The sequence below is a fragment of the Anastrepha ludens genome, chromosome 2, assembly GCF_028408465.1.
Source record: "Anastrepha ludens isolate Willacy chromosome 2, idAnaLude1.1, whole genome shotgun sequence".
In the NCBI taxonomy this organism is placed as follows: Eukaryota; Metazoa; Arthropoda; class Insecta; order Diptera; family Tephritidae; genus Anastrepha; species Anastrepha ludens.
In genome coordinates this window covers 63,968,297-64,040,385 of record NC_071498.1, presented here as the reverse complement: position 1 = coordinate 64,040,385, position 72,089 = coordinate 63,968,297, and the positions used below count along the sequence as shown (strand labels likewise).

The window sequence follows — 72,089 nt, the reverse complement described above, 5'->3', positions numbered from 1 at the left end:
GTTCCTGTTGTAGCAGCATAAACATTCCCCATACTTACATCCGGGTCGTTTCGGTAACGTAGAACCGACTGTCGTGAAAACGAGGTGGTTAGTGCCGTGCGAGTGCCTTCACATGCTGGACTTATGTTTAGTATATCAGGGTCGATTCTGGATAAGTAGGAGTTTAACCTACTATAAAATCCAGAACGTAATTGGGCCAAGGTTACGCAGGACTCTCACGGTAGCTGGAGCTCTTTGCCTGCGATGGGTGGTGGTTGGACTTCGATGACGGCATTCGGTGGCTAGGACCTTAAGAAGGTAGTGATGGTCTCCCGATGAATGTCGTTTTTGTCTGTCTAAACACTGTCTGGTCCAGTATTCGTCTGATCGTTTTGTCCTAGATCTTGTCGGCGTAATTGAGGAGGTAAAGTTTTAGGCAAAGTTTCGAATTAAATAATACTTGAAATTGTGTGAAATATGCGCCATTGGAAGCTAAAACTTTACTCCTTTCTTTCACTCCACTCTCTAATCAGGGCTGACTGCATTGATCGGAACAGATCGTAATGCGAAAGTGCAATGTCTGGGGAATACGGCGTGTGGGGAAAGATTTCCCAATTGAGTACCTCTATATATTTCTTGACCGATTTAGCAACATGTGGTCTGGTGTTATTATGCAGCGAAATCAGTTTGTCGTGTCTACCGTCCCAATCCGACCGCCTTTCATTGAGAACTCGATTCAAACGCATTAGCGGCAGTCGGTAACGATCGTCAGTGATGGTTTCAGATGTTTTAAGGAGTTCATAATAGATGACACCCTTCTGATCCCACCAGATGCACAACATAACTTTTGAAGCAAGAATATTTTTTTTCGCTGTCACCTGGCAGGCTCCAACATTTTCGACGCTTAGGGTTATCATAATAGATCCATTTTTCATCGCCAGTGACGATGCGATGTAGATGGCCTTTTCTTTTCTGTCGTTTAAGAAGCATCTCACACGTCACCAAACGTCTCTCAATATCCCTCTCCTTCAATTGATATGGCACCCAATTACCTGCTTTCTGGGCCATTCTTATCGCGTGCAAACGTTTACCGACGGTTGATCTGTCAAAATATCATCAAGGGTTCGACATGTGTCTTCATCCAATAATTGTTGTAATTGAGTATATTCGAATTTTGTCCCTTCGCGATCTTTTTCACTCACGTCGAAATTGCTACTTTGGAGCGTTGAAACCACTCTTTACAAGTTGTATTTGATGGATGTGATTACGGTAAATATTGATCAATATTCGACACGTTTCAGCTGTACTTTTCTTTAAAAGGTAATAATGAAGCATGACTTCCCGCAAAGCCTCTTCTTCAGGACAAACGTAGACATTTTTGACGTCAGTTAAAAAAAGATCTTTACGCTTCAAACGAATGTCAACTACTGCGATCGAGACCTCACATATGTATGTATGTATACACCTTCAAGTATGTTACTAGATCGTGATTTCGTGTGTTTGAGAAAAATAGAAGCTTGAAAAAATTAAGCTGCAAATGCAGCGGAGTTCCCACAACAGACAATCGGTTCTATGTAACCGGAACGATCCGAATTTATATCCGGCCAGGGGCTGCCACTTCAACAGCATTCCCCAGATATATGTATGAAGAATATTTATGCTGCTGCAACAACAACAACCGCCTACGGGGCCAAAAAGTTTTCCACAAAACTGGTACGGATTTATAAGCACCTTTCTTGTCAGCGCTTTTGTAAAACTAAAAGGAACCCGCATACAAAAATCTTGTTTTTCAGGCTTCCAGAAGCACTAACCTTTTTTTTTTTTTTAGTAAAGAGCTACAACAACAACAAAAACTAAGTTTTTGCTAAATTACATAGCTTTAACAACAAATTGCTAAGAGGAGGTTCTAGTCAAAATCGACCAAAAAAACTTATTTTTTTGTATTGCTTTATTTTCATCCTTAAGGCCTCAAAAATGTTTAGGCAAAAGGATATTTATCTACCTAATTGATTTTACGAGATATATGTAGCTATAGACGAGAGAGTGCGTCGGCCGAAAAACAGATAGAAGCGCGCGCTCGGAGCCGCTTCGTCAAACTTTAAACGCGTTTTTCTCGAAACATCTTTTTTTGCGCGCGGGCGCGATCGCGCTTCAACGAGTACACCGATTTCGACGTTTGGCGGCTCAGATAAAAGCTTAGGAGGCCTTCAGGAAGCGTGTTTTAGTGTTGTTTTTTTTAACGTTAAAACAAATAAAAATAGGCAAAAAAGGAGTTTTTTTTCAAAGGGTCCCCACTTTGTTTAAAAAGGGTTTTTTAAGAATCGGAAATTCATAAAGCCTCCCAATTTCATCTACTTCACGATTTTTTTGGTGTTTTCGTTTCATGTCAGTTGTAGTGCCCCGCCCACGACCGTCGTCAGTGAGGGGTGGAGCTGTCATTTTGTATTATTCCCATACCCATTTGTGAACTTTTTAAAATATAGACAAGTAAATGCCACAAAAGTTTTTTTTTTAAATCCGTACATATGTACTCTCAAAAAAAAATTATGAAATTACGCACATTTTCGGGCTTTTGGACTAGAACCTCCCCCTAAAAGCTATAAACCTCTGTAGGTTGCGGTTTACAGTTTTAGGATCAGGATACAACTCTCTACTCCCTTTACATCCTTGTTTTGCAAATCCCGCGCATGAAACCATTTATGCCCCAAAACTCCAAATAGAGGTTAAAATAGTTACTCTTGTCAAACATAAATTAATTAAGTGGCTTTTATATATTTTTATGCCTTCTTAGTAGTTTAAAAGTTGATGAATTTTGCAATTGGATTGTTTAAAAATTAGTGCTAGAAAGCAAGGGATAATATTTTAGTACTAAAAAAATGATTATATTATAGCTCCTTTTATTTCACATGGATGTTGTTGGAGTTGTGTATTAAATTTTTATTTTTAAAACTTTGCGTTATTTTTTTTTTCTGCCTCCATATTTATTTCATTAAAATTTTAATTTGACTTTTGCCTACTCTCTCACACTCCATCTTCCATTGCAGATTAACCCTCTTTTGAGTTTTAAGAATTTTTCTAACTGCTTTTGACATTTTTTTTTTTTGTATTTCTCTCTTTCTAATTGCCACAAACTTTACTTCCAATGCGTTTTTGCATTTTCTTATTTGCACTGCACTCACTTCATTTTACTTCACTTTTTCTCTCTTATGTACATACATACATACATACATACATATGTATGTGATTTTGCCAGACTGTAAAAGTTTTACAGCCAAACGGTCGCAAATGGCCGCAGATACATTTAGCCAAAGTCCACCAAAACTACAAATTTATTGTGGGTAATTTAAACCAATTAGCCGCGTTTCAATTTCACTTGTTTTCCCAATTGAACTTTTAAATGCGCCCAAGCGTTTAGACAGCAAGGCACATAACAAAAAACAAAACGACACAAAAGAATTTATACGCACAACGAAAACACAACTTTGATTTCAGTGGAAAACATAGAAACTACCAGTTGGTGCTTACATACATTTAAGACACGAGCATATACTTAAAACTTGCCGACTAAGGCATGAGGAAAACAATTGGAGGAGCAAAAATGCATAGAAACACACACGCGATCGCTGGCGACACGCTCGTCCAATTCTACTCGTACCCCACCGTATGGAGTTAATATTTCTCACGCTTATTTTTCTTTTCAATATTTCTTCGATTTTCCAGCGTTAATACAATTCGTATATTCTTTCGTTGGATCCGTATCCGCCGTTCTATATCAGATCGACCAACCAACAACAATTAAACGAAAAGTAATCAGCGATACCGTTGTTGAACGTTCACACTCACTGACAGTTTGCCAAGTACTAAAGTCGCACACTTGCATACAATCGCCCGTTTCCAAGTCATTTTCATTTCTTTTGCCTTTTCTACCGCCTGCTGCGGCGACCTTACCCCACCCACCTCCCAAACTGGCATTGTTTTCCGCTTGGTATTCTGCGTATTCTATCTCCACCCGGTCAGCTGCCAATCTAAAAGCATGCCAACCAACTAAGTATTCCGGCCTCCAGGTGTACTAACATACAACGGCAGTGAAGTCATTTAGGCTTTACCCGTTTGCGCTAGCGCTCGCTAATTTAGATTCTACCATTTACTGTTTGTTTCTAGTTTGGTCATTTTCATTTGACTTTTTTGCCCCCTTTTTGTGTTGTTGTAAGGAAGAAGCATGCCTGCCATGCTCCAGCTAGTGAGTTGTTTCATTTATTTCATTTTTTTCTTAGTGTTTTACTAGTGTGTCACTAAAGACAGAGAACGTTTATTTTATTCCAATTCAACGCGTTCGTTTTCCACGTCTTTTCGCTGCTGCGGCAGTGTTCCAGTTCCAGTTCCAGTTTCCAATTGTCAATTCATTTATAGTGTGGCCAGGTTAAAATTTTCAATGGTAGACTTAGCATTATTTTGCTTAAACTTCGGAATTCAATTGTGGCCGCGTTATATTTTTCTAACATTCTTACTTAAAATATTAATTGAGTAATTATATAAATTTTTTGAATTTTTCAAATTGACTTAAAAGAGAGGTGCATAAAAGCTAAATTTTATTTGATTTATTGACAGATTCAAGAATTTTATATTATTCACGATAATATTTTTTTTATTTACTTATTTATTTAATAAGCGAATTCAAATAATAGATTCTTATAGCTTAAGTAGACATAATTTAAGGTTAATATACATTAAAACAAAAGAAATTACAAATAGCTATTTCTAATAAATATTAAAAAATTTCAATAGACGATCTTTCGAACATGAAAAATCTATCTCAACAAAAAGATATTTTATTGAACTCAATTAAGGCTCTAGTAATTGGAGAGACGATTTTGAAAAATCATCATAGAAAAACTTCGAACTACGAAGGGCTCTGACCGGAATATTAAAGAGAGCCCTCTCAATTAACACCAAACAGTCAACAGAACAATCGACCAAATCAGAAGTGAAAGACAAAGATTAGAAATTTCTCCTGTTCTGCCATGATTTTAAGTTAACGAATAAGCTTTTTTAGCTCTGCTTCGTATGTAGGATAGGATCCGAAAAGCGTAAATTATGCAATTCGAAATGTAAGGCCTACTCTCTGGATTCCTTCAATTCTAGCAGCATGGCACGGAGACCAAATGAAGCATGCAACGTTTGGAACGTACAAACGCCGTATACAAAAGTTTCAGCGTATAAGGGTCAGAGGAATCGGAGCTATGACGCCTAACAAAAGCAAACCTGTTATTCGTATGAACTACAAAACATTAATAAATCATTTGAAAGAAATACAGCTAACCCTGCAAAACTGTTTTATGATCTAAAATAATGGCTTTCTCTTATAGCACGAAGATTTACATTTACATATAGATTTACATTTCGGTGAGCTTACGGTAGATATTTGCCGTACCCCATTAAATTTTTTTGCTCCCAACTCTGAATTTTTTCTATTAATTTTAAGAATGTATTCATAGTTGAATTAAGATCGTAATTTCGCACAAGATGTCAGTTCTGTAGCCCAATAGACCCAATAGGTAATTTTTTTGGAAGCCAAATTTTTTACACTGAATAACAGCAGTCTACTTAATTTCCAAGCATATTAATATTTATTTATTTAATACGCCAATGAAAATAATAGATACTTACAGGCTAAGTAGAGATATTTTAAGGTTAAAAGGCATAAGAAGAAAGAGAAAGTACAATTAAACTATTTATAACAAATATACAAAAATTTCATTCGGCGATCTTTTGCAAACGAAAAATCTACCTCAACAAATTTGGGCATTTTATTAAGCTCAGGACTCTAGAATTTTCAGCATAAAGAGATTTTGAGAGACCAACATAGAAAACTTCATTACTTGAAATATATTGGATAAATTTGATATAAATGCAGGTGAGAAAAGAAACCTTAAACGCAGAATTTTGGAAAGAGTTTTAAGAATTTAGAAACTTATTACTTTTCCTTATTTAGACAAATTGGTTTTTATTTTAATGTTAGTATGACCACTTGGTAATGCTGATTTGGGGAGAGTTTATAGGACCATGAATATTTTAAAAATTAAAAAACGGAACTGAATTAAAACGAAAATGGTTAGCTAGCTAATTAATATTAAATGAACAAAGCTCTCCCGATTAGTTTGATGAATATGGCATTATATAATATAATTACGTTATTTATAATTTTTGAGTTTTTTTCTTTGTAGATCGTATGAACTGTCAAAACAACGATGCCAATTTGTCGCCAAAAAGCTGAGATGTCACATCACTGGACTATTTTTTATGAGACACTGTAAAGTATTAATACTTCTTGAATTATAAGAAGATGATTCGAGAGTTGAAACGTCAATCGAAGACGCCATCGGTGAGTTGAGTGCCGAATTTAATGAAATTTACTGACAAATCGTAATGAGAATGACTGAAATTTTGTTCTATGTTTAAATAAAAGCTCGCTATTTTCATTAAAAACAATGATTCACTGAAAAATAATCAATTAATGTTATTTATAGCCGAATTAAGTTGAATCCGAGCACTATATGGGTCACCTCGTATATTATAAATCAGAGTTTTTGTAAAGTGTTTCATTTAAATCCAATTTTTGTATTCATACAGGTATCTACTTTTATAGAACTAAGTGAACGTGTTTTTTGCTTTATTTATTTACTCAACAGTTTAAAAATGCAAAATTTCTTACAGAATATAAAATAATAATAAAAAAAAAAAATATATATATATATACTATTTATAAAAATAAAACAATAATATAACAAATTAAATATCAAAGTAAAATATCAAAATTAATATCAAAATTAAACTTATGCAATGTAATGAATGGAAGTAAATGTGACATTTCTTACAAATACAGAGAAAGTATCATCTAAACTTAGAATTTACTTTAATTTTGCATAGAATTTAATATTTTCTAGTCTTATTTTAAGTAGCGACGCGCAACGAAGTAAACCAAAAATAATTGTTTCAATAACTATAAATATATGAAATGATTATTGAAAATTTATTTTATTTTATTGCTGACCGGAAAAAAAGTTGTAAACCATTTCGTTTCAATAGTTATGAAAAAATGTTAGTTTATGTAAAAAAAAGTTTGTTTCTTTTGCCTAAGAAAATATGCTGAGTTACAACGCGTCTTGTGTAATACATTCCAATTTAATTCCAAGGAGATTTTTGATCTATTTGTTATTAATATTATTTCTATTTTTATTTATTCATTTTAATGATTTCTGCTCCTCTGGCTGCTGCGCTTTTCAAAAGCTTAGCTGCGCTTTCTATACAAATGTCTTTTATAATTACGCAAATCATCCGTTAAATGAATTTAAAACTAAAAAAATTGCCCTTTTTAATCCTGTCTTCTGTGAACCGAATTTTTTTTTGAACATTGAAACAAAATTTTTGTTAACGAATTTTTTCGATAATTAACAAAACGGAATATGTTTTTTTTTCGTAATAACCGAATATTTTTGTTTGAAAATTTAGGAAGTGCTTGGCAGGATTTTATTTTAACTTTTTTAACTTAACATTATTGGCATGAAAAACAAAAACTAAATCATTTTTCTTTTATTGTTAAAACTAACCCAATGCAGTTTCTTTCGCTTTTTTAATCATCTGGTCACACTGTTAATTTCCATTCGCTAGACTATGTGCGTTTTGACAACTCACTCAGTTGGTTCGCTCAGTTGCTGCTTTGTCATCGAAACTGGTTGGTTTCGATCACCCCTCCTATCCCGCCTCCATTCGATTGTAAACAGAAATAAAAAGCGATTGGCGTGCATGGAGCGGTTTGTTGGCGTTTATCATTTCTCCGTTTTTTTCTTTTCCGTCGCTTCGTCTCGACTGTCAGCTGTTTGTACTATATAATGTGCTGCTTATGTACAAATTGCCTTTTTTGCCTCTTTGCAGTTTACTCGCTGTTTTGCGTTTTGTTTACAGTTCACTCGCAGAGAGATCAGTTTGTTGTTTGAGTAGCGAGTAACTGGTTAAGGGCATGTTTACATCATCGCAAATTGCTTAATCGAAATTAGCAGATTGCAAAGCATATTTTTGGCTTTTATTTGATTTTTGATTTCAGTAAATATTTAAGTTTTTAAAATTTTGTTGCTACTTTTGTTAGAAAACTCCAAATAAAATCGGCTTTTAAAATTATCACATCACATTTAAGTCACTTAAATATGTGCTTTGCGGATAACGCTTACATTTTATTAACCAATAAGTAATATAAAAAACCTTGAATTCAACGTAAGTAGCGAATTTGGCAGTTCATTTAATAATTAACAATTAGAAAAAATTTCTTTCAATGATACGTCTTGCGCAGCATTGCACGGTTGAGGAGGGGAGGTTTTTTGTCAATTTTCGAAAACAAAAAATATCGTACAAATTTATCGCTCAGCCACTTGGACGATACACAAATTTTGTTGTAAATGCCCTTAAGCCCGAAAATTCACAGAAAGTCGTGGTGGCAAAAATAAAGCGAATTGTACTTCTTATAATTTAATTGCGCCTCTTGCCAAGAAGGATCCTTTTAAGTCATTAACGGCCATTGCTGCTGAAATCAACAGCGTAGTGCCAGCGAAAACTATTCGGGCGTCGATTGTACAACATGACCTACCAGGCAGAAAAACTTGTAATGTTCCTCTATTGAAACAAACAAATTTAAGGAAGAGGAAAAATTTTGCTCAAGAGCACAAGTCATGGTGTGGACTAGAGGGTATACTCGTAAAAAGTGGTATAGCATACTTTGGAGCGTTGAAATTAAAATAAATTTATTTGGAATTGATGCTGGGCAAAATTTCAGGCAAGAGTTCTCACCGGGTTCAGAAAAAAAAGTAAAATAAATAATGTACAGTACGGGAGAGATTTGGGGAGATTCAATGGAGCGAAGCGGGAAGGAAACATTCAAAATAAGAAGGATTTATGACAAAAAAGCAAAGAACTATGGCATTCTACTTCCACAGAAACCTGCCGTAGGATTATCAATTATTATTCTATGCCAAATCGAATACAAAAAGTGATTACCAATCATGGCGGACACACTGGCTATTGATTAAACTTCGGCCGGTAGTCTTAAACTTTAGGCCGATAGTCTTAGCTGCGAGTGCCTTTCGTAATGCAATACAATTATTCATTCTTATAAATAAATAAAATAAAAGAAACTTCGATAATTTAAAAACCATTTTTAATAAAATCACTAAGAAATTTTTGTATGGCATCTTTTTTTGCTATTTCGTATCTGTTTTAATGATAGCATGCATATTTGCTGTTTATTCCTATTGCCATTAGTTTAAGTTTTAAAAGATCCTTCAAATATTACTTATATATTTTGTATTAATCTATGAAATAAAAATCACATGCAATTGAATAAATATCTGTTATTACTAATTCCAAAAATTCGCATTTTTCGTTTGAACCTGGGGGCTACCTATTTTAATGGCCAGTTTTAAATATTTTATCCGCCAACGAAATCTTTCTTCCTCCCATGAGGCCTCCAATATCCTACATTAAAAAATCCTTGCCTGTTAGAAAATTCCAGTAGCCAGTTCAGTCAGTTGTAAAATGTTATAATGAAATATGGCACAGAAATATGCAGGCAAGCATTCAATTGGAAGCCGCAAGGACGCCCTATGTGCACTTGGAAGAGAACTCTCGAAAAAAATTAAGGCTGCAGGGAAATCGTTCAAACAAGTCAAAATCATGGCCAAGAATCGTGACATTTGGAAGCGTTTTGTAGAGGCCCTATATTCAATCAGGGAGCCCAGGAATTAGGAGAGAATGGTGGCGAACATAAATACCAAAAAGAAGACGGTCACCCGGCAGTCGGTGCTACGTTACCAAATTTATATCTGGACTGTAACTCCTGCAGGATTCCCCGTTTGGGGAAGGCCGCTACAGCAACAAGAACTAAGAAGAATAAAAGTAAACATTTTAGCGAAATAAACAAGTAAATTTTAATCGAACTTAAGTAATTTTTTAAACATTCGAGGCAAAAAGTATATATTTCAAAGGTGTTTTTGCCATAACTTACTTATTTTATGTTAAAGAAAGGACTTTTGTTCATTGTGATTATTTGATTAAAACAGGTTTAAAATAAAACTGCATCAACACATTTTTCAATAAACTTTTTGGACTTTCAAACCAACGTAAATAGGAGATGTATGTAGACTTTTGTCCATCACTGTATGTTTCACATTCCTAATAGTAATGAATGATGTTTTTAGTAGATAATTTTTACATGTACAATCATATTACACCCCTTACCTCGAGAAAATACAACAAACAACAACAACAACAACAAATATCATAAAGTTGGCCCTGTAGTATAAAATTTCTCATTTTAATTTGTTTCACTTGCAAACAAATACTGTAGCTATAGAAATTACTCATCTTCGCCTTTTATTATCCCAATTATTAACAATAATTCTGTCAAGGCAACTCGATGAGCACATTAATACATACATACACACATATTTATGGATTTGTGTATCGGTATGCCAATACTAAAAATTACAATTAGCGTCGTTAATACTCTGCTGTTTTATTACGCCATCTTAATTTTACATTATTTGCAAAATTATTGAAGAGAAATTCGCAAATAATGAGAAAGCCTAACGATTTTTTGGAATTTGATTCACCTTGCACCTCTTACGGTGAATCTAACGAAACAGTCAAATCAATCCGTTGATGCGATGTGTTTTTATTTGGGTTTTGGATTTAAATACATACTTATTATTAGGTGCATTTCATAATCAAAAGACACCTTTGGTATACAATTTTTGAACTACCATAAGCTCGCTTTTACCTTCCGGAGTAGGTTTTATTTGGCGCCATTTTAACAGTTATAGACTTAAGACTGCCATCAATTGTTTTTGGTGCGAAAGCTCACTCTAGTTTTTAGAACCGTTATCTTTTGCTAGTCTTAAGACACCAGTCGAAAATAAGCTTCTGAAGAGATAGAAGGTGCTCATTGTTGTTTTGGATAACTTTAATTATAATTTTATTCAATTTAGGGGTTCAATATTATCACAAGAGGAGCGTGGAAAAATTTTGGCCTACAAGCATTCAGACTTGTCAATCAAATTAATTGCAAAATAAAAAAGAGGCAGAAGTCGTTGTTATCCGGATTTTTTTACGGAGTCCTGAGAATTACAACATTTTGAAGCCCGTTGGAAGGAAATTATGACTATCAAGTCGAGAACAGCGAGCAATCATAACTCGACTAAGTCTTGCGCCAACATTGCCGCTGTTGTTCAAAATAAGTTTTCAAAAACAACAGTTTGGCGCACATTACAGATGTGCAATCATTTAAAATTATCAAAAATAAGAAAAGGACCCCATCTTCTGCCACGGCACAAGCTAGCGATTCTTCAGTTTGCAGAAAAACACCTAGACACCAACTGGGGCACAGTAAGATATTTGGAATATTTTTAATGTTGCCCAATTTCATATTATTTTTTAAAAAGGTTATATTTGCGAATGAAAAAATATGGAACCTTGTTGGATCCGCTGGTTTTTGAAATTATTGGAAAGATTTGCGCAACTTCGGTGCAGGTTCTGTTTTGGTTTGGGGTGCGTTTACATCGAAAGCAACTCTTGATATACAGTTTACATCATCGCGAATGAATAGAGTGGACTACAAAAATGTTTTGAAAAATAGTCTCCTTCCTTTTATTCAGGATAATCGGGAAGTATCCTTCGTTTTTCAGCAAGACAGCGCCCGAATCCACATAAGCAGGGAAACAAGACAGTATTTGTTTCATAAAAACTATGGACTGGGCGGCGTGTTCTCTGCATCTAAACCGAATAGAAAACATTTGGGGTATATTAGACAGAAGAGCTTACGCTAAAAATCGCCAATTTGACAACACCAACGATCTTAAAGCGGCAATTAAGGCAGAATGGGCTTCTCTGGATATAAATTTACTTAAAAAGTTAGCAGAATCGATGAAAAAAAAGTTATTTTGTCTCGCTAAAACAAATGCTGCTTCCATAGAATACAAAAATGTTCTAGACGACAGAAAAAAAATTCAAAAAAGGTTACCTTTGTTAAACGATCACTTTACTTAAACAGTGTATTATCATTTTGAAACGCCGGAAATACGTTTTTGCTAAAAATTTTCTTTATGTATTAAAAAAAGTTCTAAATTCTGTAATGAAACAGATAACTTTTGTTACTTTAATCGATGTGTAAAATTTTTATTTTCCTCTGAAGGCTATAAATTAAAATACTTTTTGAAAAATTAGGGGTGTCTTATGATTATGAAACGTACCTTATTTGTGGAGTGCGTCTTGATGTTGTTCCACAAATGGAGGGACAGATTTAAACCGACTCCGAACGACAGATGTTTTTTATGGCTTTTTCATGGCTAAAATACATTCGGAGGTTTGCCATAGCCTGCCGAGGGGCAACTGCTTTTAGAAAAAATTTGCCTATTAAATATTTGATATTCATGCACGGATATATAAACTCACTCACTCCCGAAATGGTAATCAAGTAACCAACCCATTCGTCAACGGCGGCCGAATATAACAACAAAAATCAATTTTCAAACTTAGTGATTTTTTTCAGCTTTTTAACCATAATTTTTGGATTTTGTTTGGTAATCAGCCTTTGATTTTTCATAATTTTTTTCGATACAAAGTAGGTACATACTCGACTTTTTTATATAAAAGAAAATGCCCCCTCATCAGCAAAATCAGCAGTATTTTGTAGACATTTGAAACTTGTACTTTGCACTGCATGCCCCAAAAAATTTCAAAAATTCTGGGAAAGAAAGTTGCATTTATCTTAATATGGAAATTCTCGAGCTCCACGTGACATTTTTGATTTAGCACAGCTTTTTTAGCTTTATCTATAGAAGGTGTATACGAGGGGTTCGACTTAATTCATTGAAGAAATCCTTTTTTTAAGATTTTGTTTTTTTGCACGCATTTCTAAGGACAGAGTTGGGATGACCAAATTACGGTGCAGTTGCGGCCAACATTTGAAAGGGATTATCTTTAAAAAATATAGACATGGCACATGGAGTATGTTGAGTAAATTTTTTTTCACCAGATCCTTTCACTTTTCATCACCATCTTTGGTAAAGAAAAAGCTTTACTTGCAACATTGGTTGAGCTTTACGCGTTTGCAATACCTTTTTAGAAAAAAATGGGTTTACATTAGGCGGAGAATTGTGCTTTAGAGTGCGAAAAAGTAACAGCCCAAAATTCCCGACACACCCAGCAGTTATCCTGAGGAATAAAATGCAAAGAGGATTAATAGAAAGCCGTATGATATGCCAGTGGTTTTGATTAAGGAAATTAATATTTGTTTTATATATAACCCTTTGGGGACGGAGCCGCTCGACGGGTGAGCGTCGTTCAGGACGAGAGGTATTGGAGTGCACAGTGTTCATGAAATCAAAAAATAATTATAAACAAACTGCTATCACTGCTAATGTCGAAGTGCCTGAGTGGATTCCTTATTGCACGGATTTCACTTTCACTTCACGAAGTAATGCCGTCATCTTCCATCTTATCAGATTCAAAGTCAGAGCTGTCACTATCTATCGTATCATTTCTAGATCGCTGAGGCATCGTGCGTGGGGTAAAATATAAAATATATAAAAATTCTGCTGAATAACTGAAATTCATTCTGACTCTACCGTCGTCTCACATCGTAAGTTTACATTATAAGGAAGATAAGACTTCATCGCTAATGGCCCCTAATGTCTGTGAATGAAAAAGTGACGCTTTTACTATACCTGTGCGTATCTTATCGCTTAGAACAACAGACGTCACGAGCCTTGCAGCTACGAACTAATTTGGGCGGCTATATGCCGACACTCGTCCCCAAAAGGTTAATACATCCAACAAGAGATGAAGCAGAGTGGTGTTTCTCATCTGCTGGTTTTATATGCAATAAATTTTGGTCACGCTTGGAGAATAACATTCTAAACAGTAATACGCTAATATATTTAAAATACAACAAACTCTAAACGACGTTTAATTTCGGAATAGTCCCAGGAACCCAAAAGTACGAAATGAGATGCCGAAAATTCCGGGATCAGCAAAGTGCCCTAATGTATTTCAAATACAAAAAACTACGTTTAATTTCAGAACAGTCCCGCGATCCCGAAATTACAAAATGAGATCCCAAAAATTTCGGTATCAGAAAAATCCCAAAAAATTGCATCCCTACTTCATACATTTCCTGCACGCTTGTATAATTCAATTCATTAGAGTCTAAACTCAATTAAAAACACTTCCCAATGGAAAATTGATATTGAAGTCTATTAATATTTCTGAGCGATTTCCGTCTAATTACAAGCAGAATTGCAGCAGTTTACTTGAAATGACGAAAAACAAAAACAAACGAACCCAGAATGAAAATTAGATCAGCATTACTCAAATGTTAGGCAAAAATCAACAACAATTTTGAGCGAAAGCAATCGATAAAAGTATCGCCTTGCATAACCGACAAGGCACACATACAAAAGTACGCATGAGCCAGTATGTGTGTGACAAAATTTCTATATGAAAATACTAATTAGCAAAAGAGTTTCCATGCCTTGGTAACCAAAGTCTCAAGGCTTTTTAAGCGTCGAGTACAGTTAAGCTGCCCAGTACAGTTGCTCGTGAATGGAGGTTGAAAGCTTATTATTATGTCTGTAGGTAAATCATCTATGGGCTGCGCACTTACCTGTTCAATGTCGAAATCCCATTCCGGCGAGGGTGAACGTACCGAACGTTCTGTTGGTGGTGTGCCCTGCGCCGGTGAACCTTGCGGTTCCTCGGGGATGACAGCGAAACGCCCACGTTGCAATATGGGCGAAATTGCACCATAATTAGCTGGAATGTAAAAATGAAATACAAAGAGTAATCGGTCAGTGAGTTGTATGAGAGAATAAAGTAATGGTTTTTTTTAGATAAAATCAAACAATTTTATAGACTTTTTAAGTGTTTATGAGTTACTGCAGGTTGTGTGGGAGTGAGTACTGCAATGCGTTAGTGTAAATTATAAAAATACCATGGTTAGGTTGAATAGAGAAAAGTTTGCTCAAGAGATTCTCGTCTTATCGGTCATAGTTAATTGCATACTCATAAGCGCAACGTTTTTCGTTAAGTCGAGCGAGGCCAAGTAATACGATTTCGGTGTCGCCAGTAACTGGGCATCATAGTATACAGAGAGAGTATGAACTATATTCACCAAGAGTCTCTTACTACTTGTACCTTCATGGTAGGTAAGGTACGGTACGGTGCACTAGACAGGGCTGGTTTCCTGAGGCGGCAGCCCTTGGCCGGATTCCGGTAACGTAGAACCCGCTGCTATGGACAAAATGCCGCAAACGCTATGTGGCAGACGCTAAATGACATTCAACGGGAGACACTTACGTCCTTTCTAAACTCCCAATCTCTGAATGCCATCATCGGAGTCCATTGAAGAGCTTCATAGATGAAGAGCAGACTAAACTTCTACATATCCAGAATTGACTCCGACATACTCAACATATGTCAAGCATGTGAAGGCACTCCGCATGATACTAACCACTTTTTCACATGTCCCATCAAACCTACGCACCTAACACCCCTTTCATTCTGGACCCAAGATGTCGAAACAGCAAGTTTCCTGGGCGTACGGCTAGATGAGCTAGACGAAGACGACCGGTAACTACATTACTCTGAGAGGATTTAGTAAGATGCTGCAACAACAACAACACCTTTATGAACTCTGGCTCCCGGAGTATCGTTATCGGAATACAAACACTATCCATCGCATACGAAGAGCTCCAGCTGACTTGTGAGATTCTGGTTACTGTAGCAGGTAAAACTTCTACTGAAACAGAATCGATCTGCCCAGCATGTGATTAAGGTGTCTTACATGACTCTAATTAACTCTTAACTTGCCTTCTTAAACCCTCTCATCCAGCATCTCTTTCCCTCTGGTGCCATCCTGCTGAAATGGCCCTTTTCCTGCGCCTGCCGTTGGATGAGCTCGACTACCGATAATTTTACTAAACTGGGTAAGCAGTTTACAATGCTACAACAACAAAGAAGCTTTCCACCTTTCGATGACACCACTGAGAAAAAGTTCAAAAGTTTAGGAGGATGGAGACACCATAGCTTTTAGTGCTCCAAATACGGCAATTTTGCTAATTAACGAAGCCTCTTAAGCAAAAGTCGGCCTCATAACTTAAAAATAATTCTTTCTAAGGTCAGGGTTATCCGCCAATTGCTTTACAACCCAATTATCGAACACAAAATCTAGTCTATGGTCGTTGAGCTTTAGTTTTTTAGTTATGTTAATTAAACTTTGTTCGGATGGAAACCAAGGTCTGGACGCAAAATCAGCTAAGGTGATGTGACTTAAAGACCCAGCTGCTGTAGAATGGACTGCCTTAGATTCTCTCGTGCACTGCCTCGAACGCCAACACTATTCTCACACGATCTTACGTTTCTCCGACATGAAAATACTTCTTCATCGACCGTTTCGGTTGTCCAAATTTATGGATAAAGTGACGAATTGTGAAGTCTGTGAAGTGGAACTATTTTTTTTAAATCGGTTCAATTGCTGGCTTACGCGGACGACATAGACATAATCGCATCCTCAGTGCCGAGTTTGGAAGAAGCCTTCGTAAATATTGAAAGGACTCTGTCAGACGCAATCTGGGTCAAATACTAAGAATCAGTGACTATGGTTTCGAAATAGTGAAGGAATTTAAATACTTTGGAGTAATTATTAATTATGACAAAAAAATATTCTGCAGAAATCGGCCACAGAATTCTAGCAGCCAACCGCTGCTATTTTTCGCTGTCAACACCTAAAGAGTCGCCTCCTAGACAGAAAAACAAAGATTTCACTGTATCGCAATAAACAGAAGCTGCTGATTTTCGAGAGGAGAGTTCTGTGAAAAATGCGATAAAGGCGAGTGGGGCAAACGCTACAATCATGAACTCGAGAAACTATAATATATGCGCACCTATCTGTGATAACCACAATCATGATCACATATTGCCGTCGAACACGGATTAGCCACCTCAAAAATACTCTTTGGTAACTGCCACAGACACAGGCAAAATTGAATTGACTTTCAGAATCAAAAGTTTAACTAAAATTTTTAGAGGGTTACTGACTTGTTGAATCCGAATAAGACCTCAGAAGAATTTTAACACGCTATTTATCCGGCTTGAATATGCAGAAACCACCATTTTTTATATTTGAGGTTATGCAACATCATGAGCACTGTTTTTGAAGTGAAACTTCTTAGGCGTCGATGGACGAGCGAGAATGGAGAGTAAAATTTCAAGGCCATGCAACGTTTTGGCATTTTCGTTCCACGAGAGAGAAAAAATATATCACGTAGAGGAAAAGGAGAGAGAGAGCTATACCTTATATATTATATATTTTAGATACACTTTAGGCCATTTTTCCTGAGTTTTTCCTTGTGGTTGCTAATTTCTTTTTTGTTGGTTCAAACTTGTAGGAAATATATTTTTGGTGCCTACTTTTTGACGTTATATTTCCTTGGTGCCTACTGTTTGGGGCGTTCTAAGGCCCACTTTTTTTTGGCGTTTTTTTGGTGCCTACTTGAAAAAGAGTTAACATTTTCTTCAAGTATAACTCTTACCCTTTCAAAACCATTTTCATAAGTAAAAAACTTTATTTGCCTAAGGGATATACTCCGTTGAATTTACAATGATTTCTTACTTGCTTCAGTGCTCCGAATTTTTGGTGGGTCACTTTATACTAACCCAAATAAGGAATTTTTGATTTTTCATGTATCATAAAGTGAAAAATTGTACCCAGAATACCGTTACGACATTATAAAAATAATATCTCTTGAAGTTGTCTAACCTCAACTATGGCCAAAAATTGTAGTTTTTGCACCTTTAAACTCGAATATTTCGAAGTCTCAGATATGGCAAGTCTATTCTGGCGGACGCCGTAACCGAATAGCTTCGTGCGTTACAACAATTCGGTACAGCCCACAGCTGGCTTGATGATGTAATAATTGTAAATTTCTGTTCTTTTCATTGTTGTACTGAATTTTATTTTTATGAACGAGCGAATTTATTGTACATTCTGTCAAAAAATATCGGGAATTGTTCATATAAAAAGCGTCTAACTTTTTTTTTGCTGGAATTTCGTACAACCGTCCTCGCAGAGGAGTGAGTGAGCGTGATCTGTCAATTAGCTTGTTTTTGGTATTTAATTTTATAAGTCAATCGCAGGTTTGCTCTGCGATTTTCACTATGGATAAAAATATCAAACAAAGAATTTGTCTTAAATTTTGTGCTTTGAACGGGATTTCATGTGCCGAATCGTTGAAAATGTTGTAGAAAGCATATGGCAAGTGTGCTTTATCAAAACCACGGGTCTACGAGTGGTAGGCTGTGGTGCTGGAAAGCCATCATTTAAATTTGAGGGAGGTAACACGTGACCTTAGCGTATCAATTCACAACATTTTACACCATTAATTGGACATGAGACGCGTGGCTGCTCGACACGTTCCAAGAAAATTGAATTTCTTTCAAATCGGAATCATCGGAAGAAGGTGGATGTAGACATGCTTGAGCAAGTGAATTCGGACCCAACGTCTATCCAGCGTATCATAACAGGTGATGAGGCATAGGTATATAACTTTGACTGCAAACCCAAAAAACCACGTCTAAGTCGGTCCAAAGTGAAAGTTATGCTACTCGTTTTCTTTGGTTATCATGCCGTTGTGCACTCGGAATTCATTCCAAATGATTCTACGGTTGTTGTTGTTGTTGTTGTTGTTGTTGTTGTTGAAGTGGTTGAGTATTTCCACTGAAATAGTCCTAATTAGTGACCAGCACCGTTTTACTACCACTGTCCTCGTGTGATGATGTTTTTTTTTTGTTTTTTGTTCTAAGTCAGATAGCAAATTCTTCATCTCGATGTCTGAGATCTCATTAATTTGCTTCAAGAAAGGCTTACTAAAGGAGCGGAGTCGTGCTCTAGCTAACCCTGGGCATTAACATAAGTAGTAGAAAAGACTTTATTTCGCCCCTTCCACTTGACAACTTCTGCAAATAAGATTAAAAGAAGGTAGGTTGAGTCTAGCTGCATAATCCCCTACTTTCCAATGGCCTGTAAAGGCTGCAGTGATGCGTGACATGTTTGGCCGAGAGCATCCTTACAGATTATTCGTCTTTTGGATTTTGTATGACGGCCATGTGTTTTTTGTTGTAATACATGTATGTAGTTAATTGCTTCCATCTTCTTTCGGCTAATGCATAATAGTGTGAAGCAATGGATGCTTTGGGGTGAACACTGCCACTGCCTCTGCTATTTCTAGTGTCGAACCTTTTCTTGCTAGCTCATCCGCTTTCTCATTACGCCGTATGCTCCTATGACCGGGAACCCATATCAGAGTGCCTTCAAGCTGCGTTAAATAAAGAATATTATTTGGAAGTTATGCGACGTTTGAGAGAGGTTATGCGTAGAAAACGGCTCAATTTGTGAAAAGAAAATGCACCATCTCACAAGGCTCATATTGTGAACACTTTTTGACCAAAAACTCGACAAATATCATCGAACAACCAACGTATTCACCGGAATTAGCCCCCTGTGACTTTTTCCTTTTCCCAAAACTTAAATTTACAATTCCCAGACGCCGCTAGAGGGCATTAAGGAGAATTCGCTGGAGCTGAAGAAGATCTCTTCGAACGCGTTTAAAAGGTACTTTGATGACTGGACTAATAGTTGGCATAAGTTTATTGCTTCGAATGGAGCCTATTTTAAAGGCGAAAAAAAAATGTTGATGATTAAACAATTATTTTGTATATTACTTAAGAATTCACAGTATTTTTTTGACAGAATGTATTACACCGTTTTCTGCTTGCTTGTTTAATTGCTACGTCTCAACCATAAATACGTTCTCTTGTACGGCTGAAATTCGAAACCGACAGTGGGTATAAAACTCCAAATGATACAAAATTAAAAACAATAGCGGTGACCCCTTAGGGCAATGGCAAATCCGAATATATTTCTGCCATGAAAAATCTCCTCTTTATGCCTCCGAAACGACATAAAAGTGCAGGCTTGTTCAAATGCACTTGTGTTATTCTTCTTTGCTTTATTGCAGTTTTCTTTTATATTTTTCAATTCACGTGAATCTGTAACTTAAGCATTCAAAATCTACAGACTGTTTAAGCTTTTTGTTAAGGTAAGTTAATTTTCGCCCTGTACGTAAGTCCTGCATAAGTAATGGCCGCTGGGCAAAATGCTTCTCTCTTTTTCCATTGACTTTTGTATATTACATTTAGTTATACTTACATGTGGGCATTAGACGAAAACGTCCGAAGGTCGTCTCTGGTGGTCCTTGCGCTGTCGTTGAGGTCACATGAAAGCGACCACGTCTGGCGGCGGCCACCTCTTCGTAGCCACTGCCACCACCGCTACCACCAGGCATTTTGTTGCTGCTGCAGGTTCGGGCTGTAATTAAATACAAAAATATACGTGCATAAGTATGTATGCCTATCAATGCAAAAACAACAAAAACATGTTAAAGGCGATTATAATTAAGTAAGTGCATACTTATGGTGCTACTGTAGTTTCAAATACATACACACACTACTTCGCATGTGGTTGTAGAGGCGAGTGCATACGAGCAAAAAACTAGTAGATTTTAAGCGCTAAAACCTTAAAGCGCGCACAATATTTATGGCATTGACGTACGAGCGACAAAAAAAAAAATGAGATCAGAAAACAAATAACGAAAAGAAACCGTAAATAGTTTTACACAGCCCAAAATGTATTATAAAAGGTAGTTTGAGAAAGGGTTGCTTCCACCGTCGATGAACAGCCATGCAGCGGCCCTAATGGTAGGCAGACATGCGATTATATTTATGTATATTTGTTTTTGTTTCTATATTAATTTACAGCCAAAATCGAAATGCTAAACTAAAATGAGATAAGAAGTTGAAGGAAAAGCTGCGCAACGGAAATATGCTTAAACGAAATTGCAAATAAGGTTGTAATTTGACAGGAGATACGTATCAACCACGTAACGGTATATAAAGCCTATGTCATAAAATGTTGGGGGCGGCTGACGCAACACGAATGACAAATGACAGATTGCAGATGGCAGACATATTGGATTGAAGAAGTAAGTAAAAAATTGCAGATAGCCAGTGCCATTGAGAGGCAAACTGAGACTGATAATGGTAATGGCATGCAGCCCTGCTCTCCTGTTCAAATACTTTTGTGATATAGAACTTAGCACCGATTAGAAATCAAAATTTGCATAAGCACCAGTAGCTCTGGTATCACAATGGGCGAATTTGTTCAAGTCGGCTCGCTCAAGGGCGGCCATTTATATAAAGGGTTCCCCAATAACAGGAGTTATTTTGAATAGCCCGCTATTTCGGTAGATGTCGCTTTTGAAACTGTCATTTTTGATATTTGACAAGTAGAAACTACGCCATTAATAAAAATGGAGCGATACACGCCTAAACAACGCATTGAAATTATTAAAGTTCACTATAAAAATGGAGAAAATTTGGCAGAGACGGTTTGTAAAACTCGAACATTTTTAAGTCATCATGAAGCACCTACAGAAATTGACCTCAATACAGAAATTTGTGATAAAATTCGAGTTGTTGGGACAAGTTAGTGACGTGAAGAATAAAACTCGTGCACGTCGCTCAAGAACAGCCGAAAATATTGCTGATGTAGCCAAAAGTGTTAAAGAAAACAAAGCTTTGTCCATTCCTCATCGTTCTTTGGAATTAGGCATTCCCCAAGCGCCATTACACCGTATTTTGCATAAAGATTTGGGTCTTAAAGCTTATAAAGTCCAGTTAACACAAGAACTCAAGCCGGCCGTTCATCAACAACGTCGTGTCTTTGCTGAGTGAGTCGTTGAAATGCATGAAATTGGTCCGGAATTCCATCGAAAATTCATCTTGAGTGATGAGGCCCATTTCCACCTCGGTGGCTTCGTCAACAAGCAAAATTGTCGGATCTGGGGCTCAGAAAATCCAAGAGTTATTGTTGAAAAGCCCCTCTCCCTCAACGTGGGACTGTTTGGTGCGGTTTATGGTCCGGCGGAGTTATTGGATCTTACTTTTTCGAAAATGAAGCTAGAGCAACCGCTACGGTGAATGGATTGCGCTATCGAGAGATGATTAATGATTTTTTATGGTTTTCAGCATCTACGGCTTCCTTGGGGATTCCAGTCTAGCGCTATTCTTGTGATGCCATCCCGTAGTTTGCGCAATGTGTGTCCGATCTATTTCCACTTGCGACGCATAATTTCTATGAGAACTGGTGTTTGCCCGATTCAATTCTTGTTCAATTGTTTGCCGATCTATAGTTTCTGACCATTTTCACAACCACTGGTCTCCGAGTATTGTCTTGGAGCTTAGCAGGAAGCATGGGACTTATAAGTCCTGGGGACGCATAAGTACAGCTATGATACGCTTTTACTTTATATTTTTATCGAATTGTTATCTTAGTATGGCCAATGTGACGTGGAATCTTATTTCAATGCACTAACGCCTTCAAGTCTTGTATAAATATTTAAATATTCACAGGCATAGTACAAATGATGACGCCACCGAAAACGCTCGAAAAATGTTAAATATCCTTTGTTGTGCATATTTACTTAGTTCAGAGTTCCTATCTCACTACTTCGCAGCAGAAAAATTCCTTAACCCAAATATGTGGGCGTTTTGCTGATGTCATCTCTTATCAAATGGCTAAATCCTGCGTTTGATTGAAGGAAGAGTTCACAAAATCCACAAAACAGCCAATACAAAGACAATATGGGCAAAAGGACGAAATGCATATATGTATGTACATAGCACAGCACGACAACAACAAAAGCAACCAGAAAATCTAATAAGAAATACCAATAACTACAATAAGAATAAACAGCATTGCCAAGAATAAAAATGATTTGTTTGCTCGCAACGGCGTCAACATGGAATTCCTTTTGGTTAACGGTACATACGAGCATGCACCGCGCTGAGGTTTAATAGACTGTGAATGAATTGGAAAACTATATACGCATATACATACATACTTATATAACTGTTCTATAACCTTGCAATTAAACTGACTGTCTAAAGGTTTAAGCTGAACTAGACCATTTCGACTTAATACTGGTTGGTTGGTTGATTGAAGGATACGAGTACGAGTGGAGGCAACACAAATGGATCGTAAGCGGTCGCACTTAGCCAATACTGTCGTCTCATACCATTTCAACAGTTTATACGAGGTCTCTAAGTTTTGCTTATCCTGTCTGTTTTTATTAGGTTTTAGACCAAAAAACGGAAGTTCGTAGAGTTAATGCTCCAGAAAGTGATCGTCACCGATTTGTATTCACCTGCTTTTTATCGAGTCTAATTTTTATCGAAACGATTTCTCTGTCCTTCTAGCGACCAGTGGTTCGTATTAAAGCAAACCATGCACATATTTTGGGCGATTCTTTTTACGCCTGCCAGCCGCCATATTCGAGTTTGTTTGTGTTTGACTACCATTCCATTGCAACCGGATTCAATGCTCACATTGGATATGAAGCATCAAGTAATAGGGAAAATTTTTTTAATAGCGTTCGCCCCTCGGCAGTCAATAACAAGCCCCCATCGACTACGTTACTACCATCAAAAAGCTTCTACGGTTTTGTATACACAAGTGGCGCTTACATTCTTTGTTGCATTTTTGACATAACTCCTTTTCTTATTTGTGGTGTTTTGTCCTTGATGTTTTTCCACGAATGGAGGGACCTACAGTTTTATGCCGCCTTCTTATTTCGTTTGGTGTCTCATGCCCGAGATTTTTGTCCTTTATTCGGTTACTCATTACTTTTCTGGTTTGAGTAGGCATAAAATACTTTCAAAGCCTGTTTTCACAGTGATTTGAAAGGATCCATCAACACATTTTAAAACGGTAATCGAAGAGCACCTAATCCATCAGTTCAGTGTCAGTCGCTTCTCTTTATGCTCATCTACTATACGACCAACTATAATATGAATTACAGAAACCCTGTCGAAAGACATGAAATTATTTTAGTGCAATGACTTTTAAACAAGAATTTAACCTTTTCAGCTAAGAAATTTAATCAAATTCACTGATAATATTAAGTTTTAAGTTACCAAAATAAGATTTGACCCTCATGCTTCATACTTGGAAAGTTATAAGTGCGGCAAAAGATTGTGTGCTTCAGTGCCGCACTCGCTGCATAAACACCCAGTGCTCAGTACACAGTTTATCCTGTGAAAACAGGGCTAGAGTCTGAATATATACTCCCTTTACATTTATTTGATATACCCAAGACCTAGCTTAAGGGGCTATGTACAGTTAGAAGGCCGAAAAAAAGCGGATTTTCCAGAATTTTTTCTGAGAAAACTTTTAAATTTATTGATATAAAAATATGTACACATATTATGTTATCTTTTAACTGTATTTCAAGACTTAGTATTAGTAAAACTACTTATTTCGAAAGGAGCTAAAGCTGATCTTCGGGAGCTCCTCTCAAAAAATACGTTTTGCGGTGACCACTATATCTCTGAACTGGGCCCTCTGAAACTAAAAAGCCAAACAGATTTCGTTAAAGTAATGTTAAGTCTAGTAATTAATATTGGGAGGTTGAATTAGTTTTAAAGGTTTTTTTCGAAGATTTGGGGCTTTATTGTGAAAAAACGGTACAAAATATTTTATTTGAAGTATTGGCCATCGCTAGCTACAACTTTCGCCCATCTTTCGGGCAATTTCCGGATGCCGTTTCTCCAAAATTCTGGCCGCTGCTTGGCTATCCATGACTCAACCCATATTTTGGTAGCCTCGTACGAGGAGAACCGCTGGTCCGCCAAATCGAGACTCATATGCCGGAACAAATGATAATCGGAGGGAGCTATGTCTGGACTATACGGCGGGTGGGGTAACACTTCCCAGCCAAGCGTTCCAAGGTATTTTTTGACAGGTTGAGCAACATGCGGCCGAGCGTTGTCATGTTGCAAAATAACCTTGTCGTGCCTTTTTACCGTTTCCGGCCGTTTTTCTTTCAATGCCCGGCTTAAACGCATCAATTGCAGTCGGTAACGATCCCCCGTGATTGTTTCGCCCGGTTGGAGCAGCTCAAAATATACGACGCCGACCTGATCCCACCAAATGCAGAGCATGATTTTCTTGCCGTGAATATTCTGCTTGGCCGTCGACGTTGATGCGTGGCCGGGCAAACCCCATGATTTTTTGCGTTTTGGGTTATCGTAGTGGATCCATTTTTCGTCGCCAGTCACCACCCGATGCAAAAAACCCTTCCGATTTTGTCGCTCGATCAGCAATTCGCACGTAAAAAATCGCCGTTCGACGTCGCGCAGCTTCAACTCGTACGGGACCCAATGTCCTTGCTTTTGGATCATTCCCATCGCTTTTAGACGCTTGCAAACGGTTGATTTATCAACGCCCAATGATTCAGCAAGCTCTTCTTGGGTTTGGCACGAGTCCTCGTTTACCAATTCCCCCAATTCCGCGTCCTCGAACTTTTTGGGCTGGCCAAGACGCTCCTTGTCTTCGGTGTGAAAATCACCACTTTTGAATCGTCGAAACCAGTACTCACATGTTGAAATCATGAATATATATATTCAGTATTGCCAACGCGATAAAGTGATAAATAGCGCCATCTGTGTGTCACCTTTAAAACTAATTCAACCTCCCAATAGAAGGAATAAGCAAAAAAAAAAAATAATTTGACAAAAAAACAATCGATTTTTCACCAAAATTTCGGCCTTAACGCCTTTTCAAATTTGCGTTTAACTTCGAAAATTTTCACCGGAACGATATTAAATTTTCTGTGTGTAGTCTTAAGTATACGTACATTAAGAAAATAAATTAAAAAAATCGATTTTTTGAAAATTGTAACTGTATATAAACCTTTAAAGAACTTATCCTCTGTTTTAAAATTTGCTGTTTATTCCTGATGCCCGCAGTTGCTTTTGTGGAGTAGCTAATCTCTTTTGTCTAAGAAGCTAAGTCGTCGCCGTAGACGAGTCTATTTATGGGTGATAAATTGACTAATTCAAAACAATTTTCATCTTTTTGCTTTCAGATCGCTTCATTTTGTTCATCCGGTTCCTTTGTATGCTGCGAGATGTGCCTTAATACAGGGTTCAGAACTCGAAGTTTAACCAACTTCAAACCGCTCGCCCAGATGCCTGTTACAAGCGCGCGGAATCATTTTGCCGATAGTAAACGCGAAAAAGAAATAGTGTGATTGCATTATATTTGACTGGAAGATCACAACCAGCGATTGTTCGTGAGCTCGAGCATTTTAAAGTAAACAAAGTTTTTGTTTATCGCACCATTACTCGTTACAATGATACAGGTAGCATCGCGAAACGTCATGGAGGTGGTCATCAAAAGACTGCAACGTCACGTGAAATGCTTTTAAAAGTGAAGAAGCGACTTGAGCGAAACCCCGACGAAGTGCCAATCAAATGGCGAAAGAACTGAAAATATCTGACCGTAGCATCCGCCGCATATTGAAAAATAATCTCAAAGTCAAGCCTTACAAGATTCAACTTGAGAGAGAGAAAGGATTGCTTCGCTTGGCCGAAAGTGGTCAATTTCCGAACATTGTGTTTTCTGCCGAGAGAATGTTTCAAATTGAGCAATTCGTAAACTCCCAAAACGATAGGGTTTATTTGACCGACCGTTCATACGAGAATTTTAGTCATCGGTTGGCCACCAGGAGCTAGCATCCGCCAAAAGTAATGGTTTGGGCCGCTATAACTGGAGATGAGCGCTCTCCAATCGTTTTCATCGAGCCTGGCGTCAAAGTAAATGCGAAATAGTATCGGGAAAGTATTCTGGATATTGCTTTGAAGCCGTTGTCCGCGAGTGGGCCAAAGTACCTGCAAGTCACATTCGGGCAGCGTGCGATTCGTTTTTGGACCGTCTTAAGATCATAGGCAAGGCAAATGGTGGTCATATGGAGCAAAAGCAAATTGGTTCTTAATTTTGTATTATTTTCACACATTTTTTACTTTGAATTGAATAAAAATAATTTTCCTACACTACGAGTGTAGAGACCTGTATATTTGTGAGTGCCGGACCCTGTATATTTGAAGCCTTTACAAAATATGGGTTTTTAAGATCTTTAGAACTTAACACGTTAAATCGAAACAGAAATATTGTTGGAATGAATTTTTATTATAATCTGATAGATAATTTCATGGTAGGAGTTACATAGTCCATTCGATCAGCCCAATTTTTGACGACTTTTCCAACAAATCTGGCTGTATGGCGTCAATGGTGGCTTGAATATAGCAATAAATTGATTGATAAGTCGCTGTAAAGCAAATTGCGTCGTCTTGTTGGAATCAAAGGTCGTCCATGTTTAGTTGACTAATTTTTGGAAACAAAAAGTCAGTCGGCGATAGCGCTCGTCATTCACCGTAACAGCAGATTCGCCCTCATTTCGAAAGAAATTGGTACCTTATTGAAGGGAAATGTTAACACAGTTTGCCACTCTCAGCTGTCAAACCATGGTCATCGATATCGATAGTTCTCATGTAGCTAATAAAACACCCGATGGAAGAAGTTTTCTTTCACTCTGTTTTATCTTTCATATCATTAGTGACGTAATCGATTGTCCTCTTCTTTTAGAGCGCATTTATTTTTCACATTTTACAAAAACACCTACGGCGTAATGATTTATTTTTTCTGAAGCGAGTTAGAACGGTTTATGCCTCATAGCTCCGATACATGGAACATTGAAAGAATTATATTAAAAAAAAAACTTCCATCTCTTTGACTTTTGATTTTTCATCTTCTAAACGAACTTTCAAATTGTCACTGAATAAATTATAATGTCAAGATATTAACGCTGCTGCAAGAAAAGACATAAATAAAAATATAATAAACTTAAATTATCAAGAGAACAACACCGAACACATGGAAATAGAGATAGTAGAAAACTTGCAACTATTGCAAAACTACTTGGGAAAAATATGCGAAGGGCTTACTTGATGATGAATCCAGTCAAGACTTCGGTTTGAACATTAAAAATCAATAAAAATAAAGTGTTAAAAGCAATAAATTCTGCAGAAAATAAAAAACCCATAGGACGAAATTCCCGCTGAATTATATAAACTTGAAGAGGAAGCAAATATAGGAATAGGAATGGTTCAAATATTTCACAAAATCTACGATTATGGTATGATATCCAAAGGAGTGGCTGCAGTCGATCTTCGTGCCATTGCCTAAAAAATCCAGAGCTAACAAATGCGATGATTACCGACTCATTAGTTTAATGAGTCATGGCTTGAAAATATCCCTTAAGATCCTTCAGAACCGTATGTACAAAATGCGAACAATCAATGGGTTGTACACAATTCAATACGATTCAAACAAGCTATGGGAAAGAAGCCCAGAAAGTTATTTTTATATGCTTCATTGACTATGAAAAGGCTCTTGATACTGGTACTCGTACTGCACACAAAACTATTGGACATTTTAAGGCAAATGGGCATTAATGAAAAATAAATAAGGTGCACTTCCAACTTGTATTGGGGCCAAACTGCGAGGGTTAGACTACAAATTGAAGTGACGAGTGATGTTTCATTAAAAAAAAAAATTAATTTTGGGGCGAATTTTCCTACCATTTTTGCTTCGAAAAAATAATTTTTTCGAAAACTCGAAACACATTGAAAGTAATATCATAAAAAATGTGCGCAACATTTCAGGGAGATCGGTCAATAACTTTTCGCGTTATCGTGTACGCCAATTCAAAAAATATAGTTTTGCGAAAAACGCGTCTAAAGTTTGAATACAACGTAACTATACCTCTCACAGCGCTCGTCGCAAAGAATAGAGTCGTCACGGTTGACGATCTATAATATAAGAAATACTTAAATTTACGTTCTAAAATTTTTTTGACATATTCTTAAAGGATTATATAAACATTTGATGAAAAAAAAAATTTTTTTTTCGAAATTTTACAGGTATCTGTCCCCTTAAAGAAGTCAGCGGAAAAAGTCTGCACCACGGCTTAAGTATTAACACCCGAAAAACCAAATTTATGGTTGTTTCAAAAGACTCTTAACAAATTACCAATTCGAACATTTATGTATATGACAATCCGATCCAAAGAGTATCCCGATTTAAGTACCTAGGATGTTGGCTTAGCGAAACATGGACAAATGACAGAGAAATTTGCTGTTGGATTGAAGCAGCGAGGGAAGTTTTCTTCAATCACAGGAAAGTTCTTTCCAATAAAAGCCTGAACATAAAATTACGTCTTCGGTACCGTAAATGTTGCGTTTGGTCTGTTTTGTTGTACGGTGCGGAGGCATGGGTACTAAAGGTTACGAGTATGAATAAATCAGGAAGTTTGAGATGTAGTGCTATGGGCGTGGAATTATAATCAACGATAAAGCGCCGCCAAACCGCATATTTTGGTCTTATTACATATGTGTGGTCCTAAATATGAGTTGTTGCAACTGATTTTGCAAGGTAAAATCGAAGGCAAACGAGGAATTGGAAGGAAGCAAATGTCTTGGCTACGTAACATAAGAGAGTGGACAGCATCAAGTACTATTGGGCAGTCGGTCAGTTGGTGGAAGCAGCGACAATTGTAAAATGTAAAATTGACAAATGTAAAAAAGAAGAAATAATTATTAATCACATTTGTATTAAAACTAATGAACATTTTATTACTATGATTGCTTACAAAAGAAGAAATTATTTAGATATGTATCAACCATTAGCGTTAAGTATTTTTGCCGTAGTCTGTAAGAAGTCTTGAGTTTCTAGATTTACTAAAAAAAACAAACAGTGCGTGTAGCGTAGTACACATAACGGAAGTGAAACTTTCAAGGCAGACAAGGAAAGAGGGAGAGGCCCGAGAGAGAATGAGAGAGAGAGAGAGAGAGAGAGAAAGAATATATGTATATCTAAATAAATTCACAACATGTGCAGAGAATACAAATAGACAAAATTTACAAAAAACGGAGAAGAGTCGACCGGTGTATGTAAATGCCGGACACAAGCCGTGGCAACAACGCGCACTAGTCCGAGCGTTTATCACCCGCACAAACGCAGCGATTCCAGGACCGCAGCAACGGCACAAATTACCGCAAGGCAATACCAATAAATAAGACGCCAGAATGGATAGCACTTTATAGTACGCACGCGCACTAGCCAGGAAACGGAAACAAGCGCCAAAAAGTAGGCAGCAAAAAAAAAACGCCTAAAAAATTGGAACCAAAAAACGCCCAAAACAGTAGGCACCAAGAAATATAACGCTAAGAATATATTTCCTTCCATCAAACAGTAAGCAGTGTTATTTCTCACTACAAATTAGCAAATACAAGGAAAAACTCAGGAAAAATAGCCTAAAGTGTATCTAAAATATATATAAGGTATAGCTCTCTCTCCCTCTCCTTTTCCTCTACGTTATATCTTTGTTCCCTCTCGCGGAACGAAAATGCCCAAGACGTTGCATGACCTTGAAATTTTACTCTCCATTCTCGCTCGCTAAAATGAGTAGTTCGGTGCCAGTTGCCTTTACTGCTTGGCTAGCGTTTGCGTGGTGGTAGGCAACAAGTTAATAAAAATCATCCCCCCTACGCTGCCTACACATTTCTCTATAATCTGGCAGCTTGAGGAACTGCTTTATATGGACTTTGAGAAACGTAATTTCTTTATGCTTTTTACTTATTCTTCGTTCATTCATTCGATTCAAGTCAATGGCGCTTAGCGTCAAATAACAACCCTGACACTTGCGTACATACATATGGACATAGGCATATTTTTATTAGTATTAGTATTAAATACATTAAGGATAACGAAATATTTGTATTTTATATAAAAAATTTTATTGCCACGGATTGGCTTTTGAGGGCACTAAAGGTAAACGTATTTGGCTTACAGAAAAGTTTTACACATACATACATATTTGCACATTTCATACAATTTTATCGTGTTTGCTCATCTACAAAACTTATGTGTGTATGTATTCGTAAAAAACAAAAAAAAAATAAAAATCAATTTATGTTTCATCTTCAAGGTTGCACAACTCGCTGCTATGCAACTTTGATAACAATCACGCAAATAAGAGTACTAACAAACACAGGCATACAACCGTAGTGCACACACACATAAATACTCATAAATATACATTTATACACACATATACGGGTAATTGGCGCATATATCCTTTGTTCGCCTACGGAGGCACCTACACTTTTGCGCCGCCTCTGAATGGTAAACGAATTTTATGAGAAGCCTTTTCAGGCAGAATTGACAGCTACTAGAAAAATCTTTCTCATTCGTTTTATTTTCCCTTTATTCAATGAAAGTTGTGTTGTGCTCACAAAACTTCTGTTTGGAAATTTACAACTTTGAAATAATGCACAATAAGTTGCCCCTATTTCATAGATTCCTATGACGCCTGCTTTTGGCTGTAAAATTCCACAAAGATTGACGTCAATGGTAACAATTTAAGCCATTTAAAGCCAATGATAACGAACGCGTTCCATTTTGTTAAGCTTACAATACCCATGAACGGATTTTACAATAAAGATTCCGGAATTAATTGTTTTAACGTTTTTGATAACTTCCGCCCACGTAAATTGGATTCTCACATCGATAGAGCTTCTTGTGGTAGTACCGAGACTGTATTGCACCGAAATTGGTCGGAAGTTGTAAGCTCTTTGAATTGCGTGCAAAATAAATCACAAGTTGTTCAAGCTCGTGTCTGTGTACGAAACTTGGTTGTATATCGAGACTGCTGAGGCTAAGAAACAGTGAAATTGTGATGCTTCTTACGTGGAAGAAGAAGGTTTCGTAAGTAAACGCAAGGAGATGGCCACTATTTATTTCTACCAGGATACTTCCTTTGTATACAAGGGTGTGTTCACTATGGAAAATGTTGTTCAAGTGAGCTACAAATGAAATTAACCGTTCAAGTCCGAAGCAGCGCAATCGCGCTGTTAAGATTTTATGTCGAGAAAACTGAATACTCTTTTCTTTGGGATTCTTCGACTAGCACTAAATGGACTGAAAGGTACCGGGCCCAACAAAGAAAGCACGGTTTCTATTTTTTGGTCAAAATTAGCTTTACTCATCAACATAATTTCCATCAAGAACAACACAATTCCAGGGCCACTCTAACATTTCAATACCACTTTTGTAGAACGACTTATCTTTTGCCTCAGTTCATATCAGAGAGTTTCGACAACCTCTTCATGCGAGCGAAATTTCTTGCCGGCGGCCAATTCTTTTAGGTCTGCGAACAGCCAGTAGTCGCTAGCAGCCAAATCTAGCGAATACAATGGGAGCAATTCGAAGTTTAATTCATGTAGTTTTGACATTGTTTTGATTGACTTGTGGCACGGACATTTAAACGTTCCAGTAACGCTATATAATATGCCCTGTTGATGGTATTGCCCTTTTCGAGATATAGAATATATAATATTTATATATATATATATAATTGGCGTGTACACCCTTTTTGGGTGTTTGGCCGAGCTCCTCCTCCTATTTGTAGTGTTCGTATTGATATTGTTCCACAAATGGAGGGACCTACAGTTTCAAACCGACTCCGAACGGCAGATATTTTTATGAGGAGCTTTTTCATGGCAGAAATACACTTGGAGGTTTGCCATTGCCTGCACTTTTCGAGATAGTCGATGAATATAATACCACGCACACCTCAAAATACCGAGGCCAAACACTGCTCAGAATCATCAACACGTTTTTGCTTTTGGTCAACAGTGAGCAAACGCGGACCCACTTTGAACAGCGCTTTCTCATAGTCAAATGCTCATGCAACATAAAGTCAACCCGTTCTTTTGATATCTTTCGGATGTCAGCTAACTCACGCAACTTCACTTTTCGATCATTCAAAATGACTTTGTGGATTTTTTTGGACGTCGACTGCATTGTGCATCATCGGTGTCTCTACGGCCACGTTTGAAGTCAGCAAACCATCGATTTATGGTTGTTTTTGATAAAGCGCAGTCCCCATAACACTTTTGAAGCCATTGCCTCGCTGTGGTGTTTTTCCCCATCAAAAAGCAGCGAGAAATTAAAACACGAAATTATTTTCTCAGTCATTGTTTTGAAAATAACAAAAGTAGCGTCACTCTTAGCGCACGAACTAATGAATAGAATGTCATGAAATTTTAACAGCTGTCTTTTTAAGGTTAGTAATAACTGAAAAAGAGATGAATGCAATAAAACTAGTGCCATCTATGTGTTAGCCCCGGGACTTTTCAGCCCATGTGTAAAGTTGATCAATGCACTTTTATCTCGATAATCCACGTCAAAAATCATAATAAATCATTGCACGAAAATTTCTACGATTAATTCCATCCAAACAAGAAATACTCGTATACTACTCTATTCCTAGACTCACCTTCGACAGTCTCTTCAAGACGAGTATACCGTCAAGAAGGGAGTGGCAGACACCAAGGCCATGGAGAAGGGGGAATTAAATTTTTATGCAGATGCTTCCAAGCTAAACGATAAGGTTGACTATGGAGTATTTCCGAAGGAATTAGGACTGGAATTATCCGTCCGACTACCAAACTACTGCAGCGTCTATCAGGCAGAGGTTCTAACTATAAACGAAGTGGCTACATATCTAAATAGGCATGACGTAACAAAAACGACTATAAATATATTCTCGGGTAGCCAGGCGGCCATTAAACCAATGAATGCACCTACACTAAGATCGAAGGTTGCACAAGAATGCCGGGCGGTCCTAAATGATATTAGTGACGTATTCAAGGTCAGCCTTATTTGGGTTCCGGGGCATAGAGATATTGAGGGAAACTGTAAAGCTGATGAACTAGCCAGGAAAGGTATTGCTCTTTAACTGCTCAGTGATAAAAGTACCATTGCGGTATCTTTGGCCACCAATAAACTAATAATCAAAAACAACAGGTCAATAGGTCATGGAGAGATGAAGGCACGTGTGTAACAGCTAGGCTACTATGGTCGCAAATAAACAACAAAAGGACAAAGGAATTGCTTAGTCTCTCAAGAGATGATATCTCGAAGGTCGTGGCATGTACAACCGGTCATTGACTATTTGGCAGGCATTCCTCGAGACTAGGAGTTTTCTACCATGAATATTGCAGAAGTTGTAGAGATGAGGAAGAGTAAGCAACAGTTGAGCACTTCCTTTGTAATTGTCCAGCCTTAGCTAAAATCAGAGCAGGTTGTCTAGGTAAAAACTTTTTCAAAAACTCTTACAGAGCTGTCTGACGTGGGGTTGGCATCAATTCTACGTTTCATAAAAGCCACAAAATGCTTCCACGAAGGAAAGTAAATGGGGTTCCCGTGCAACAGAGTGGTATCACAACGGAACTGTAAGTGAGTTGGTCGCGCAGACCGACCACCACCATAACCTAACCTATTCTATGTAATTCCATCTTTTGGGCGAAATGAATTTTTCAACTCACTGAAAAAAAGAACAAATAAAGTTTATAAATAAGAAGTCATATGTGTAGGTTTAGATATGAGTTTATACTAAAAAATATCAAAGTTTTTGTTAAAAATATCGCATTATTGCGCATCACATGTCGCTTCGCAAAGGCAATCGGGTTGGAAGAAAGGGAACCCTTGTACAGGGTGGGCCATATAGCGTTTGCTTTTAGAGAATGGTAACACAAATGACATGGCAAATGTGTTCATAATTTACTTAAAGGTTTGACATTTACGAAATGGGACGCTATACGCTTTAATAAAATTGGGAAATATTGAAAACCTATTTCCAAAGTGGTGAGTCTTCTTCTTCTTTTCTGATTTTCACATCGGTGGCTACGTCAATAAGCAGAATTGTCGGATTTGGGGCTCAGAAAATCCACACGTTACTGTAGAGAAGCAAATGCATCCACAACGAGTCACTGTTTAGTGCGGTTTTTGGTATGGCGGCATCATCGGGCCATTTTTTTTTTTCGAAAATGAGCGAGGAGCCGCGGTTACAGTAAATGGCGAGCGTTACCGTCACATGCTCAACGAGTTGTTTCCAAAAATTGAAGAGGATGACATGGACGACATTTGGTTTCAACAGGACGGTGCAACTTGTCACACTGCCAAAGTTACACTCGAACTTTTGGCTACCGTTTTTGAAAACCGAATAATCAGCCGAAATTCCGATATCAATTGGCCGCCTCGGAGCTGTGATTTAAGCTCGTTGGACTATTTTTTGTGGGGAGCCGTTAAGGACAAATGCTATGCGAACCATCCGGAGACGATTGATGCTTTAAAACATCGAAGTTGCCATTCATGAAATTGGAGCCCAAAATATCGAAAATGTGCTTAAAAATTGGGTTGATCGAATGGCCTACTGTAAAGCCGGTCGTGGCAGTCATTTGAACGATATTATTTTTCATTCATAAATGACAATGTTCAATTTTCAAAATAAAAAAAAAAGTTAGAAAAAATATTGATTAGTTTTTTTTATAGCCGATTCGAAAAGCAAATTTTACATGGCCCACCCTATATTTGGGCATATTTTAACCAAAAAACAAAGTTTTTTTTTAATTTCTTCAGTGGCCATCCTCTTTTGAAGCTTATTCCGTTCACTATCAGTTTCACAATTTAAATTTTTAAGTACACCGAAATTAAAATTCACTTTCAAGTGCGTAAAAATAAATTTAACAGCTTCCAGTTATTTGACGTTTTATTTTGGGCCCGAGAATGGTTTTTATCGGACATTTTGCACCTTCTCTCATTTGCGCGCGTTCTCTACCTAAAATATATATTTAACATAATACGAAGTGACAGATATTATTTAAGGCTAATTCAAGCAAATAAGATATTGGACTGGATAGCTAAGCTGAGCGTCTGCATTTTTCGGAGGGAACAAAATTTACGACACACCATTCCTCAATATATTCTAATTTATGACATACCATTTCTAAACTAATCAACAGGCAACGGTAATGCAAAGCGCTTGGCACTAAATAATATGCTAAATATATTATGTACTTGTGTGTGTGTGTATCCATGTATGGATGTGTGAAATTATGTGACATCGACGGGTAATACTCACCGCTACGATTTGTTGACTGCCACACTGTCGGTGGCGGCGGCGGGAAACTGAAAATTGTCTGAATCGACGGTTTTACGCCTTTTTTTGTTGTTGTTTTTTACGAGTTTTGCTGTTGCTGCTTTTTATTTTAAGCAGGCGGCGTAAAAATACTTCTTTACTTTGTATTTTATTTTTGTTTTTTTTTTACCAACCCGAGCGCGCGAGGGGGAGAAAAGCGTTGCACTCGACTTGACACGCGTCAATCCGCGTTAGTTAATTAAGCTGCACGGCAAAAGTAAGAACAATTAATGAACGTGGAAATTTAAATTTCCCACTCCTTCTCTTTTTTATTTTTTTTTAATTACTTTGCAGTAATTCGCGCGGATTACAATTTTTTGAATACACTTAGTAACTTTTTTGTGCTTCAGCAATAAATAGCAGATTAAATAGTAAGCATTTTAAAATTACAGGTGAAATTGGCTTGCAATTTTTTCACTTTATTTTTCTCTCTTGAAATTTTATTTTAATAGAAGTATATCAAATTTCACTTTATTTTTATTATTTTTCAATTTTCTGATTTTTTTGTAATTTGTTTTAAAACTTAACACAAATCTTTAATCAGCAGCTAATCGCCTTTAATATTTTTTTGTTTCACTTTTTTAGTTTTGCTTTGCCTTCGAAAAAATAAAAACAAAATCAAAAATTTCATTGAAGACGCAATATTATTGGAAATAAAATATCATTTTCAATATTATTTTGTATAACATTTTTCTATTAGTTTTTTAAGGTGGTTTTTTTTATTTAAATTATTAATATATTATTAGTTTTAAATTTTTTTTTTATAAACATCTCTGCACGGCGATCAAGGTTACTGGGATGTTGCCTTAATAGTTATTTGTCTGCTAGAAATTGCATATTTTTATGCAAACTTACATTATTCAAGTCTCCGGCTTATCTGACAGAGAAGTTGATACCAGTAAGGTCTCGCAGACACAACAATTTCATCGTTCCAAAATTTAATTACCTACCATCATCTAGATTATTTTTCATTAACGCTGTTAAAGTGTGGAACTCATTACCCGACACTGTGAAGGCTGGACTTAATAGATTTAACTTCAAGGCACAAGTCTATAATTACTTTAAAAGTGTTTGATTGCATTAAATTAGGGCATTAAACTTCTCTCTAAATTCTCTAATTACTACTTTTGTTCTTTCTTCTCTAAATCCTTCTTTTCTTTTCCTATTGCTTCTTTTCTTCTTATTATTATAGTTAAGTTAAATATATTGGATTAATTCGTAAATGAACTGGTGTAAAATTTAGATTAAGAAACTTGTATGTTAAAAATATTCCAGTTGCTTATAATATTGTTGAAGTACTATTAAAAGACCTTAGTCTTACTATGTACTATTTATATAAACAAATAAATAAATAAAATTTTTTTTTTAAATGAAAATATTGCATTAAAAAAATAAATAAATAATTGGCGCTTGCACTTCTGTTAGGTGTTTGGCCGAGCTCCTCCCATTTGTGGCGTGCGTCTTTATGTTGTTCCACAAATGGAGGGACCCACAGTTTAAAGCCGTATCCGAAAGGCAGATATATTTTTATTCTCCTCCTAAACTCCTCATAAAGCTTTTTCATGGCAGAAATACACTCGGGTGTTTGCTATTGCTCGCGAAGGGGCTACCACTATTAAAAAAACTTTTTCTATCATTTTGCTGTTTTATCGCTTTATTATTTTTCTTACTTTTTATTTATTTTGCTTTGCTTGTGTGAACAGTTTATTTGACTGCAAAAACATACTGTTTTTTTTTTTTGGAAATGCAAAATTATTAAAAGTAAAAATATATTTTGATTATAATTTTACTTTTCTCTTCTATGCCTATGTTTTATTTGCTTTGAGTTTTTCACACTAACACTTTGTTTGATTGAAAACAATTTTAGCCCAAAAAATATCGGAAAGTTGGCAGGCCTTACAAAAACGAAACCAGCGGAGATTTTTACGATGTTAAATTGCCGTAAATATTCCCAGCGTGAAATAGTAGGCCAGTGTTTCAATTATTTAAAAACAACTGAGAGCTGGAGAACAATTTAAAGCTGAATAAAATAAGTAAACCAAAAACACAAAATATTTTTTTTTTCAGATAAATAATATACTTGTGTTACAACCAGTCTCATTTGGTCGCAAAAAAAAAGGTCAGGAGAATTGCTCAACCTCTCAAAAGCGAATAGCTCTCATGAATACTGCAGAAGTTGTAGAGACGAGGAAGAAGAAGAAACAGTACAACACTTCCGTTGTAATTGTCCAGTTTTAGCTAACAGTAATGTAAGGTTATTAGGAAAACACTATTTTGACTCTCTTACGGAACTATCCAGTGTTGTGATAAAACCTATCCTACGCTTCATAAGAGCGCCTAAATGGTTCCATGATGAATAAACACTGAGGTTCCTCTGTTACACAGTGGTGCCATAACGGACCTGCACCACCATAACCTAACCTAACCTAACCTAACCTACATAACTAAGAAAACCGTCGAAAACATAGGCAGATTATTCTAAAAACTTAAGAAGATGATGTGGTAAAGCAGCCGGAAGTAACGCTGCGACCAGACTTGCGGAGTTTCATTTGAAATGCTGTCGTCCTTTCAAAATGCTGAAGCCTGAAACCATTAAAAATTAAAATAATTTTTTTTATTAAAATCGTATGGTAGGTTTCACTCTCACATGAGTCATCCACACAAATTTTTCAAGACAATACCAATACATTTATACGGAGAAGATCTCATGAAAAATTTAACAGTAACTGTATTGTACAACGTGTGAAGGAACCATCTTGACTCAGCTATGATACGGTCCGTGATCAGCAGTAAGGATACAGCTCGTTAAAGACAGCAAAATGGAAAGGTTAATAGCGGAAATTAAAGAGGGGAACTCATCATTAGACTACAAAATGGTACCGAATGACACATTTATGTTTATACATAAAGATAATTCAGTCACGGAGTTTCAGAAAAGCCTTAAAGCGGCCTGGATACCAGTTTTAATCCAGATTTTTTAAGTAAGGCGAAACTTGAAAAATCTTAAAGAAATAATTAATAAAATATACATAAAACAAAATAGGGACAAGGCAAAAAGAGAGAGAGAGAGATCGGAAGATTTATAATTTTAGCGTCGTGCGTCAATCATAATTAACACTTGTGAAATAGATAGACTTCTGAGAAAACAGACATGCAATGGAGCGCGAAAAGATCAAAATAAAGATTACATCATCAAAATAATTTTTTTATTTAGTAAAAAAGTTATTCAAATACAAAATTTATTAATGATGACTAATTTTGCGCAAAATGTTTCAAATTTTTTATAATTTTCCTTTCAACATTTTTTTCCAAAAAGTTTTTTTTTAACTTTTTTTTAATTTTTTAAATATTGGTAAAAAAGTTATTCAAATACAAGATTTTTTTAATGATGATTGATTTTGTGCATATTGTTTTAAAATTGTTATAATTTTCTTTTCAACATTTTTTTGCAACAATTTTTTTAACTTTTTTGTAATTTTTTAAATATTGGTAAAAAAGTTATTCAAATAAAAGTTTTTTTAATGATGATTGATTTTGTGCAAATTGTTTTAAAAATGTTGTAATTTTCTTTTTGACATTTTTTTCAACAATTTTTTTTTAACTTTTTTTAATTTAGTAAATATTGGTAAAAAAGTTATTCAAATACAAGATTTTTTTTTTTTTTTTTTTTTTTTTGAAGAACACCTCTCATGTGTGTTTCTTATTTTTTTATTCAACGTTTTAAACTTTTTTTATTTTTTACTTTTTTTGTGGAAGAAAAATTAAAATTTGGCTGCACCCCTTATTTGGCTTCTTCTACCATTTGGTGTTTCATGAGCGGAGATTCGAACCTACACACTTACAAATAATATAGTAGTCACCCACCAACCCATTCGGCTACAGCGACTGCTGGAAAGAGGTGTCTTAAACAAAAAAGATACGAAGAAATATAAAACACTTTTTGGGGGAAACAAATTTCAAATTATACAAATATTTGAATTGAGTGGATTAAGTTAAAGAAACTCCCAATTCCTGATTTGCGTTCTATCAACAATCTTAAGAGGGAACAAGTTTAGTTCACTCTACCCGGACTCTACTGTACTAAGTTAAGCATCTAGTAATTATTTATCGGTTTTAGCAAAGTACTGTTGAAAAGTGAAGTTTTGTTTTGAATATTTTTGCACCTTCAAGTCCGAAAGTTATACCACGCGCACTGTTTTTCTTTTATTTATTTTTTAATTTTTGGTTTCTTGAAAATTTCAACCATTTTCATTTTTAACTTTTGCACAATTTCCTCTAAACCGAAACCATATTTTAAATTATTTCACATTTTTGTGAACTTGGTTTTTCATTTAAACGCTCTTTTCTTTCGCTTCTTATCACATTTTCTTAATTTTATAAAAATTTCACTAATACCACCACAGCAGCGCTTCAGAATTTTCGCGAGTTTTCCTGCCTTGCAGTCAAAAGCCAGTTAGAACACAAACTCAGAACGTAATTTTGCCACTAACACTGCTGCCACTTGGTAGTTACTGCGACTATTGATTTTGTGTTAGGTTTCCGCTGCGTTGCGTTGCTTTGCTTTGCGGCGTTTATTCACCGAGGTGTCTTTTTTTATGTTGCTGAATTTTCTGGCACGCGCCGACGAAATTGCTATGTGCCACTGCCACTACTACTGCTACTGCTGCTGCAGCTGCTATTGCTGTTGCCTTTGCTGGTACAGTGCAGCACCGGAAACTAAGTGCAGCGCATTGCAGCACATCTTTCAGTTGGCCCTACGTGCGCACACACACATACGCAGACGCAAAACGCACACCTAAACAAGAATATGCTTTTGTTGGCTGTTAAAAAATCGTTGCAGAGTAAATTTTGCAAACACTTTATGCAATCTTCTGTGAACTTTGCTGCTTTTGGCAATCGTTTTTTCCCTTAACTTGCTAAATTCATCAGAGTTTGACGTTTTCCTTAAACGAACTATCAGCAAGAACTGAAACTTGTAAAACTGGTGCACATTCACAAATATTCACACACCCTATGCGAAGTTAACTAATAATCAAATTTTTCAGCGCAACCAAATTCTCAAACAAGACCAACCGAAAATTAGTCACACTTCGCGGAAAATTTTTAAAATTTTCAACAATTCACAGACCACAGACTTTTTTGTTTTGAAAATATTTTATTTTTTCACAGAAATAATTCTTGTAGTAGCTTCTGTGTGCTGGCTTCGAACAGCTGCAATACATTAGCATTCGCAAATAATGTTCCACTCTTCGTTCGAGAAGACAGAAGACATGACAGGTATGGGAAAATGTCTATTAACTTGCTGGCCTCTCCTCTCTTGCGCGTTGCCAATGCATAGCTACTTGGCATGATGCTTTTTCGTATGGCACTTGGCGCTTTTCCCGCAGCTTATTTTCAGAGTTTTCTCTCGCTCGCTCGCTCGCTCACTCTCTCCCTCGCTTTTTCTCTCGGTCGCATGTTTTTGTTCTCTTTTATTCTTTGTTTCGCTGAACCAAATGTTCGAGTATATAAATAAACTTTTGAGTTCATTTACATTTCAACATTTTACGAATTTTTGCATTTTCACGTTGACGTTATAAAATTTCGTTGCTGAAGCAGCAGAAAATTTCAATAAAAGCTATGCTTGTGAAACTTTATTTCGGCGTACACTGCGTATGCGTGACGCGGAGCAATGCACGTGCCATTGATTACGTATACGTAGGGTAAGCCGGCTAGATTATTCTGTAAATATTGAGTGCAATAGATGACACCAACCATAAGTGCGTGCCAAAAATTGAAGTTAAGAAACGTTACGCGGTAAACTCAGACATTAGGAAACAACTCATCATCACTTCCATTTGAGAAGAAGGGCGTCACGTTTGTGCTACGTCAAGCGGATGCCGCTCATTTACTTCAATGGTGGCATAGCTGAAAAAACCTAAAGGTCGAGAAAAATGGCTTCAAAGTTTCCAGTTTACTATGCATCCCTAAGTAAAAGTAAAGACCTATTTTCATCTAATGAGATACTTAATGGATATTCCCATGCATTTTTTACAGAGCAAAGAAGAAAAGTTTGTGGTAACTACTGCATACTTAGCTAAAAGAAAAACTTTTTTTTATTATGACTCTATTGAAGTTGAAGAACGATATGAGCCAAATAAGTATCATTGAAGTGAAGCATTGTCGTTTGCTTTAAAAATGCGTTTGCTTTCAATGATTGCCTAAATTTGAGGAGAGGCCCCTGTTAGTAAAACAGCGCTTCGCTAATGGTTTTAATGCCATAGAATTGGTGATTTCACTATAAAAGGCAAGGAGAGTCCGAGATAAATGAAATACTACGTAGGTGCAAAATTAGTGGCAACATTCGATGAAAATCCATGTCAAATGCAACAAGAATTATTCCGGCGTGGGATTAATCCACACAGAAAAATTGGATGGCGCACGAATTGAAGCCCAAGGACGGTGAAAAACGTTATTTAACGAACAGAATGTCAGCACTGGTAAATGACGATAACCTAAAGCGAAAATTGTGGTGATTTAGCGCCAGCAAATCAAACATTTAAGGCACGAAATTCGAAACACCCGGTGGGTTCAGCTTGGTATGGTGTACTGAGAGCCCCCGAAACCTGGTAAAATCATTACAGAAACGCGTTACCAGGTAAAACTAATACATGCCAGTTGAATAAATAAATAAATGACGCATACACTTCTGTCAGGTGTTTGGCCGAGCTCCTCTTGATCCAAAAATGGAGTGGCCTACAGTTTTAAGCCGACTCCGAACGGCAGATGTTTTTAATGAGGAGCTTTTTTCATGGCTCAAATACAATCACAAGGACACGTAGACTCGAACCTGTTGAATATGAAAGAAAAAAGGTTACAATACAAAAAAGCATACCTCACTGACGGCTCCAAGATAGAATCGGCAGTCGGAGCAGGACCTTTTTCTAAATCAGTCAATCTATCTACCTCCTTAAAATTGCCGAATACTGCTAGTGTTTTTCAGGCAGAAGTCTTTGCAATCCTGCAGGCATGCAAACTGCTTACGGAACGTGGGCAAGCGCGGGAAATATTAACATTTTTTCCGATAGTTAAGCCGCGATCTAGGCTCTGACGACGCCATGGTGCACATCAAAACTAGTCAACTCTTGTGAGGAGTAGTTCAAATCTCTTGGGTGTGCAGGTAAAATTTCCCTGAGCTGGGTTCCAGGACATAGGAGTATAGAGGGAAATGCAATTACTAATGAGCTTGCCAGGAAGGGAACTCAATTCGTCTCAGAGACGTCCTACCCAATCATCGGCGTCACCCTGACTGGGGAATTGCACAACTTATTTCTCAGGAAAGCGCAGAAGAGATGGAGCTCCATTTCTTCGTGTGCTGTTGCAAAAACTCTTTAGCTCCATACAGTAAACGGAGGATTAAAGAAGTCCTATGAACTCTACGTAATTCAGAACGTCGCTTTAGTGCTACTTCGGAAATGCGAGAGTGGTACTTCATCCATTTCGCCTACCTACAAGAAAGCATGGAAAGCATTAAAGTCCTCTCCCGACGAGCACAAACGAGGCTCCTCAGTATCTTATTATGCCCGTCCTATTGTGCGGCATAGTAACATGAACAGCGAACGCAACTGTTGAGCCAACTCTTGAGTGTTCGTTAGAAAGATTCTGAAATCGATTTATACAGGGTCAGCAACTAAAGCGATCCCCTTCACTACATAATGGCGCACGAATAAATACAACGCGTCAGCTCTAAAAGTCTACGTTGCGGTATCTAAAAGGGTAATCAGATTGAAGGTACTTTTTCGAATAGGGTTTGTTTTTGACAGGTCGTGCGTGACTACTGACAAACTAAATACATACTTTTTTTCCATATTTATTGCCATTTTATCATGGAAAGACTTACGCCTCAACAAAGTTTACAAATCGTAAAATTGTATTACGAAAGTCGACGCTCTGTGAACAGAGTTCAACACGCGCTCGAGCCAATTTATGGTGTTCAGCGATGAGGTGAATAGCTGAATAGTAGCCCGAAACCATTCAAGAACAGTTATTACATCCATAGAAAATAATCGTCTGGTGCGGCCTATCGGCTGGAGGAATCAACGGCAGATATTTCTTCAAAGACGAGGCTGGCGCCAATGTAACAGTGAATGGCGAGCGCTATCGACTTTTTGATGCCGGCTGCCAGAAATTGAAGCCCGATTTGGTTCCAACAAAACAGCATAACCTGGCATACAGCCCATGAACCATGGATTTACTGCGTCGTCGTTTCGATGAGCAATTTATCTCTCATCTCCGACCAATGGTTTGGCCACCAAGATCGAGTGATATCACACCTTTGGACTTTAATTTGTGGTGATATGTAAAGTCTAAATGTTTTGTGGATAAGCCAGCTTCGATTGAGGTATTGGAAGCCAACATTCCTAAAGTCATTCACGACAAACCGACCGAAGTCCTCCAACAAGTCATTCAAAATTTCTGTTTCCGGATGGCCGAATTACGACACGGGATCGACACTTACGATTTTTTGAACTCAGCTAAAATCGCTTAAGAAGTCACTGAGCTGAAAGTTCATCACTACGAGTATGAACAAAATAGTATTAAATGTAACTTGAAGTAAAGGGTTTTCCAATAACAGGTGTTATTTTGAACGGTTTTTTATGGCCGGAATTGGATGGTATTGATCTGGACAACGTTTATTTTCAACAAGATGGTGCTACGTGCCACACAAGCAACGAAACCATTGATCTTTTACGGGAAAAGTTTCCGGACCGTGTTATCTCTCGAAGAGGTGATCACAATTGGCCACTGTGATTTAACACCTTGAGACTTTTTTCTTTGGGGCCACGTAAAAGAGAAGGTCTACGGCAACAGCTCAGGGTCAATTCAAGACCTCAAAGACGGAATTCGTGAGGCTATCGAGGACATAGGGCAGCCACTTTGCAATTCGGTTATGGAAAATTTCGTGAAAAGGATATTGTCCTGTAAGCGTGGTGGTCGTTTGCCTGATGTTATTTTCCTCTATTACCGGCATTACCTACTCCTCCCATTTGTGGTGTGCGTCTTTGGTGTTCTTCCAGAAATGGAGGGAGCTATAGTTTTAAGATGACCCCAAACGGCAGATGGTTTTCTATAAGGAGCTTTCCCATGGCAGAAGGTTTGCCATTGGCTGACGAGAGGCGACCGCTATTAGAAAAGAACTTTTTGTATCATTTGGTGTTGCATGCCAGGAGATTCGAGAAATGATATGATAAGATATGTGAGTTATTATCTTCGCTCTTAGTATTTATTTGAATATTTTACTAGTTAGTACCTGGTAGGCCGATTACAGCCTGTGGTAATTTACTAGACTCGCGGCCTATCAAACAAAATAGAGCTCTTATGATTTTTTAGTAGTCGACTAGTCGAATATTTACTTCATAAGCCAAATGAGAATAGCAGATATCAGGGAATATTCATGAGTTATAAGTTAATATATTAGCCTGAGTCTTATAACACGCAAATTTTGAGTGGAGTCCTGCTCTTAGTAAGAACCGTTCGATTTCAAAAATATAAAAAAGGAATAAATCGGGTAATATCAGAATTCGTTTCCGATCGTATCTGAATACTTCGCTATGAAGCTTAAATGGATACCTGCTCGCAGAGGCTTTGCAGTAAACTGTATCGCTAATTAGCAGGCTATGTTTGGCCTACTACGAGTAAGTTCTCAGCACGCGAAAACACTCACATAGAAGGTCGCGAGGTCTTTCTGCCCACGATAGTGATGGGAATATGAAACAGACACTGTTAGTCAATATAACTTCATGTGCCTTCAGCAGCGGCTGGCTGAAGAATGGCGATGTGAAATCATTTTAGCACTTTCTCTTCAGTTTACCTGTTTTAGGGAGACTAAAACTGAAGGAGGCTAAGATCTTTAGCTGAAATTTTACGACTCGAAGTAATTCCAGTCTCACGACATGCATACCTCGCGGATAGTGCCCCTTAAGAACACTCACGAAATTTGAGAGCTGAGGTGTGGTCATCCTTAGAATATCCCTCCAGAAGTAGCCAGAAGGATTTCGTGACCTTATAAGTTTGTGTACTTGCCCAGTGCTCGCTGAGTTTACGCGAAGCCCATCGTTCCAGGATAGAGCACAGGTTGTCGTGCGCCTCGCAGTTTCCCCCAATGGCGCTATGACCCAGACCCAGATACCCAGATTAGCTTTATGGCAAAGAATTCGGATGCAATCGAAAGTGCAACCAGGCATTCCCTGACCAGTTTCGAGTGCACCGTAATTGAGTCTAGGGCCTTAATTGCCGCTTGGCTAACGGAGTAAATATTTACTTTCTTAACAGTTATTACGCAAATGAGTAGCCAATCAGCTGCTTCATCATTAAATCATTATATTTGCAGCGTTCTTGGCTTTTGTTCACATGCAATAAATTTCGCTAAATTAATTAAGTACACTTTCAATTGAAAAATTAATCACATACATACATTTCAGTCACCACATTGCCTTCGCACAAAATTTCAAACACATTCAATAAAACAATCATTGCGCCCGTTCGAAAGAATATACCAACGAAAGCTTTCTTCTCGAAAATGTCTTGCGCACATTTCTGCCATTGTTTTGTTTTTGTTATTTTTTTTTTTTGTTTGGCCTTTTGTCACACGTTACACAAATTTTATAGAGAGTTGCCAAAAATGCTACGAATTCATCAATTTGAGGGTGAAAATCGAAGAGCATACGCCCGCATTAGCGCATCATTCAAGCCTCAAAGTATGCTCCGTCGAAGAAAAATAACGGTTAACCATTAAATGTGGTGTATGAGAGAGAGAGACAGAGAGAAAGAGTAACCGAACAGCGAGTTGTGCTATAGAGCGAAATTGAGAGCGCGCTGGCGCAAAAAAGCATGTGTGCACAGAAAAGCCGCTATAGCCAGCAGAAAACAAATAACAATAACAAAGCGAAAATGCAAAAATTAATGTATGTATGTATGTGTACTCGTTTGTACGTACATATAACTAAAATACAAAATACAGCATAAAGTGTTTGCATTTGACTCACTGGTTGTCAGCTGTATGTAGGTGTAACTATGTGACTGAGGTAAAAACACGTGAGCGCGCTTTGGTGATAGAAAGCGACTAGCGGTTAGAAGCCGACATGGGGTATGCGTGCGAAAGTGGGAAAGCTGGGTGGCGAAAGAATGCATTTTGCACCACATTGTTGCATTGGTTGGTTATTTACTAAAATGGCGTAATTTTTGTTCGTTCATTGGCATGTTTCGACATGTGTAGCAATAAAAACAAATAATGATTTTATTAATTGGAAACAGCTAGCTGAGATCACTTGCACACGCTTAGAACACCTATGTCTTAATCATGTTGTCGATTCCAGGTATTTCAAATGACATGAGGGGAGGTCAAAAATTACACAGGATGCGGGGATTGGAGACTCCTTGGCGACTTTGTATAATTATGCGCGTTTATTATACTAGTTTTTCAGTCATTTGAGGTTCATTAACCTTCTAAAAATGGCAGAATAAGTAAGATAAATGCAAATAATCAACTATGGATAATATTTAGTTTCGTGAAGTGATTAAGTTCCTCTTTACGCCAGGAAAACTACCACCAATCCTTATGACACAGATATCACCTGTTTACGAGAACTTTTGCGCAAGAAAACCGGGAGTTTATAAGTGGTAATAGTATATTTAAGCGATTAACCCCTGCGTTGGACACCTTTTTGAAAACATTCGATTGGACACCCAAGTCTGACCTTTTTTCCGTCCTTTTCGAGGATCCTTTTAAAAAGGTTACATCCATAAATCGATAGAAAATTAAATTTTTACCTGAAAGCTCAAGTCGTTAGCTATAAAAAAATTATGTTAAATTCACGCCCAAAGTCGAAAAGCCTGTCTGAACAGAATCTGGTGTCCAATGAAGGGTTAAAGTGGCATTCTAGGATATTATCGATAAAGTCGAAAAACTTTCCTTTTGAAAAAGGAAAGTAAGTCCTGTTGATATCATTTTCAAACAATTTGAACGTAATCTATAATGATTTTAGTATGTCTGCTCACAGAATGCTCACACCTCCTCCGAATCAGCAACGCCTCTGGTGTTCGCGGTAGTTTTCAAAACTGTATAGCGCGAATAGGGCTAAATATATGAAAAAAATTTTTAATGGAGGCGAGTCTTTCTAAGCACCACGAAGACTTTTAGGCGTCAGTATTGACTAGAAAGTTGTTGGCTATTCTTTCTTGGCATTGTTTATAAAGAAAAATGTGAAAATTACGGTAAAATACTGCGCTATAAAGTATCTGTGGAATGAATTACGAACGATAAGAAAAAAAAACTTTGATTATCAATAACTAGTAAGGTTGTCAAAAAATTGAGTTTGAGGGCAAGTTTTTAAAGATATTTTTATTTATTTCACATTTGATAAGCTCTCCTTTATTCTTCAACAAATCACTTATTCCTTTAGGCGTACAATTCTTCCTTCTTTACAATTTCTCAAAATTCGTTATGTTTTTCCCACATATTTTTATTGCTTTCTTTAGCGTATTTAGTCGACTAAAGACTGCCTCGTCTGAACGAGGCGAGGTACACCGCCTTCCATGAAAATGTGTAAGTTGTTGTCTGAATGATGTGCCATGAAATTATGCTATAGTACCAGTACATTGCTTAGCACCGCAATCTACGGGCCCAGGCGAATTTTTTCCTCATTGAAATGCACTGGGCCAGGTTCTTCACTGAAAATATAATTCCAAATCACTAAAGAAGATGGATTTTAGAGTATGTCGCATATATCCAGGCGTTTTGTATGGATGCCAGGCTTGGAACATGACAAAGTGCGACATACCGTCCCCAACACTGATCTCTGGAGTATGAGGAAGCAGGTTCCTGTTCATCTCGAAATTCGACAACGAAAATGGAAATGGATTGGGCTTACACTTCAGAAGACTCATGGAGTTATTGCAAAACCTGTCTTAGACTGGTGTCTATAAGCAAGTCGCAGACGCGGAAGAACATCGCACACGTGTAGGCGACTAGTTGAAGTAGAAACGCTACAAGCAGGCCGTTCATGGAGACAAATCAAATTTATTGCGTTAAATAAACCTAACTTTAACTTGTTTGTTAAGGCCCTTTGTTCGTCCTCGGAACAACGGGAAATATTTATATATAGAGAACATAAATAATACCTAACCATTTCCCTTTTTCAGTTGAACCCACAATAAGCCTTCTTCGCATTTAATCTTCCAGTATCATTTTTCGAGCCACAAACTCAAAACTCTTTTATGGCAGCGAGGCATGGGTAGTTGCCCTAACTATCAAAACCAAGCGCAAACTGAACAGCGGCACTCAGAGTTGATTCAGCCTACCGCACTGGCTCAGGCGCTGCAGTCTTTGTGATTAGCGGGGATATGCCCGTCGACCTCATCGCCCAGGTACGAATGGACGCGTGGGAGAAGAAGAAACACGTGAAATGCTTGAACGCGAGGGCAGCTAGAATGCGGTTAAAAGATGTATTGAAGACGTATTCCAAAAAAATTAGATAAATCTCGACACAGCACAACAAAGCGAAGCCTCATACAGAGGGACATAAGAAGACGAGCATGAAGTGGGCTACAAATATGGTACATCCAGACGTGGGTGAATAGGAGGAGGTATTGTTTTAGTGGGCACACCACTCAACACTCAACTCAGTAGACGAGGGTAGCTCTAAGTGCGACGGCATTTTGAACCCTACCTCACAAGCCAAAAATCAAAAAAAAAAAAAAAAATTTAATATTTATAAGAAACTCTTATCTGTCGTATTTCTTTGAATAAAATCTTAAAATTGTACATTCAGAAAACCAAAAGGGTGTCATTAAAGTCATATAGTAAAAAGGAAAACTGGTCTCGAAACGTGCTTTTTCTTGCATACCCTTCTTGCAGGCCCTTCACAAGAATCATGATGCGATATCCTACACAACAGTGAGTTCGCATAACTTCGCTATAGTTCAGATTTAACTTATTAGGTTATTATTTTCTGCTTACCGAAATAAAACAGTGCTTCGAGCAGTGAAACCGCCTGTGTTTAACTACTTTGATAGAAGAAAGGTTGAATAAAGTTCTTGAAAGAAACTGTGTTAGCTCAAATGATCATCGTTGATCGATCATTGTGCACCCACGCTAGGTCCGAGCGGAATTTTTCCCATTCAAATTCCCTCAAGGGATGAGCGGGCGTGGTGCAACTTTTGGAGGCAAGGCATGGCAAACATATTCACGGATGGCTCGAAGTTGGACGGAAGAGTAGATGGGGTAGTATTCTGCGAAGAGCTCCCCAGCAACCTCTAATTTAGACTTCCGAACCACTGCAGTGTTTTCCAAGCCGAGGTAGCCGCAATTAAGAAGTGGACTGGCAATAAGGGCCTTGGGCTCGTTGTTTGTGCATTCGAAATTAGTCGGGGAATGCCTGGCTTCACTCTCGATTGCATCCGAATACTTTGATAGCAGTCTCATTTGGGTTTCCAGTCACAGCGGCATAGAGGGAAACTGCTGGGCTGATGAGTTGGCTAGACAGGGAACCCAGGAGACAGTTTCATCGTAAAATGAGAGAAATGGGGTTCTTTTGAGAATCTGTGGCCTGCTGCTGAAAAAATGCGTCTCGCGTCAACTCAGCGTGCGCTGAGTAGATCGGGGGCGGTCGTGGGAGCTTCTAAGGCTAATAAGGCCACAGCTCTCGAATTTGATGGGTATCCTTACCGGATATTGTCCGCTAGGTGTCCATGCGGTCAGACTCGGGTAAAGATTTAGACATCTGGGCTCTCATTTGTTCGCTATACCTGCGAATACGGCGGGCTTAAATATCATACATCTGGCGAAGATCATCAGCAGCTTGAAGCGGCTAATTACGAATGTAAATTAGCCACAGTCAATGACGTCGTAAGTGGTCGTAAGTGCATGGTCATGCTCCTTTAATTCAAAGCTCCGTCTTCTCTTCCCTTCTCCTTTCCCCTGTACGGTGTAATAACGGACGATTTTTGAATATTTGTTCAAGTGAGCCCTCGCAAAGGCAGCCATTTATGCTAATCTAGCCTAGCTCAAAATAACTAGCTTATATAAGATCCAGATCGTGGAGGATCCAGCTGTGATCCGACAAAGTCGTTTTATTGGAGACCCTCCAGTTGTCCACACCCTTCTGAACTGTTTGCAGACAGTAAAGTAGCATCAATCATGTCCGCCAATCACCTGAAGTACTCCGTACTGGGAAAGGTAAAGGTGGGAGTATTACCCCTATCTCCCATATCACCTACTGACCAGTTAAGTTAGTGTTAATTTCACACCTCTTCCTCTTCATTTCGCGCACTTTTTGATCTCCCCTCGTATGTGCATACATAGGTTTGAACGCGACTAAAGTATGTACTCGCACTGAAGCGCAAGGCAGAGGGCGCGCGTTCAACACAACATTCATCAACTGCTTCATTTTGCGCTTGTGGCTTGTGGCACGTGAGTCATCCTTGCAGGCGGCAAGCTAACTAGCATGTTGCATGACTGACGTTCATTCGATGATGTACCTACACACGTTACAAGTTATCGCATATGCACACATACATATATAGAGACATATTTACGTTACGAGTTGTTATGCACAATTTGATGCAAGCGAGCGCAAAATGGTTTTGCGCGACCACAAGTAGTGAAACCAGTATGCAATAGTTGGCATAAGCGTACATACATACATGCATTTGTACACTTGAGGTCACATAATTAAGTCACTTCATGTTTTTAACACTTTCGGAAAATTTTTCATGGTATATTTTTTTTGCTATTTTTTATAAAAACGTGGTATTATATTAGTTTGGATAAAAATAAATGCATTATTTTCTCCGTAGATGGTTGCAGTGATCGATATCTCGTAAAGTATTGATCAAACAATTTAAAGTTGTTACTCGTTATCGAAAATGTCGACAAAATCACAGAAATAATCGAAGTTCGCCGCCATGTTAGTAGTCGTAGCATCGCCCAGGAGCTAAAGATCGACCATAAAACAGTTTTAAGCCCTTTACGCAAAGCTGGCTGTTTGGGTGCCACACCAATAAACAACAAAAAAACACAATGGATCAAATTTTCAGCTGCGAAGCTTTGGCCAAACTGAATGAAATCCACCCATTCCTTAAACGGATGGTGAGTGGGAATGTGAAATGGGCGGCTGTGTGAAAACGATCGTGGTCAACGGGTGATGAAGCAGCTCAAACGGTGGTCAAACCAGGACTAACGGTCCCATTGTTTATTGAGTGCGTGGGACTTGAAAGGCAACATTGATTATGAATTGCTTCCGTATGGCCAAACACTAAATTCACATTTCTATTGTCAACAACTGGCCCATTTGAAGCTAGCGATTGGCCAGAAACGGCCAGAATTTGCAAACAGAAGAGGTGTTGTGTTCGATCAGAACAACGCAAAGCCACATACGTCTGTAGTGACTTGCCAAAAACTCTGGGAGCTTAGTTGGGAAGTTTTAATGCATACACCAAATAGTACGGACCTGACCCCAGGCGATTACCACCTTTTTCTCTCATTGCAAAACTTCCTAAGTGATGAGAAATTGGTATCAAGAGAAGATTGTGGAAATTGATTTCTAGAGGTTTTCGCCAATAAGGACCAAGAGAGAGAGACGTTATGAAACTACCTTTACAACCCCTTACCTCATGGCAACAAAATGGTGCATATTTCACTCAAATCGCACATCTTAGATAAAATTTTGAGTTTTTCGCAAAAATAATGGATTTCTTTTTCCCCAAACTACAATTTATAATAAAACCCATATAAATAAAGAAAACTTTCAAACGTTGTACAAAATTCGCAAATATCAAAAAGACATCATCAAAAATGTCAGCTTGTTAATCAGAATTTTGAGATTACTGGGTATGCAGTTTTATAGCCCAATCAATTCTATGATACAAAAAACGTCGAGCATTCGTTATAAGTAGCAAATGCACAGATAGGCATCAAAACAAAAAAAAAAAATTATCAAAAATCAATGCGGTTTTTTTGCTATTTTATAATACTAATTGAATGGGCTTTAAAACTGCATACCTAAAATTTTTCTCTGATTAGAAAGTGTCAAATATTAAAGTGACTGTTTGAAGTCGCTCAATAATCACGTTGATTTCTGTTTGTTTTTTTTTTCTGCTTGCATATAATCTTGAGCATTTTCTTCCACATAAAAAAATTGTATAAAAAATATGCAACAAAAATTTGGAAACAATTTTTTTAAATATGAAATAGATTAAGTATGTGAAGCCAATAAATTTTAATATAAAAAAGAGTTTGAGCATTCGTTATAAGTAGCAAATGCACAAGACCGCCAACAAAAACAAAAACAAATTATCAAAACTCAATGCGATTTTTTGCTATTTTATTACACTAAAATTCAATAGGCTCTAAAACTGCATACCGAAATTTTTCTCTGATTAGAAAATTTTTCTTCAGATTAGAAATTTTTTTCTTTCTGAATTAAATTTAAGTTTTTCTCTGATTTAAAATGACTTTTTGAAGTTACTCAAAAATCACGTTACTTTGTGATAATTTTTTTTTTATACGATGTTGAGCATTTCCGTCCATATAAAAATATTTTATAAAAAAACGAGCGCCAAAAAAATTGTCCATCAAAAATGTTGTGTATTGTTGTGAAAATATGCAGCGACTTAATAATTTGACCACAAGTGCATATATATGTAGATATGCACATTTTTGCTAATTTCTCTACAAACCCGTTATGAATTTGAGTAATTTTCGTGAATACGGAATTTTTATTTATTTTCTGCATGATTTTCCCCATTACTCATTATTTTGAACTTTGCTCTCGTTCCCCTCTCAACTTGTTTACCCATTAAACGCTGTCATTCATCAATACACACACATCAGTTGACTAGCGGCCCCACAAACACATGCCGAATCTGCGTGTGGCTGCATCTACACACAGCCCCATTCAATTTAACAGCGCACTGTAACATATGACCATGTACCAGTACAGCTGTAAATAAATATGTATGCGTACGTATTTCTGCGCGGATTTATATTGGCCCCGAACGAATTGCACAATTCTTTTCAATTAAAATTTATTGAAATTGATGCATTCCGGCTATTAATGAAGAAAATGCAAAAAAAACAAATCAACAAATTAAACCAAAATTTCACTTGTTTACAAAATTTCAATATTTTCAGCATATTGCAGACATGCAAATGTATGTATGTTAGTTTCGTATTTGCCGCGCAACAGACTTATTATAGCTAACCGCAATAAAAGTGAAATTGTTATGCTAACTTATTGATTTTTGTGCTTTTCTTGCTGAACTGCTTGGCAGCAGCTTCTAATTGTTTTCTTGTAGTGCAAATCTGTTTACCGCACACTTCGATGTTCAGTCTCTGCGCTTTTTTTCTTTCTTTTCTTTAAGTATTGTGGGTATTTATAGCACGAGCAAATGGTGGGCGTGCCAAATTCTGCCCACGCTAGGACGAAAACTATTAGCATGGGCAACATGTGACGCATGACATCATACTGAAAAACTTTTAGAGGGTGGCGGCTGTGTGCAGCCGGCTGTGGCCAGCACGAAATTTCTGTTCATAGAAAAAGAAAGAGAAAATTATGCTGTGCGTTGTGTTGCAAAGTGTCTTCTAATTTGCGCGTATTTAATTCGTTTGTGCATTTCGAGCTTTCTGGCGTTAGCAACATCAAACATTTTAAAGAGACAAAAGTGGGACGTGTTTTTTTCTTTTTCTTTTTATTTCTTCGTTTTATGAGTTCCGAATTTTTTATGATATTTTATTTGCTTTTATTAATTGGTTAGATTGACATATGTGCGTATGTATGTATTTTGAAATAAATTATTATATTTTTTTTAATTAGATATGATCGGGGTGCACATCCTTTGTTGTTTTTTTGGACGTGCTTCCGTTTCGATTTGAACGAATAGAGGAACTTGCAGTTCAATGCCGCCTCCGCACGGCAGTTGGTTTTTATGAGCAGTTTTTTTATGGCAAAATTACACTCGGTGGTGCAACTAACTGTATTTTTTTTTTGTTTCATTTTATTTTTTTTTTTTTGTTTTTTAACTTAACGTAATAACTGTTTGTATCTTCTCGTGTTTCACCATCTGTTTCACAGTCTGCTCCGAACGCCGCCCAACCGAATGGTAGTCGCTCACAAACCCATTCAACTACGGCCGTCATTAAATTTGTTTACTTCGTACAAAAAAAAGGCTCGCTACTTATCGTTGCTTGAATGGCACAGCATTGTCGTAATACTTTGTTCGCTTTATTTTTTTCCACTATGATTTTTTTTAGTTTATTTCTGCCCCAGCTGGGTTTGCTTTTTTATTTGTTAATTATTCATTATTGTTCTCAATGCAAGAGCGATTTTGCAAAAAACACGCTATCAGTCTACTAGAAATTGAAACAAAATGTGTGCAATTGTTACAACAACAAATATAATTTAAAAAATTCTTTTTTTTTACAAAATAAGATTCTAAAGAATTAAATATTTTTAATTTTGTTGACAACGCCAAATGCAAAAAATTGCTGTTTGACTCTAGGGGGTCACCCCTATAATTCTTCGCTATAAATGGGGCGGCTAAAGTGCGTAGAAGTCAAGATATTCCCACACGGAATACATTTTAACTATTTAAGTCTTTTTTTATAAAGAGCCTTTTTTCAAGACGCTGGCATCGACAAGATTCGAAACCCATTTTTTTAGTCTCCATCAGGCTTCGGAATTCAAAATATGCATGAATTAATTACAATAGATATATTTTTTGGATTTGGGATCAAGATATTCCGAAAATCGTTTTAATGACCTGATTCAGGTTATATTTATTTAAATATTTATTTGATTTATAGAAAATAAGTAGGAAACAATATTTTTTTTAAATGGGCCCAATAAATGTCGCAAAGGTCGAGATTTTTATACTTAGTCCTGCCATAAGTTCTGTTACAAGTTAAGTCCGTTATAGATATGAAATTATAATACTTTTTTTAATACAGTTTTGTTTCCTTGTTCACTCCTCTTGGGGGCGTAGGGCCTCGGCAAGAATTGTCTTGCGTTATTTTCGTTAATCTATTTGATTTCTGACAGGGTAGGTGATTAGCCTGCCGCTACAATGAAGCTAGTTTTATTTAATCATCTAAATATTAAAAAAAAATGTAAATTTCATTCAAAATGGTCACCATTTGCTTTTACACAAGCTTTCAAACAATTAGGCCATTCAGCTATTTATTGTAGTACGCACGGTTTCCATGGATATTGACGTCGCTGCTCTAACCAAAGATTGTTTGAGACTTTCCTAATTTCTGTGAGGCCTTCGATCAGTTGAGCGACGGAAGGCTATCAGGTGGAGATCATCTGTAATTAGACATGGATCCAGTCGATATATTCATTTACCTGGACATGATTTTCTGTTTTCTAAGGGGATTTCTGCGATTTTTTTCTCGAGACGCTTTTATGGCTGCACTGGTTTGAACCACGCGAGGACGACTATTTCTTTTTCAGTTTGTCACTTCAGACGTTTGGGCAAAACGATAGATCGTGCGGTAAACAAACATTCTCGAAATAGTAAGTTTTTTCAGCAATTCGTAAATCTCTCTTGCACTTTTACCACAGTTCTGTAATGCAATCACTCCAGTGGGATTTCCTTAGCTCCCAACTCCATTGTTAACAAACTAAATTTGCCACGGAACTGAGTATAATTTATAAGAAGACAATGCATATGAACAAAAGCAAAAATAACGGAAGTGTTTTCTGTGAATTCGTTCTCGGCGTATGCATTGAAAAATTTTGTCACAGAATTTATGGCAAGACTACGTAATGCAGATTCAAAGATTTCAGAATAAAGTATTAAAGTCCACCGGAAATGCTCTTGGTATATTCGTCATAACGACCTTGAACGGGTTCAATCACTGCTACAATACAAAAGTATGGAGGGCAAAACTTAAACGAAAGAAGCCCCATAATCTCCTGGAGTAAACAACCATCTATAAAATTATGTGAATTAGACAAAACTTAATGCATATTTCTCGTAAGTTAAAACATATACATATAACTTACTATATAGTTGCAATGTTAATAAAAAAAAAAATAAAAAAATTATATTTTATCTTGCTTTCCTTTTCTTTATTTTATTTAATTTTTTTATTTTTTATTCTATTTTATTTTTTATTATTTTAATTTTTTTTTATATTTTTTTTTTATTTTTAATTTTTTTTTTTTAATTTTTTTTTTTTGGCCAAATTAACTTAATTTATTTTAATTTAACTAAAGTTATTTTAATTTCATTTCGATATATTATGAATTCAATTTCATTTTGTTTTATTTTTACTGCACAAATTCTCATAAAGCTCACTGTATTATCAAGTAAATATTAACTACCCATATTTTATTCAGTCTTATCTTTTTATAACTAACGAGCATTTGAAACTAAGCCATCACATCTGAATAAGTCCACAACACAGGCCGCAGTAAATAACATTGCTTGCCTATGCGCATTGATATACATACATACATACATACATATACTGATGCACATATTTACATACACAAACATATGCGTAATTATACATACACGCGCACACACAAACATTTTTATAGTAGTGACTTTAGTTTTGGAAATCCCATTGTCCTAGACCCGCGCGCGCTATGAGCAATTTGACGCCCCCGAAAAGTTGTTTGACGATTGTCAAATTGTTGTTGAAGATTGTATTATTATTGTCTAAGTATTATTTATGTCTAGAACTGCAAAGTTTAGCAAATGTTGCCTTTTCGCTGAATGTATACTTCATTCTGTCCGCATAAAATACTCGTAATTGAGAGCTAAGATAAATCGTCTAAATTCAAAGCAAAACAAGTGTTTTAAATATGCACGGTAAAATGCCCCCCACTCAGCACACATTTCCAGGAGAAAGTCTGAGCGTACACCATACTTCCCCAAAGCTATAAGGTAGCACTTTACCATAATATAATTACTTTTATATCATCAAATTGGATTGATTGCAAGTACCCCTTTTTAAGCTATACACAAAATAAGATCCAATACTCCACAGTTTATCAAAATTAATTGGCGTCTATGATTAATGCCAGCAAAAAAAAACCACGATGTTATCACTTTCTACGAAATTCTACTCGTATAGAAGACAATGCCGTTGGTTATATTTGCTGATAAGAAATATAAAAATATCAGCTGGACATTCCGAAACGCAGCATAATTCATTACATTCAAAACAGCCATTGTTGATTTCGCCAATATTTACGTATAAGCGACGAGGAATTTTAAATGTGCAAGAATAAATTAAAATATTCTCTTTCATGGTTGGCAGCTATTGTGAGGCATTTATTGTTTTAAGCGAAGTGATAAGCCGCTCTGATTGGAGCACTGCGCGTTGACAATTCATTGCTTACAAATAATCTTGCACGTGTGTGTATCTCTATCAAAATAATATTTAATGCACTCACAAATCAAGCAATCTTTTGTTTTATCAATTTTACATTTTCGTACACACCACACAAATAACTAATCCAAATAACTATTGATTGCTCATTGCCAAAAGTTTGCTTAGGAGTGCACAAACTGATGAATTGCGTTTGACAAAACTTGACAAATCTTTGATGAATTCTTAACATGGCAAACACACATTTATGCTCAACACCTTTGCTGAATGTTTTACATTTTATTTTAATTTCAATTTCACTTATGTATCTTACTCAGCCACTTTACATTTTATGCACTACTTTTCAATGAAATTCCTTCCACTCTTTCGAATGACTTGCATAAGCACACAAACAATAACAATAACTATGGTAATGTACCTGCGGAAGCCGGTAAACGGTATATCTATCTATTCGTTATACGTCGGTTATTTCTGAACGAGCGAACTTCCTCTGTTATTAAAAGAGCGACAGTTATCTTTCGCTTCCAACAGCATCAAACTTCCTATCTACAAAAGTCTTCCAAAATTCAAAACAAAAAACCCAACAGCAACAAGAAAAACGACACTAACTACAGATATATGTACTTATATATGTATCAATGAACTTGACGGTCAACGTGCAGATTAGTAACAGCGACATAACAGAACAAATTAACGACTTTTTGCAATGGCATGGAAAAAACGCCGACACTGCTCGTTGATTTTTGCTTATTTTTCTTGCCCCTTTTTTTCTAACTTTCGTTTGATTGTTTTTATTGTGATCACGATAATTAGGCAAAAGTGCCTAGAGGGGCAACAAAGATGAGTCGCGCGTTGTTTTTAACGCTAATTAGGCTTTGTATATTAAGCGAATTTTTCGATGTTTATTTGCGTATGAACAGTTGCAGTTTGCTTTGTAAATGTTAGCACACTAAATATGTAGAGCAACACAACAAAATATGTACATACATTTCATTTAGAAATAATATTTATTATTTATTTGAATTATTTCTCACCAAACAACTGGCAAACGTTGTGGGGCCAACAATTCACTAGGCGGACTAGTGGAGCAAGTGGTGGCCACAAGCAGGTCAAGCACACACACACAAACGCGCACACAGCCAAATGCAATTCAATGCGCAGCCTCAGCCCAAGCTTCGGCCTCTGTTTTCTTATCGCCTGCAGCTATTGGCATCTTCACTAAACCTTTTTTTTTCAATTTTGTATGCTATTTTCAATAATCACCTCTTTCACTGCACCACATTCGTAGTTGTGCACTTGTTTTGCTTTATTTATGCCGCTAGTATTGTTGTTATTTTTCTTCTTTTTGTTTGCTAAGCTTGCACTACACTTTGATTTGCAATTTTTTAAAAACTGATAAATTTGTTACTGTTGTAAGGCTTTTACACACACACACACGCACGTACGATTATTTATATAGAGGTGACAGAAAAACTGCTCTGCTGTCTGCAGTCGACTGACAAAATGTCAAAGGAAAATTGCTCATTCACTGTATTGGTCTGGTCTTCGCATCTATTGTGAATGATTTGTGCATCGCTCACTTCCTGTTATCCGTTTGCAGAGAAACCAGTGAGTGCATAAATGTTTTTTTTATTCATTTTCTACATCGGTGGAGAATTGGAAATGATCGTTGAATAGCAGAAAGGAAGAGAACGGTTGAAGTTCACAATTTTGAATAGATTTCGTAGAGATTAATGAAGCAGTTAAATCAATATTTTTAAAATTGAAAAAGTGGGAAAGTAAATTCAGAGTAGTTTGGCTTACAATTGTTTAGGTGGCAAAATTTATGTGTGCGAATAATTCAAGTTTATTTTATCCTTTGCAAATGATGAGAAATTGAAGTGTAGTGTCGAATTCACGGTAAACATTTAAGGAGCAGTTTTGGGTGAACTTTTTCGTGAGCAATACGGGACAGTTATTTAAAATAGTTCGCAAAAATCACGAAAGGTTCAAATATTGACGAAAAAGCTATGACCAAATATTTTTCACAAAATAAAAATGAGAAAAAAAAAAATGTTTTTAAGTTATAATAATTTTCTTTTAATGGCATGGTAAATTTACTAATTCGTTAGAGCGCGAAAATAATGAAAAATATACAAAAATATTAATCGGCCGCCGTAGCCGAATGGATCGTACGTAGGTCCGTATCTACGTGCAAGAAACAGCAAAATGATAGAAAAAGTTTTTTCTAATAGCCGTCGCCTCTCGGCAGGCAATGGGAAGCCTTCGAGTGTATTTTTGAGTTGAGGATTTCCCTTTCTTCGCAGCGTTTGTTTATTTTTATTTATTATATTTATGGTGGCTTCCATAGCCGAATAGGTTGTTGCGTGAATACCTTTCGGAGATGTACAGATCCGAATCTCCGTGCATGAAACACTAAATAATAGAGAACTCCGAGTTTATGTTTGCCGCGAAAAAGCTTCTCATAAAAAATCTTTGTCGTTTGGAATCGGCTTAAAACTGTAGGTCTCTCCATTTGTGGAGCAACAGCAAGACGCATGCCACCAATAGAAGAAAAAGCTCGGCCAAACAGCAAAATAAAGGGTGTAGGCGTCAATTATGTATGAATTTATTGAAGATTTTTCTTAGTATATTTTACATACATGCATACATATTAACGTATTCACTTAATATTAACTAGCTGCATTGTCTCCAAAGCGCTCTGGCCAAAACTGAATCTTAAAAGGACAAAATGTCTGCTTGGATTCAACAGATTAACTACCAGCTCAACTCACAGGTGTTATGGCGGGTCACTGCACTATTGGCACCTTAGCCAGTAGAATGAGTGTACCTCAGAATGATTTCTGCAAGAGCTGTGAAGGTGAAGAAAAAATTTAGTCGGTACAACACTTCCTCTGTGAATGTCCTACACTTCAAAGAAGCCGTGCTAAATAGCTTGGCGATTATTTCTTTGACTACCTGGGAAATGTGGAAAATGTCTCACTGGAGCGCCTTGTTACCTTCTTAAAACAATGCAAATGGTTTAAGAAACTTAGTTAGGGCAAGGAAGTAAAATGCAGATATTACTATGAACCTTTTTTTAACAAGGTTTAAAAGCAATTCAAAGCCTTAGTCAGTGTGGGACTTTAACGCCACTAAAATCACCTCAAGTCCGACTGTTCATCCTATAGGGATAACGTTTTCTGGAGGCTGTCGTGAGCAATAAGCTCAATCGTCAGTTATACTCGTCTGCTGTTAGGTTTGCTGCATTTTATCAATGCAACAGTTGTGGTTACTGCCGCGTTCGACTCGCATCATTCCTTCGCCTTCAATCAATGTTGCGAAGTTCCACGATAATTCGTGTTGCAAAAGCTTGTACCGCCCTCCATTTTTCAGTCGACTCAAGCATTTGTGAAACTAGGTTTATGGGCGTCAGAAACACACCAGTTTTTCTTGCTAGGTCATCGCGTTCCTTTTCGAACCTGCTGCAATAAAAAGCCACATGTTCGACCGTCTCCTCTTCGTCCAAGCATTCTGGACAATAAGGACTACCAGTCAAGTCTAGGCGATGCAGATATTTTTGGAAGCATCCTTGTCCACTTAATAGCTGTGCTAGGAAGGAATCAACGTCTCCGATCCACTCTTTAAATCATGGTATCAACCTATGCGTCAGTCAGCTATCGAGGTTGTTGTTGTTGTTGTTAACAGCATAGGTAGCCCTGTCAGTGTAGTCATATCATCGGTCGTCTTCGTCTAGCTCATCTAGGGGTAGGCCCAGGAAACATGCTGTTTCGACAGGTTGGGTCCAGAGGGAGAGGGGGGTTAGATGAGTCGGTAGAACGCTATCGAGGTAGAAAGTTCTGCTTGTTTGAGTTCCTCTGTCGGCTTCGTACCTTGCGAGCAGTACAACCTCTTCTGTAAGTTTGCCCGGATGTTTATAGGCATTTTGCTGGCCATGACGCCGATTGCATCCTCCGACACCGTTCTATAGGCACGTGCGGTCCTCAATGCACTTGTTCTGCTCACCTACAGTACTTCTTTAAAATGGCACTTTTCGTGCTCCAGCCTAGATTGGAAAGGCGTTAAGCATTATGGAGTCTGTCACAGTGGAAATAATTTTCTCGTGGCGCCCTGTGGTCCTCCTATGTTCGGTAGAGCCAATAGGCCTTAGGGCTCGTCTTAGGCAAGCAACCTATCTAAACGATCCTAACCTACTTAATATTAAAAAGAAATCTTTGGACCAATAAATAATTATCTCAAAGATGGGAAGCCAGAAAAAAAGTTCGATGTTTTAACATGGAATAAAATAGACACTCTCACTCAAAGCGGTATCTGCTATCGGAAACAAATCATATTTATATTTGGTTGAGGAGTGTCACTCCCACAGTATTCCACAAATTGTTTTTGTTTTTATTGTATGTAAATTACGCAGTTGAAAATATCTGTACATAAAGAATCTATGTATTATTTATTGTAATTTGTTACAATTTCTTGATAAACGTAAAACTAAACACATAATTATTATAATTAAATCGCTCAAGAACTATGTTTTTGATGAACGAGAAACCAGTTCTCGATAATACGCTTACACATACAGGATACACATTTACCCTGCTAAAAAGCATAAAACTAACAATCTTGTAGAATGTAATTGTTTGATCACATCATTCATATGGAGAATTACAAAAAGACGAATTCTTTGTTGTTCTGGAAAATAAATTCTATTTGTTTTTGTCTCTTATACAAATTACGCACTAAGTACAAATTCAATTAATGCAAAACTAAAGTTCAAAAAATCAATTTTACATGCTTAATTTACAGCTTGCGAGCACTAGAAAATTGTGCTCTAAATATGAAGCTTCAGAACAGGTTCCGTATACGGTAAATTATACCAAATAATTTGTTATTGTTCTTCGGCAAAACTTGCAGAGAAATTAACTATGGAAATAGAGTTCGGTCTAAATTTCACTATGCTATTACGTTACGTTAGTTCTTGCCATTTATGGACTAGCTTTAAGCTACGCCATACTTGTAATATCTTATGGATATTATAAAATAGTATTTAAAAAATCATCTAAAGCTATACTATTTCATTTATATGTTATGATATCAATTTTTTCTTCTCCTCCACAAGATCACCTGCCGACTTCTTCGCTGCCGCAGTTTTCTTATCATTGCGCTTACCATAGAACATATCAAAGAAGAGCGCAGCGAATACTAATAACGCACCAAACCATTGCCTGGGTATCAGCACATTACCGAATAGTACCACCGAGCATAGTACAGTAAAGAATTTGCGTGTTGTTGTCACCACAGAACAGGCAAGCGGTCCGAAATTGGCTACCATAAGAAAGATGAAAAGTTGGCCCAAAGCGCCGCACAGCGCCAACATTGCCAAGTGTCCCCAGAGCTCAGGATGGCGCGTAGCAAAGTGCAAAAATTCCTTTGCTTCACCTGCAAACAGAAAAAATACATTGTCGAATATTAACATAAAGCACTAGAATTTTATATCTTGAACTCTTTCTCGTATTAGTTTACAACTTCCTTCTTACCTGTAAGAATTGTTGCAAAGCTGACCATAATAGTACTCCAGAAATTCATGGCAAACATCATTTGCTGCCCCGTAGGCGCACTTGAAGCGCGCATTCTCTCTTGCACTGCGCCGGTTAAGCCATCCATGGCCAAACTCAGAAAAAGCAAAAGCTCACCTAAGCCAGTGGTTTCTTTTGGCAAGTGTGCAATTTGACTTTCCTTGTACATAAACAATACTACACCAACAACGATTGATGTTACACAGGCGTAACGTACCCAGGAATATGATTTGCGGCCAATTAATACACCCAATATCATTACCGGTATTGGTTTAGCTGACTTGCCAACCACTTGCGTGGGATAAGGCACCCAACGTAGCGCCATATTGGACGCGACCATTGCTAGCAGATAGGTGAGTGCGCACACAGCGTAATAACCCGTATGTGTTTGATCCTCTTTCTTCGCTTTTTTAGTCCACAACATTCCTGTTGAAGAAATCAAGAATACGTCAACATAGCAATTGGCAACTATCATAATTGCATTCAAGCAGCGGTCTCACCTTTGGCGAAAATGAAATTACAAAAACACTGCACCCACACTAAAGCCAGCACATACGTGAAACGCTCGCCAACTTTGCCATCCTCATTCGGTTCGTCACCGTAGCGTCCACGGGTGATTTTCTCCTGCACGATACCGAACAAGAAGTAACAAAAGAAAATACTCATAGAGTATATAAGAAATCTGCTCTTCTCTGGTATTTTCATTTTATAGTAGCTGATGCAGCGAGTGAATGTAAAATAAAATATCCGAGTCTTATGTTGCCACGAAATAAACCAATTGGAAATACCGATTCGCTAGGCAGGAATGAAATCTAATTTGTCAATTATTGATGCACACGTCAGAAGTTTTTTGTTGCCGCACTCGACAAAAGACGCTACGTCAATTTATGCGATTGCCACAATCAGCTGTTGAGGTTTCCCATAATTAGTGCTACCACATTAATGTTGCCTTTATGAGGTTACCATACCGAGATACTGAAGTGGTGGGTTTTAAAATTTGAATTCTAACATCTATGTACAGTAGTCCGACCAGTCTCTTAAAGTACGTTCACATATGGCAGATTACCTCCAAAATTGACAATGAGCTGTCAATACTGTTGGGAAAAGTTTTTTTTCATAGAAATTATTTTGGTGGCATATTTCGGTATTTTTTGTTTGTTAAATTATTATTAACGATATGAAGAAAATACAAGGAGAAGGAATAGCTAATTTAATTGCGCAATTGGCTGTTAATAGTGAACAGTTGAAGGAAATCCGTATGCGACGTTTACTGAGGTTTCAAAAAATTATGGCAGCACTACGCATGGGAAATTCTATATTACGGTTTATAATAAGTAATAAGAGGACCAAACATTTATAAACTCACACTTTTTTCTGTAAATTGAGTCCATACTTGTAATTTATAATATTTAACAAACATTTTATTAGAATTATGTTTACAGACCTGTTTTCTTTGCCGGCATCCATTTCATTTAGTTTTTATTTCGATGTTTCTCCTAACATTCGTAATAATAATTATCGATAATACAGATAATAATATGTCAAAAAGTATCATTATTATCTAGCATTATTTTATAATCTTAGATTTTGGGAAAGGAATTTTGTATGAGAAATCGCGCTTTTTAATTACGGATTTTGAGTTAAGCGTGATAAAGTAGATCATCGACTTATATGTGAACGTATTATTAAAGCCGATAAAATAAGTTAAGGGGTTAGAGGTAGTCAAAATTTTCAAATAATTTGATTTTTTTTTGTTTGTATTTTCTTAAGGTGTAATATCTTAAAAATATTGTGTGAAAATTTGAAGTGAATCCGACAAATATTTTTCGAGTTTAAATGCATTTTTCTCAAAACTATTTTTTTTGAACTGGTGATCACTGTAACTTAAAAACTGCTTGGAAGATTTCAAAAATTTAGTTTTTTTTTAACAAGTAATTGTCGGCTTTTTCTCGAAAATCTGAAAAATATTTCCTTAGACCGCCATGTTGTTAATTTCGAAAAAAAAAATAATTTCTCTTGTCCGCTTGATTTTAGATGAAACTCCAAGGATGAATCTCCCAGGCGACTTCTGGGCTCCACACAAACAGCGATAACTTTTACAATTATTATTTTTTATTTTCACGGCAGATGTCGTAAAGTATCGATCAAACAATTTAAAGTGTATGCTCGTTGTCATTTCACACTAAAAAATTCGTTTTCTGTTTATTGGTTGTTCCATTGATACCTATCCATTCCGTTTTGATACCATCATGAGGCTTTCAAAAGGCAGATATACCTATATATACAGCCCGTCAGAGTTGGTGAAGTAATTAAGAAGGTTGGTGAGATTTAAATTGGCCCGCTGCTCCTGGTTGTCGAAGAAAGGAGCGCCAAGTCACCTTAATCGGCCAGCTGCTAAACCCGGACATTTACAGAGAAAGTCTTCTTCGCTGAAAGGTACCCACAGCTTCAACAATGGGGATTAAATGGTAAACCCAGCTTTTCCGCGTGTGTACCTATCGTCCAATGACCGGTAAACACAGTTACCAGTTTGGAAACTGAATGCCGTGAAGCTCCTAGGACTTTCTGAGTCCTCTGCCTATTGTACTGGGGCCACAGGGTTTTCGAAATAGCACGTGAAGGAATGAGGCTACATCTTTTCTGCGCTGTCCTGAGATATAAGATGTGCAATTCGCATTTAGCAACAGTCAGGGGGATGCTGATGATCGGGTTGTAAAATGTTGTATGTAATTTTCGAGCTATCGACAAGGAGCAGTTTTAGATTAAAGAAAAAAAAAAGATCACAAAAGCGTCTAATATCTGGAGACACCGCTACACGATCAAAAAAATAATGGTGTTAAGATTTGCTTGTTACATCTTTCATTAAGATTAAGGCAAAAAAAAAGTAGTTTTTCTTAAAAAATATGAAAGCAGTTGAAAAATTTTACATATTTCTTAAACCTAACATCTCAAAAAAAAAAATGTATTTAAATTAAAAAAAAAAAATCATCCAATATACATAAAAGTTATCCGCTTGGGACTAAAAATACTCATTTTTGGATTGAGGATATTTAAGGGGGCAGATACCTGTAAAATTTCAAAAAAAAAAAAAAATTTTTTTTTCATAAAATGTTAATATAATCCTTTACGAATATGTCAAAAAAAATTTATAACGTAAATGTAAGTATTTCTTATATTATAGATCGTCAACCGTGACGACTCTATTCTTAGCGTTCAAGCGCTGGGAGAGGTATAGTGACGTTGTATTCAAACTTTAGACGCGTTTTTCTCGAAACTATATTTTTCGAATTGGCGTACACGATAACTCGAAAAGTTATTGAACGATCTCCCTGAAATTTTGCATACATCTTTTTTGTGATATTACTTTCTATGTGAATTTACAAGTTTTCGAAAATTTACCGAAGAAATAATTTTTTCGAAGCAAAAATAGTAAGAAAATTAGCCCCAAAATTCATGGTTTTTGTGAAGCATTTTATTCCGCGAATTTTTTTTCATTTTTTTTTAATTCACATAAAAATTATGACATTAATAAACAAAAAAATTTTTGGTTTTTTGTATTCAGGTCACTGAATGCTACATTGCCCGCCGATTGAGGATCCCCGCTGCGACCTTCCTGGAAGAATTGAGTGTACATCCGCTATTTTGAATGATCAAAATAAAAAAAAAATTGTTATATTATTTTAATGTAAATTGTGGCCCAATTTTGAAAGAAATATATTGACTTCTTCATTTTAAATAATTTTAATGAAAATCAGGGAAAATATGGCCGTTTACAGGTATCTGTCCCCTTAAAACTTGTTTTAGGGTTTTAGTTTCTTTGTTTAGTTTAGTTTTATCTGGGGGATACCGACTTTTTTTGCCATTTTTTCATTTTCGTAAATTCCCTTTTCTCTAAAACAAGTTTCTTAATTATAGGACAGTTAGCGTTGTTTTTGTGGATTATGTCTTTTAGATAAGGTGTTGACTTATGAACTGCTTCTTGTATTATATTATATGATGTCATTAATGTAAACTTCGATGCCAACACTAGAATTTTAAGCAATGTGCAATTGTAGATTTATATCTACTTATGTAATCACGAAACGATTCCCATTTGTTAGTTTATCCATTTGTTAGTTTATTAGGTTTTTCTACCCTACTAACTTTTTCCCCGTACGCTAGTAGGATTGGTGAGTGATCAGATGAAAGGTCGTTCAGCTTTTTATTTCGAAAAGATGACGGTCAAAGTTTTTTACGATGCAAAAATCGACTAAGTCAGGTATTTTTTTATGTCAGTAGGCCAATATGTTGGATCTCCCGTACTTATGTGTTTTCCTTGTATAGATTGGATTATTTGTAAGAGATTATTTTCTTTAATTTGTAATTTTTGAACCTCAAGTTAATGCTTTGAGTTAAAGTCTCCGGCACATATGAATCTATCACCGAGCCTATTAAAAACTTGTAAGCATTGTTCTGCAGAGATTTTGTGTTTAAGTGGGCTGTAAAGTGCCGAGATTGTGAAAACACTTTTTTCATCACTGATTTGAATATTTGTAGATTTAATATAATCATTTTTGAAGAGTCCCATCTCTGTGAATTTTATTGTATTTTTAATTATTATTGCTGTTCCAGCACATGATTCAATTATTAAAGGTTTGCTCACTAGTGACATTCGATTTTTGACACTCCCTTACAAAAGGTTGTATTTAAGAAGGTGAATAAAGGGGAACAAATTAAATCCTTTTTGGTAAAATTGGTAGTAAAAAAGTATTTTTTTACTTAAATGGAAGCAAACAACGAACGGTTCAAAAAAACAAATTTTAATTAATATTTGAATTTAAATAGTGGTACAAATAGAAGTTATTAGCGGAAGTTACCAAGTCTGATATTAAAACAAGAAATTATTTCACTTAAACCAAGATTTTATTTTGTGAATTAATTTTTAAATTTAAAACCGATCACGAAGTTGCAAAGTTTCGCCAATATGAAACTATTTCTTTAAAAATATATTAAATAAATAATTGGCGCCTACAATTCTGTTAGGTGCTTAGCCGAGATCCTCCTCCTATTTGTGGCATGTGTCTTGTTGTTCCACAAATGGAGGGACCTACAGTTTTAGGCTGAATCCGAAAGGCCGATGGTTTTTACGAGGAGCTTTTTCATGCTGGTACTGTACTTCGCTAAGCCTCCTCTGGACACTTCATCCATCCATTGGAAACAAGTTCCGTCAATACCAACTTTCTTATGATGAGGTCTGTAATGTTATCGATTGTGTCGGCACTATCCCGTTATTCTCCCTGTCGTAACTCTTTGGGAAATGCTCTTTTCAAAACATGAATTCCTTCTAAATCACCACATCATAAGAAATAAAGCTTTTTAAATTCTCCTTTTATCGATCTCGGATTACCTCAATTACTCTATCATGTCCTGACTTAAGCGGTATGTATTCCATGTCATACTACCATAGTCCTGGACATACCGATAAAAACTCTTTAGCGGGTTGTTGCTCGTAAGAAGACAATTTTGAAAATGAAATGTTTTTTCTATATTACAAATTTTACTTTTCCTCCACTTTTACTAAACATTTCTAAAGCTACCAACCCAGTGTATTGCTAAGGAAGCTGATTTGTCAAGAGGGAACGAGAAAGCTGCTTACTGAGCAAACCTTTTATTATTGAATCATGGTTCCAGCATGCCCTGTGCCGTCTGGGTGGTTTATATTTATTATTGGGTATCGCGGAATTTTCAAGCAATGTTTTTGTGTGAAGTGCTCTTCTGAAATAAGTGCTATGTCTATAAAGGTGTCCCTTAGGAATTGTTTTATTTCATAAGCGTGGTTAAACAATCCGTTTGCATTCCAGACAAGAATTTTAAGTTTTTGCTCCAGTTTTGCCAAATTGGGTCATCAGCAGAGTGTTTCTTACATCCATCATGCTTGAAATTTGTTGAATTAATTGCTTTAGCATATCCTTTATTTATTTATATTCTCTTTTGCAATTACCAAATGATTTTTCCAAACTAATAAAGAAGGCTGCCCATTTTTAATGGACTCAGATTTTCCAATTTTAGTCACTTTTTTGCGTATTTCTATCAAATTTTTGTATTTCGTAGTTCTTCTTTCGAGTGAAGATGCGTTGGAAAACTAAAAATTTAATTTTTTTTTTATAGAGCCATACTTGCTCCCGTTATCATTGCTTTCGCATGAGAGGACCCCTGCTGAACTTTTCCGCGGAGTATTATTTTGAATATTTTAACTCTCTATCGAACCAACTATTTTTTGAAAATAAGTGTAAAAATTACCCGCACGGGTAGACAATATTGGGTTGAAAAGTTCTGGAATTAAATTTTATTATAAACTCTTAAGGCCAAAAATAATAGTAAATATGGTTTTGTACGAGTTTCTTTTTTAAAGAATACAATATTAATTTAGCTCCATTTGAGACCAAATTGGCAAAACTTCAATACACTATAAAAAATTGTGACGCTCAAGGACAAAACGGCAGGAGGTCATATATTCTTCAGCTCATTCCTCTTTCATAGTTGCTATACCTTATTCTTGCCTTTTTCTGTGTATCTTCAGTGGCATTACCCAAAAATGTATGGGAAGTGTTTGATGCTCTAACAATAACATCAATTAATTACATTAGTTTACGGCTAAAAAACGCCAAGAATGAGACCATCTAATTCCTAAGCAAAATCTTTCACCGAGTAGGAAAATTCACATAATTTTTTATGTCTTTTGCCGTTATGTGGTTCTGGATTAAAGAATAAATAAATAAAAAAATTAGGTCATAGATATATCTAATATGTGTAGAACCCGTTAGGCGATCAAGGCAAGGGAAATATCACATTAAAGGTAGTAAGATTTTGCTTCTTTCGTAGTTCCCTAATTTTTCATTAAAGTTAAACGTGTTCAAGATATTCACAAAGCTAATAAAAAATAGCTTTTTTCCAAAAATATGAAAATGTTCCCCTTATAGATATTCGCCCTTATCGGGAAGTTCGCTCGGAAAAAATTTCGCCCGAACAAAATTTCACTTCGAATCAGCTGATATACTCTATTGTGAATTGATTGCGAACAAATTATTTACTTTCTATTGTGCTAATTTCGTAAGCAAGCGTATATTTCCTTAAAATAAAGTAAAAATATGCCTCAAAATTTTCTAGAAATATGTATAGTATTGCGCTTAGGTTATTATTGAGCGAGCGTGAGGAAAATTTGAACGTGAAAGTGCTCAGGAGGCGATTAAGGGGCAATTCCAACCCTTTGGAGCTAAGTGATTCAATGTGAGATAACAAAAAATGGGAATTTGCAATACTAACTTAATTTCTTATTTTTTAGGTTTCGGCAATATTACAGGCTAAACAAGCCGGCATTTAAGTACTTGCTAGATGTCCTTACTAACTCCTTGCCATCATTGAAGCAGAAATTCGGAATTCCACCTATTGTAAAATTGAGCGCATGTTTGCGATTTTTCGCAAAAGGAGGACATCAAAAAGGCGTTGGGAAGGACCATGAAGTGAAGTACTGACAGAAGTGCTGAGTATTTTCGAGCTACTACTTTGTCCACAATGGATAAGTTGGCCCACTTTAGTTGAATAACGCCAAATAGCACACGATTTTTTCACAAAATACGCAATGCCAGGAGTTATAGGATATGTTGACGGAACACACATTAAGATAATATTCCCTTCAAAAAACATTCATCAATTTTACAACAGAAAAGGCAAATGCAGTTTGAACGTTATGCTCGTAAGTACTATATTCGTAATTAAAGTTAAAGTAAAAAATAAATATGTATACATAAATGGCTTTTCAGGTATGCGATAGTAATCTGAAGATTCGTTTTATAGATGCGACACATCCTGGTGCTTGCCACGATGCCTTTACATGGAACTTAAGCAGCTTATGACATGAAATGATGGGAAAATATTTGCAAACCCACAACAGAGTTTGGTTACTAGGTAACAGATTAAAACCAACGAAGAGCATATATAATTTTAAACTTTTCAGGAGACGCTGGGTCCCCGCTAGAGCTGTGGCTACTTACTCCATATAGAACACCAGAAAATAATTCA

General features: G+C 36.7%; 1 protein-coding gene and 3 long non-coding RNA genes across 9 annotated transcripts in view; 1 reads left to right on the top strand and 3 right to left on the bottom strand.

Moving 5' to 3' along the window:
• LOC128871635 (uncharacterized) overlaps window positions 1–3,921 on the bottom strand; it is a 13,564-nt gene extending 9,643 nt beyond the window's left edge. For 4 of the 6 annotated variants that reach the window (XR_008456049.1, XR_008456052.1, XR_008456048.1 and 1 more), the window contains exon 1: window positions 3,509–3,921. This is a non-coding gene — a long non-coding RNA (uncharacterized LOC128871635). Of the gene's footprint in view, window positions 1–3,504 lie in introns of all 6 variants that reach the window. The other 2 variants (XR_008456050.1, XR_008456051.1) reach the window with 1 other exon arrangement.
• A 32,205-nt stretch (window positions 3,922–36,126) lies between these two features.
• Window positions 36,127–42,487, bottom strand: LOC128871636 (uncharacterized). Its single transcript, XR_008456053.1, has 2 exons — window positions 36,936–42,487; window positions 36,127–36,676 (listed from the first exon to the last, which is right to left on the bottom strand). It is a non-coding gene; the product is annotated as an uncharacterized LOC128871636 (long non-coding RNA).
• Window positions 42,488–62,889: 20,402 nt separating this feature from the next.
• Window positions 62,890–64,929, bottom strand: LOC128857887 (solute carrier family 35 member B1 homolog). The gene is made up of 3 exons (XM_054093703.1): window positions 64,532–64,929; window positions 63,993–64,457; window positions 62,890–63,894 (listed from the first exon to the last, which is right to left on the bottom strand). Exons 1-3 carry the CDS (start codon window positions 64,734–64,736, stop codon window positions 63,542–63,544), a joined length of 1,023 nt encoding a protein of 340 aa, XP_053949678.1. The 5' UTR covers window positions 64,737–64,929; the 3' UTR covers window positions 62,890–63,541.
• A 6,633-nt stretch (window positions 64,930–71,562) lies between these two features.
• LOC128857884 (uncharacterized) overlaps window positions 71,563–72,089 on the top strand; it is a 619-nt gene continuing 92 nt past the window's right edge. Inside the window, exons 1-3 of the long non-coding RNA XR_008453954.1 lie at window positions 71,563–71,763; window positions 71,831–71,975; window positions 72,025–72,089. The exon at window positions 72,025–72,089 is cut by the window's right edge and continues 92 nt beyond it. This is a non-coding gene — a long non-coding RNA (uncharacterized LOC128857884). The remainder of the gene's footprint in view (window positions 71,764–71,830; window positions 71,976–72,024) is intronic.

Coding starts and splice junctions, on each gene's coding strand:
- LOC128857887 (XM_054093703.1), bottom strand. CDS start 64,736: ATGAAAATACCAGAGAAGAGCAGATTTCTTATATACTCTATGAGTATT. Junction 64,458..64,531: donor TAATTTCATTTTCGCCAAAG/GTGAGACCGCTG, acceptor TTTCTTCAACAG/GAATGTTGTGGACTAAAAAA. Junction 63,895..63,992: donor CTTTGCAACAATTCTTACAG/GTAAGAAGGAAG, acceptor TTCTGTTTGCAG/GTGAAGCAAAGGAATTTTTG.